This window comes from Eubalaena glacialis, chromosome 1 (genome assembly GCF_028564815.1).
Source record: "Eubalaena glacialis isolate mEubGla1 chromosome 1, mEubGla1.1.hap2.+ XY, whole genome shotgun sequence".
Lineage (NCBI taxonomy): Eukaryota > Metazoa > Chordata > Mammalia > Artiodactyla > Balaenidae > Eubalaena > Eubalaena glacialis.
Genome location: NC_083716.1, coordinates 60,170,363 through 60,232,578, shown reverse-complemented (window position 1 = coordinate 60,232,578; position 62,216 = coordinate 60,170,363). Strand labels below are relative to the sequence as shown.

The 62,216-nt window shown below is 44.5% G+C and overlaps 1 long non-coding RNA gene and 1 pseudogene across 1 annotated transcript in view; one reads left to right on the top strand and one right to left on the bottom strand.

Annotated features, from left to right (window-relative positions):
• Positions 1-69, top strand: part of LOC133084122 (uncharacterized) — a 4,309-nt gene extending 4,240 nt beyond the window's left edge. The window contains exon 3 of the long non-coding RNA XR_009699388.1: positions 9-69. This is a non-coding gene — a long non-coding RNA (uncharacterized LOC133084122). The remainder of the gene's footprint in view (positions 1-8) is intronic.
• Positions 70-19,518: 19,449 nt separating this feature from the next.
• On the bottom strand, positions 19,519-20,646 carry LOC133084097 (actin, cytoplasmic 1-like; annotated as a pseudogene).
• Between the last annotated feature and the right edge of the window lie 41,570 nt (positions 20,647-62,216).

Sequence of the window (62,216 nt, the reverse complement as noted above, 5' to 3'; positions counted from 1 at the left end):
CTTTTCAGGGCTCACGTGATTCCAGGGGACCCACCCGGCTAATCCAGGATAATCTCCCCATTTCAAGGTGAGCTGGTTAGTGACCTTAGTTCCATCTGCAAAGTTCCCCTTGCCATCTGAGTTGATGACCGAGAGAGTAACGTTGGTGGTAGAGATCATGAGAGAGTGGTCAAATTCTGCCACAAACTCCAGCCTCTCAGTGTGGTTGTCAGGATGAAGATAACCCTGCCCCGCCCCCCCCCTTTGAGAACCACGGTGTGAGGGTTTTGGTTTGTTTTTATTTTTGTCCGCGCCACGCGGCATGCGGGATCTTAGTTCCCCGACCAGGGATTGAGCCTGGGCCCCCTGCATTGGGAGCGAGGAGTCTTAACCACTGGACCACCAGGGAAGTCACATTAGGTATTTAAATACAGAGGATTCCCTGCTACTGCATAGACAGAATGGGCGGTGGGCATGTTCCTCACAGCCACCCTCTCAAGAAGCTAGCATTGCCCCCGTTTTGCAGATGTGCAAACTGAGGTTCCCAGATGTCAGGTGACATATAAGTGGCAGAGCCAGGTGTGAACCTGTCCCTGTCTCAGCTTCACATAAGAGTTTGTCATCTCACCACTGGCCCAAGTCCAGAGCTCCTGTATCCCCTGGAAATTCATCGAGTTCTCTTGAGAGGCTTCCACCATGCACCAGAGATTTACCTGTGATCCGATTTCTCTGGTTCAATTCAGGTCCTGGCATTTGGGTGTCTCTGGGAGTCCCCAGTGGATGACTTAGGTGTGTGTTTCATGTTCATGGTGTCACCTGCTCCTTTCTTCTTCTTCTTTTTTTTTTTTTGATAAATTTATTTATTTGTTTTTATCTTTGGCTGTGTTGGGTTTTCGTTGCTGTGCACAGGCTTTCTCTAATTGCGGCGAGCGGGGGCTACTCTTCGTTGCAGTGCACGGGCTTCTCATTGTGGTGGCTCCTCTTGTTGAGGAGCACAGGCTCTAGGTGCGCAGGCTTCAGTAGTTGTGGCATGCGGGCTCAGTAGTTGTGGCTCGCGGGCTCTAGAGCACAGGCTCAGTAGTTGTGGCGCACGGGCTTAGTTGCTCCGTGGCATGTGGGATCTTCCCGGACCAGGGATCGAACCCGTGTTCCCTGAATTGGCTGGCAGTTTCTTAACCACTGTACCACCAGGGAAGCCCTGCTCGTTTCTTCTTGATGGGATGGCCAGGGTGCCACTATCACAGCCACTCCTGGGCGTCATCGCTTTTGCCGGACACCTCAGCTGACCCTCAGGAACCGTCAAATGGTCAAGACTTCATGGGGGTCCTTTTGAGAAATAGCAAAGAAAGTCCCCCTGCAGCTCTTCTCTCTCCTCCTTGAGACACTGGCCTGCATTGTGAATCCTTCCTTCCCCAAAAGAAGACAAACACACACGTCCCAGCCTCCCCTGCAGGTACCAGACCTGATGCCCGCAATCAGATGCAGTGCACAGGACTTGCATGCCAATGTGGCATGTGAGTCCATGGTTGGAAGGAGAGTGATGCTGTGTCTCATCCAAGCTCTGGCCCTCCCAGAGTCAGCTGTTTGCCACAGAGTAGAGTTTGCTATTTGCAACAAAGTGGATTCTGTTATTTGCAGCAAAGTGACGTCTGCTGTTTGCCACAAAGCAGCTTCTAGATTTGCAGTCAGGAGTCCTGCCTGGTACCTGCTCCTCTGTGGGACCGATTCTCCCGCCTCCAGCGCACAGTGTTACCATCCACTGCAGAGCCAACCCCCTCCTTCTGCTTTGCCAACAGGAGCCCGATATTGTTCAGGCGACAACGTGCCCAGCTCCGGGGGGTGGACTGTTATCAGTCTCAGGCTGTCACAACCCCCCTCCCCACCCCCAGTCCCTTTTTCAAGATATCCAGGGATATCTTGCCAGGGAAAAAGGGGTGCTTCTCAGGACTTTTTATTTCCTGATAATAAGAAATCCCCTCTTCTTGCTTAGCCTTTTCTTACCCCGAAGAGAGTTGTGTAAAGATGAAATGCTTGGAACTGTAGCAGCCATCTTGTGGCCATGAGGCAACAAGGTTAAGGATTAAAAACAAACAAACAGCGAGGATGGTGATGGTCCTTGAAGACATTATCTAGACATTAAACCACTCCCAGCAACTGTTTGCCTCTAGCCTCCTTGTTATGTGAGAAAATGGAGCCCTTTGTGTTTAAGCAATGATTAGCTATTTATTCTTTATTTGAAGTTCAAAGCATTCCTAACTGATACAGGCACTCTAGCAGTGTGGCCTGTGCCCAGGGGTGATTGAGAGTTGGTGCTGAGATAACCCCTTTTGCTTTTTTTCAGGTTGAGTGACAGATTCCACACTGAACTCAAAATCACGCTCTCCAAAGGTAAGGCCTCGTTTTCCTCAGGGGTCAGTTTTCTCCCAGGAGATGCCCTATCCCCCGCCTGACAAGTGGAAATGCCAGTACCGTGCACCCCACCCTTGCCCTGCTGCAGACTCGTGGTGTCTCATCAAGCCTCCCCAGTGTCTGGTGAGGCAGGCATGATCACCCACCCTCTACAGATAGGGGACATCTGGGGTCTCATAGGCAGGATGTGGGGATTGGCTCCAGTTCTGTATGGCACAAAGCCTAGGGTCTCCCCACTCCAAGGAGAGTCTCTCTATTTGCATCAGAGCCAGGGGTGCAGGGGCTTCTGGGACAGTGGATGACCAGACAGGGTGGGAGCTTCTGTGCAGCAAGCTGGGTCCAAGTTGGGGAAGCCCACGACCTCCCAGCAATAGCGGTCAGGTTTCTGCTGCAACGTTGCTGTGTGGCAGCCCCAAGTCTCAGCAACTTCCAAAATAACTACCTACTTTTCTCGCTGCTGGGTCAGTGGATCAGCTGGGCTATTTCTGCTTGGGGTTGTGGGTCCAGATCATTCTGAGACCAGCAGCTACCTGGGGGTGCTCTTTCCCAGGGGACAGCATGGGGGCAAGAGGCCAACCACACAGGTGCTTTGAAAGCCTCTGCCTCAGTCAGGTCTGCTCATGTTCCAGCGGCCCCAACAAATCACTCGGCCAAGCTCCGCATAGGGGGCAAGTGTGTGTACTCTGCGCTGTCTGTGGGGTGGCCCTGTGAGCTCACGTGGCAAAGGGTGTGGCTGTGTAGCCCTATTATGGGTCAGGGAGAGAAGAGTCAGGATCAGCAGTTCAATCTACACACAGATCCCAAGGGCCCCTGGGTGTCCCCATAGCCGTGGGTGCAGAGATCCCCACAGGGCAGGGCCTTAGCAGGGGCAGGAGGGCCAGGGTCCCTGCCTTGTGCCTGAGCTGAAGATTCCCCAGTCTGTTTCTCAGAGGAGGAACTTGGAGCTCTGGGAGTCAGAGTGTCACCTGAGGTCGCAGGTCAACCTCCTGCCTCTGTCCACCTCACTGCCATCCTGAACCCAGGGGGGAGGGAGCAAGGGGTCAGGCTCACCTTCCCTGGGTTCAGCCCAGGGCGCCTACCTCCCTGGGGAGGACGAGCCCCTTTCTTTCATCCCCACACTCAGCATATGCCCATTTTCCTCCGAGACACCAGGACATGGAGCCTGGAACTCAAGGATTCCGATTGCATTGCATGGGAGACCTCTCAGTGCTTGTTTACTTCTGGTGGCCCCTGAGCTGGCCTGGGGACATATTTTGTTTGCCTCGATCAGTATTTTGTTTATTTGAATGGAGCCAACACTAAACAATCAGAAAATTCCACAAAGAATTCAGATTTGATTTCCATTTCTTTTGAAAGAGCAGCAGATTTGACAACACTGGGCCAATTTTGCTGCAGGGCAGGTTGGCTGGTGCTGTGTGGTGCCTCCCCCTATCCCCCACGGGTCATGTGCCCTTGCCCCAGTCCCCACCACTCCCTGCTGCCTCAAACCCAAAGAGGTTCCCTCATATTCCACATTGGTCTTTGAGCTGCTGGCGCATGAGCTGTAACCTCTGGTTTAATCCACTCCCCAGAGGCCCAGAGAGGATAGACACCTGCCCAGGGTACACAGCCCATCTCAGGCTTTTGTTTCTCTTTCTCGCTTCCTGAGTAAGAACTTCACCTGGAATCCAAAGAACAATCCCTCTTGTGGACTCCAAACAAGGATCCCAGACTCTGCTGCCCACCCCAAGCAAAACTGTTCATGTCATGGTTGAAACTCAGAACACCTCTGGCATTGCTACCCTGAGAGCACAGCCACTTTGAGGGGAAAATCTAGACTGAGATGAGCTTTGGGAGATGTTACAGGGACCCAGGTCCCTGAGTTACATAGGGAATCCCCCTAGATCTATAAAAATGAAATACTAATGGCTGATATTTATATAGCAATTACTGTGTGTCAGTCACTTCAATTACTGTGTGTCAGTATAGCAATTACTGTGTGTCAGTTAAACTTCATATTAACTCACTTAATCCTCACATAAACCTTGTAAGGGGGAAGGTACCGTTTTTATCCCCATTTTACAGGTGAAGAAGCTGCAGCACAGAGAGTTTAAGCAACATTCCTAAATTTGCACAGCTTATAAGTGGTAGAGTTGGGATTTGAACCCAGGTTCTCTGGTTTCAGGGCTTATAGTTCTTAACCACTGACATATCCTAGAGGAAATACCTACTGAGGTGGCCACTTTTCCTGTAATAACTCATTTCACCCTTGGACTTGCCCAACAAGGTAACGTTGAGTTTGGCTGTGAGAGACAGAAAAGTCCAAAAAAGAAGTTGGTTTCTACTTTATACAGATGTAACTTGGAGGTTGTACAGAGGCTCCAGGGTCAACTGAGACTCAGGCTTCTCCTCTGCTGTGCTGCCATCCTCATCATGTGGTGTCTTCTCATTGAACAGGATGACTGCTTGAGTTCCAGCCATCACACCTTCAACCCAGTTTTTAGGAAGAAGAAAGGGACAAAATAGAACTAACCTCCTTCCTGTAAGGACACTTCTTGAAAGTTTCATAAGATATTCTACTTGCATCCCTTTGAGCAGCACTTAGTCACATGACCACACTTTGGCCTGGAAATAGTCTTTATTCTAGAGGGTTATATGTTCAATGAAAAAATCAGTTCTATCATTAAATTTAAAAGGGAGAATGGATACTGGGAACATTCAGCATCATCACTGTGTTTTTTACAGATAAAGAAACTGAAGCTCAGAGAGGTGAATGACCTTCTGGCGGTCACACAGCCAGGAAGAGGTGGAGCCTGGATCTTCTGTCCCTGGGCCCTTTGGAGCAGGTGGGCTCCAAAGATATACTCTGCCAATTTCTTAAGGGGTGAGGAGGACTGTGGATACGTGCATAACCCCCTCTCCAGGCCCCAGGAACACCCAGTGCCCAGGTCCTGCCAGCCAGGCAACCTTGTGCCTGCAAGCCCTGGCAGCCTGTCCGGGCCCAGATCCATCACGCCGGCACCAACCATGCCCTGGGCCTGACTCCATCCATCCCTCTAATGCCGCATCGACTGTGCTCGGGCACGTTCCTGAGGCGGCCTCAAGAGCGCTGAATAATTCAGTTCTGCGTAATGGGATAATGAATTTACTGACAACCCAGTGTGGTCTCGGTACTTACATTTCAAGAAATAGTGACTCCCTAGGCCTGCTCTGCAGGCTGGAGACGTACACGTGCCAAGAAACTGTTGCCTTTACTTGCCTCGTGGGGTTCAGGCTTGACTGAATGGAGACCCTACTTTGGTCTCACTGATTCTTAAACTGCTTCGGCTAGTGGGGAGCCTGGGGGTAGGGGGACTGCCTGGTTGGAACTTTGGGGCGAGGTGGAAGTGAAATCAGAAGCTTGGACATGCAGAGCTGGAAAGGACCCCTTGGTCCTGCATACCCATTTTACGAACCGGGAAACTGAGGTTGTGGCAGGGACGGGCCTCTGCTCCTGCACACTGTGTTCTGTGGCTGGGAACGCCGGTGATGCCTCAGAACTCTGGGGAGGAGACCTGCTTGTTTTCCTTCTAACCCGCTGTTTTCCCCGTCCCCCAGCTGCTGAAGGGTTGCTGCTAATGACTCCCAGCTGCCCCTTCGCTGGAGGCGAGCCCTCAGCCAAACGAGAGGCGTCCCCCGGAAGGCCAGCCCACCCTGCCTTCCTTTCCCGACCTGGGCAGATGATGGCTGATGACCGGCTGATGTGGTGCAAAAGGCCACCCCAAGCCTCAAGGTAGGACAAACTCTGTGATGCTATTAGGGGTCCAATATCCTTGGTGGGACTGCGGCTTGACCCCAGCTGAGACCGCGTTCTGGCTTAGCTTTTACCCCTTCCCTATCCTGCTTCCCTCACTCCCTTTCTCTTCAGGGCCTCCCCCCACCCCATAAATCATCTGAATGGGAATCCCTGACTCAGGCTCTGCTTCTGGGGAACCCTCCTAAGACAGCTGCGTTTCCTGGTCTGAGCCCTCCTTTCCGAGGACTTCTCCCAGAGCAGTAAGAAAGGCTCAGGGCCGGGAATCCTTGCCGCTGGCTCTGCTGTGTGATGGTGAGGAAATCACTTCTCCACCCTGAGCCTCAGTTTCCCCTTTTGTATGGCTGGGGTTGGGGGAGCCTCTCTCAGGTCCCTTCCAGCTCTGAAGGTCTGTGATATGACCTGAGGTGCCAGGAAGCCTTCTCCTTTCTTAACTAGGGCCACATGTGCATGGAGTCCTACCATCGGGGACTTTTCTCTGAAGGCTTTTTCAAAATGCAAAAGCATCTGAGATGAGAATGAGTTTCACGTTAGGTGATCATGCTGCAGGGCAGACTCTCTAAAGGTGGGATCCTTGGGTCACCTGAATCCATCACCTGAAGGGGACTGCCTGGTTGGAACTTTGGGGCGAGGTGGAAGTGGAATCACAGAAGCTTGGACATGCAGAGCTGGAAAGGACCCCTTGGTCCTGCATACCCATTTTACGAACCGGGAAACTGAGGTTGTGGCAGGGACGGGCCTCTACTCCTGCACACTGTGTTCTGTGGCTGAGAACGCCGGGGATGCCTCCGGGCTCTGGGGAGGATACCTGCTTGTTTACCTTCTAACTCGCTGGTTTCCCCGTCCCGCAGCTGCTGGAGGATTGCTGCTAATGACTCCCAGCTGCCCCTTTGCTGGAGACGAGCCCTCAGCCAAACGAGAGGCGTCCCCCGGAAGGCCAGCCTACCCTGCCTTCCCTGACTTGGGCAGACTGCAGCCAATGACCGGCTGATGTGGTGCAAAAAGGCCACTATTGGGGACTACCCTTGAGTCCTACCATTGGGAACTTTTCTCTGAAGCCTTTTTCAAAATGCAAAAGCATCTGAGATGAGAATGAGTTTCACGTTAGGTGATTATGCTGCAGGGCAGACTCTCTTAAGGTGGGATCCTTGGATCACCTGAATCTATCACCTGAAGGGGTGCTTATTATTAATATTTCCCTTCCCTTCTTCGTATTTCTTTGAATGTGGTATGTGATGTCTGGAGCTGCAGCAGCTATCTTTCAATCATGAGGAAACAGCATGAGATGTAAACAATAAGCTAAGGAGAGTGAAGCAGAAATATAGAAAGAAACTGATTTTCAATGGCATTTCTGAATCATTGCACAAAAACTGAAAACTACCTCTAGAATCTCAGTATGTGAAATAATTGTCTTTATTGCTCAAGCAAGTCCTGGTTGAATTTTCTGTTATTTGTAGCCCAAAGCATTCCAGACAAATCAACAGTCTTTATCTCACTGAATCATAATAACAGTCTTTTAAAAAATTTATTTATTTATTTATTTATTATTTTTGGCTGCGTTGTGTCTTCATTGCGCGTGGGCTTTCTCTAGTTGTGGCGTGTGGGGGCTACTTCTCATTGTGGTGGCTTCTCTTGCTGCAGAGCACGGGCTCTAGGCATGCGGGCTTCAGTAGCTGGGGCACACAGGCTCAGTAGCTGGGGCACACAGGCTTAGTTGCTCCGCGGCATGTGGGATCTTCCCAGACCAGGGCTTGAACCCGTGTCCCCAGCATTGGCAGGCGGATTCTTAACCACTGCACCACCAGGGAAGTCCATAATAACCATCTTTTAAAGTAGGGATTATTATTATTGGCTCAGGGAGGTTAAGTGACATAGCTAAGGTCACACAGCTGACAAAGGGCAGCATCCTTTTGGGCTGGAGCTTTCAGGTTGGGAGGAATTTTGATTATTGATGAAAATTTAATTCCTGTCTCTGTTGTGTGTGTCCTATTGTAATCTAACCACTGGGAATAATCTCCTTCATTCTCCATTCTTGTCTTTGGTCATTCTCTCCCTATCCATCCCACCCTAGGTCTCAGCTTAGAGACTCAGCAAAGGTCCCTTGTGAGGTGGGGAGAAGGAGGTAGCAGGTAGCCACCGTCCATTCCTTCATGGAGTTTTCCAGATGAGTGTGGCCAGATTCTGGTACCAAGGACGAGTGGAAGGCTGAGCCCATTTTGGAGTGATTCTGGCCTCTAAGCAGCCCTAGACTCCTGTGTGGGGGTTACAGTGAAAGAGGGAAAGAACACAGACAGAAATAGACAGACAGAGGGATGGAAGGAGAGGGAGAGAGAGGCAGAAGTCGAGGAGGAGGAGGGCGAGAGGAAGGGAGAAGAGAAGAAGGACAGGTCTTAGAGATAAACGTTGAGACAAACGTGACAGTGAACCTCAAGTCAGACACAAGCTAGTCCATCACCCTGCCCCGCCCCCGTGCCGCAGCTGCAGCCTCTTCACTGTGTAATGGAGTAGACTGGGGCACCGGCCTCGCAGGGCGGTCGGCAGGGACGGACGGCTCAGCGCGGACTGGGAGCAGGCACTCCGCCAGCGGGTGCTTCTGCCCCACCCAGACTGGTCTGAGGGTTTGGTTGCTGCTCTGAAGGTGGAGGGAAGATGATGTGACCTCAGGTGAACCTTTGACTCACCTCTTCTGGAGAGCAGTGGCCTCTTGGAGAAAGGGGAGCAGCGTTTGTGTGTTTGTGTATGTGTGTCCCAGACTAGGTGCTTTCAGGTTATCAGAAGGCTGGGTATTTTGCTTGACGGCAAAGTGGCCTCCTGGACTAACAACAATACCAGAAACGCATTTGCCTCCTGACCAAGAGGGTGGGGTGGGGGAAGATTTTTAAGGAGCCGTCAGAAGGAAGGGAATTGGGGAGCCACAGCGGGGGTTAGCTGGGGGGAGAGTCACTGCTCCAGACCCCGTGACTGAGCTCCCAAACCTCGGGGGTGGATGTGTATGTGGGGAGCCCTCTCTGAGGGGCCTCCCATCTGCCCCAGATTAGTGAGGAAGGCAGGGACAGAAATGGCCCCAGACTAAGGACGAAAAGAAGGATCTCTGAGTGGCGGGGTGGAGGGGGCATGAATTGGGAGATTGGGATTGACATGTATACACTAATATGTATAAGATAACTAATAAGAACCTGCTGTAAAAAAAATAAATAAAACTCAAAAACCAAAGTATTCATTAAAAAAAAAAAAAAGAAGGATCTCTGTCAGGAAAACAAAGCACCTGTGGGTTGTGGGCAGCGAGGAGCCCAGGGATCGCCTTTGGCTTGGGTGCTCTCTGGGCAGTGTCTGACCTCCAGGGCCTGGCGTGGATCCTCAGCTGAATGAGTGAGCCCTGGGCTCCGCCAGGCCTGGAGGCTGTGAGCAAGGATGAAGGGAGCGGTACTCCAGCATCAGCTGGGGGCTCAGGGCTGGGGCAGGAGGGGGTGGCTCCTCTCCCTGGCTCACGCCCTGCTCACCTGGCTAACTCCTCATGCCTGTCAGGGAGGCAGGCAGTGCTGTCTCCCCCAGGCCCGATGTGCCCCTGACTGAGCCGGTGCGGTGGCTTAAAAATGTGACTGAATCCTTAGACCCTCCTCTCATCAGGAGGTGGGGGTCTGTGTCCCCTCGCCCTGAACTGGGGCGAGCCTCCTTGAACAGAATGCGATGGAAGCGATGTTCTCTGAGTTCTGAGGCTGGTTAGAAAAGGCCAGGTAGCTTCTCCCAGGTTCTCTTGGGAACTTGCTCTGGGAGCTGTCAGCTGCCCTGTAAGAAGTCCATCTCTGTGGAGGCCGCCTTGTGCAGGGATCACAAAGAGTGAGAGGGATGCCTGAGGGGCCCCAACTCATCCATCCCCAGCTGTTTGAGTCTCCCCTGCCCCAGATATCAGACATGTGCATAAGGAAGCCTTTGAGATGACCCTAGTTTCAGCCACCAAATGCCTACAATGCATGACAGACCCAGAGTGAGAGCTGCCTGCAATCCAGGCGACCTCCAGATTCATGAGTGGAAGACAAGATCATATATGAGTTTCCTAGGGCTGCCCAGGTAACAAATGGCCACAAACTGGGCAAAACAACAAAAATTTATTCTCTCAGAGTTCTGGAGGCTAGGGTCCAAAATCGAGGTATTGGCTTGTTCCTTGTGAGGGCTCTGAGGGAGAATCTGTTTCCTGCCTTTCTCCTAGCTTCTCGTGGTTGTAGGCAGTGCTTGGCTTTCCTTGGCCTGTAGGTGCATCACTCTGGCCTCTGCCTCCATCTTCGCATTGTGTTCTTGCTGTGTCTCTGTGTCCGAATCTCCCTCTTCTTATAAAGGACACCGTCACATTTGATTAGGGGCACCTGTACTCTGTATTATCTCATCTTGACTAATTACATCTGCAATGACCCTGTTTCTCAAACAAGATGACATTCTGAAGTACTGAGGGTTAAGACTTTAACATATCTTTTGTGGGGACATAATTCAACCCATGACATGGTTATCATTTTAAGCCACTATTTGAAGTGATTCGTTATATAGCAGTAGTTACTCAGAACATGAGAATTAAAGGATGGCTAGGGAAGCAACTAAAACATCAGTGGAGATGTAATTTACCAGAACATCCTTCTAGGAGGCTACTGTATGTGGTTGGGATAATTGATTTTCTAGGTAGCTTGGGATTGGGTCTGGATCCTCCCCACAAAAGATGGATGTTCCAGCAAAAACATGTGCTTGAATAATAACAGACAGCTTCCCTAAAGCCTTCTAATGTGGGAAAAGAGCTTGAGTTTTGCTTTGTATTCCTCCCCCTTAAATAAATGTTGAATATTTACTTAAAGAGGATCAATGTGATTATTAGAGTGTTCCTGGCCTCCATATATCTCAGCATGGCCTTGTTTACTAACACCTACCCCGTCAGAGCACTGATTAACCGTGGGCTACAGTTGCCTGGTTAAGTGTCTGGTTTCTCCATAGACTGGAAGCAACCCTAAGAGCAGGGACAGGCTATGTCTTGTTCTCTCCTGAATCCCCAGCACAGTTCTTGGCACACAGTAGGTGCTTAATAGTTAGTCTCTGAAAGCATGGATGTTGGAAAAGGAACAAAGGGACTTAAAATCTATATGATGATGAAAGGTATACAAATATATCAGCTACAGAACATCTAAGGATGCTAGAAAAAAATATTTTTGAAATATGAAATTATTTTCTGTTAATGGAAGAGCCTATAAGCAAATAAGGGAATTATGAGAGGCCAGGAACAAATTGGAAACATCAGTCCAGGGAAGTAAAGACTGCTGGACACCCTGAGGACTTCTACCTTGTTGGGCAGCCTACAACTTCCACACCTTGAGCTTCTGTGGCACAAGAAAGACAAGGAAGAAGCAAGGGATGATAAACATGACCAGGAAGATTTGAAAAAGAACCAGACAGAGGTTCTAGGAATTTAAATATATCACATATGAAATTTAAAACTCAATGGAACAGTTTAATAGAATAGACACTGCTGGAGAGGGAATTAGTAAACAGGAAGATAGATTTGAAAAATTATACATAATGCAGTACAGAAAGAAAAATGAAACTATGAAGAAGAGGTTAAGAGACATGGAGAGTGGAATGAAAAGCTCTAATATATATCTAATCAGATTTTTGGAAAGTGATTATAGGAATAATGGAAGAGAGGTATTATTCAAAGAGATAGCAGCTGAGAATTTTCTATGATTATTAAAAAATATGAATCTTCAGATTCAGGAATTCCAGTGAATCCCAAAAAGGGTAAATAAAAAGAAGTCCATACACAGATACGTCATAATCAAATTAAAGAATATCAAAGACAAGTAGAAAAAAAAAAAAGACAAGTAGAAGATCTTAAAAATACCCAACAGGAAAAAACTTTGTTGTTCACAACTTCTCTAATTAGAAGAAATTAGACTAATGGTGATTAGTTATAATAGTATGAATAGTAACAATGAAAAACAGAATAATGATGACTTTAAAGGGCTTTTAAAATTCACACCAAATAGGGACTGTATACCCCAGTCCCTAATAAGACTGACATAATTTCTTAAAAGATAATTTATCTTTTAAGGATAAATGTAGATCCTAAGTATGTACTAAAGAAAATTGAAAACATATATTCATACAAAAACTTGTACACAAATGTTTATTGCAGCATTATTTATAATAGTGAAAAAGTGGAAACAACCTGAATATCCACCAACTTATGAATGGATAAACAAAATGTGGTATATCCATACAGTAGAGTGTTACTTGCCATAAAAAGGAATGAAGTTCTGATCCATGCAACAACATGGATGAACCTTGAAAACATTATGCTAAGCAAAAGAAGTCAGACACAAAAGTTCACAAATTGTATGATTTCATTTATATAAAACGTCCAGAATAGGCAAATCGATAGAGACAGAAGGTGGATTCGTGGTTGCCAGAGGCTGGATGGGAATGTGGAGTGACAGCTAATGGGCATGGGGTTTCTTTTTGGGTGATGATAAGTTCTGGAATTAGATAGTGGTGATGTTTGTTAAATCTTATAAGTACACTAAAACCACTGAATTGTACACTTTCAAAGGGTGAATTTTATAGTATGTGAATCATATCTCAATAAAAATGCAAAAAATAAGAATAAGGGTAGAAATAAGGACGTTTTCACTTACAGGCATACCTTGGAGATGTTGCAGGTTCGGTTCCAGGCCCCTACGATAAAGCGAATATTGCAATAAAGCAAGTCACAGAAAGTTTTTTGTTTCCCAGTGCATATAAAAGTTATGTTTTGGGAATTCCCTGGCGGTCCAGTGGTTAGGACTCGGCACTTTCACTGCTGAGGGCCCAGGTTCAATCCCTGGTTGGGGAACTAAGATCCCACAAACTGTGTGTCGTGGCCAAAAAAAAAAAAAAAAAGTTTACACTATACTATGTTCTGTTAAGTGTGCAATAGCATTATGTCAAAAAAGTGTACATAGCTTAATTAAAAAGTATTTATTGCTAAAAAATGCTAACCATCTTCTGAGCCTTCAATGAGTTGTAGTAGTAAGTTGTAGTACTACTTAGTAGTACTAAGTTGTAGTACTCTACAACTTACTTACTACTAAGTTGTAGTAGTAAGTAAGTTGTAGAGATCACTGATCACAGATCACCATAGCAAATATAATAATAGTGAAAAATTTTAAAATATTGTGAGAATTACCAAAATGTGACACAGAGTGATGAAGTGAGCAAATGCTGTTGGAAAAATGGCGCAGATAGACTTGCTTGACGCAGGGTTGACACAAACCTTCAATTTGTAAAAAAACACAGTAATGAAGCACAATAAAATAAAGCTCAATAAAAGGTATGTCTGTTTACTATAACTGAGAGAATTTATAAACAACAGACCCCCATTCAAGGAGTTTCTGAAGGATGAGCTTGAGAAGAATAATGATCTGAGGAAAAAAGTCTCAGATACCAGAAGTGATGATGAATTGAGAAAATAATAAAAACATGGGTAAATCTAAACAAACACACTGATTGTCCAAAACAGTGTCTATTCTGTGGGGTTAAACAGGAGATGGAACTAAAAGCCTGGACCGTAAGTATAATAAATGGAATTAAAGATTTCAAAGCACTTTGCATTGTTCAGGAGAAGGGTAAGATATTGATTAACTTTAGACTAAGTTAAGTTAGGTAATAATTTCAAAGTGCTAAGTCACCAGTAAAAAAAAAATAATAGAATGCCTATCCTCTACACAGTAGAAGGGGGAGAAATGGGATGAGTAAAAAACCTCAATTCAAAACAATGCAACAAAGAAGATGAAAATAAATCCTTAGGAAGCAGGACAAATTAAAATAAAAACAAAACAAAAACAAGATCATAGAAATAAAGTCAAATATATTTGTAAGCTCTATAAATATAAATAGACTGAACTCTCCAGTTAAAATTATATACTCTCAGATTGGATTGAAAAAAGAATAGCCAAATGCTGCTTACATGAGACACGTCTAAAAGAGATAAAAAATTGTAAGTAAAACAGTGAAAAAAAATCAGAAAAATACTAACCAAAAGAAAATTAGCATAGTTATATTACTATCAGACAAAATAGAATTTAAGGCAACAAGGCATCATTAGAGATATAGAGGGTCAATATATGAAATTTAAATTTACCAGGAGAAAATAGTAGTTCTAAATGCATGGATACCTAATAATGTAAGTCCCTGATCAGATATATGACTTGAAAATATTTTTTTCCCATTCTGTGGGTTGTCTTTTCACTTTATTGATGGTGTCCATAGAAGCACAAAAGTTTTCAATTTTAAGTTCAATTTATCAATTTTTTTTCTCTTTTTTCTCATGCTTTTAGGGTCATATCTAAGAATACTTTGCCAAATCCAAGATCACGAAGATTTAACCCTATGTTTTCTTGTAAGAGTTTTATAGTTTTAGCTCTTACATTTAGGTCTTTGATCCATTTTGAGTTAATTTTTGTGTATGGTGTGAGGTAGGGTTCAACTTCACTCTTTTGCATGTGGATATCCAGTTGTCCTGGCATCATTTGTTGAAAAGACTATCTTTTCTCCATTGAATGGTCTTTACACCCTTGTCTTCACACCCTTGTCAAAAGTCAGTTGACCACAGATATATGGGTATATCTGTACTTTTTAGTTCACTGATCTATATATCTATCCTAGTGCCAGTACCACACTATCTTGATTACTGTTGCTTTGTAGCAAATTTTGAAATCAGGAAGTGTGAGTCGTCCTACTTCATTCTTCTTTTTCAAGATTGTTTTGGCTATTCCTGGTCCCTTGTAATTCCATGTAAATTTTAGAATCAGCCTGCCAGTTTTACAAAGAAGTAGCTGGGATTCTGACAGGGATTGCATTGAATCTGTATTCAAGTCTCACATCTCTTTGCAAAGTGAGCATATCTCCAGTCAGCTGGTCCACGAGAGTAGGACCAAAGGACGTTCCTGACCAAGCTGGTCTGGTGTGCCCCCATGTATGTGTCCTCAAGAAGCTACGTTCAGTGTGGGTATCCCTGGGATTGAATGCGTGCAGTAAGAGTGTAAATGACTGAAATAGGAATCCAACTCTTCAAGACCTTTCCAAGGTTGTCCTCATGACTGTAGTAATGGATGATCTTAGGTTGGGTCCCCCAAGAAGCAGACCTTGAGGCGAGGATTCGCGTGAAAGTAGTTTTGTGGGAGGTGGTCTCAGGAAGTTCTGGAAGGGGAGTGAGGAAGGTGTCCAAGGAGGGGAGAGAAGTCAGGAGTGTGTGCCTAAATGAGCAGGTCGTTGCTATGGGCATCTGGGGCTCAATCCCACTGAGGACCTCTGTGAGAGGGTAGAGAACAGGGTTTCTCAACCTCAGCACTATTGACATTTTGGGCTGAATAATTATTGGTTGTGGGGTGCTGTCCTGGGTGTTGTTGGATGTTTAGCAGCATCCTGGCCTCTACCAGATGCCAGTAGCAACCATCCAAACAAAATGTCTCCAGATATTGCTGAATGTCCCCTGGGGGTGCAAAATTGTACCTGGTTGAGAATCACTGGTATAGATATGTCTCAGAATTGTCCCATCCAAGAGGGGAGAAGGTAGGGGGGATATATACACCAACTCCCAGTCATCATTGTTAAGGCTGCTTCTGAAGGTGTCAAATCCCTGCACTTCTGGCCTGTCCTGAGGGTCTCCCGAATCCTAGGCCAGAGAAAGCTGTCAGGCAGTAGAGAAACTGCCCATAGTAAGAAGCCACCAGCATGCGTGGAAATAACGAGGGCTGCAGGGATGTGGGCCCCCATAGTGCAGCTACCTGGATTATGCTGTGTGAGGCTTTGGAGACCCCAGCTCCTTCCCAGATCTGCAGCTTGGCCTGGACTTCCACGTTCCTGGGGCTTTGTGGGTTCCACTGCATCACTGTGTTGAAACCAACCCACCCCCGAGCAAGGCTTTAGCCCCTCAGCTCACTTCCTAGTCTCTGCATCTGTCACTGCTCCTGCAGGATGAGGAAAGATGACTTGCGAAGACTGATAGACAGAAATGACCTAAGTGATGTTTCCCCAGGTGGAAGGCACTGGTGGGAAAGTTGCTCACAGAATTCCCCTCCTCTTCCTGTCTCAGCTCCTTGCACCCACTAGAGACGCTAAGGATGTTCTCCTTTTTCAGTATGCTGTGTGACTTTGGGCAATCACACCTCCTCTCTGGGCCTCAGTCTTCCTTCTATAAAAAACACGGGTCTGCTGGGGGTGGACCAGATGACCTTGAAATGTCCTTCCATCTCGAGTGGCTGCTGAGAGCCCTGGGAGGCGGTGGGGAGTCACCAGGCAGCCAGAGCCTGGGGGCCGGCCAGAAAATGTGACAGCTCGGCCCCCAGTGGTGTTGCTGGCCTCTGATCTCCACTGTGTGCCCGATACTCTGGGTCTGGTCACAGCCCATTGCGGCCCCTCGCTCACCCAGGAACATCTGCTACAGCATTTACCACGTTAATAGATTAGCTTTGAGAATCGGGCAGGTGTTTTCCACCCAAGCCAGAAAACATCAAAATCAGATTGCTCTCCAAGACTTTCCGCACAGGCAATCGAGTTAGAATGACTCGTACGGTCTAACAGATAATAAAACACACATAACATTTGCTTTAAGGTACAGGCAGCGGTATTTTGTCCCATGCTTAGGAGAAACAAAAACTCACTCTATTTGGGAATAGGGTAATTGAATACAGATGGGAGGAGGTAAATGAAAGAATTTAGCAAATATCTCAGTGGAATAGCTAATGGGAATGAGACAGAATAGGAAATTAAAAATTATTCGAAGCAGATGGACCATTCTTTGAGTTTTTAAAAATTTATTAGGGCCGTGAAAAAATGTGTCTGTTTATTTTCTACGGCCATGAAATTAATGACTTGGTGAGTTTTGCTTGTGCAATTTTATGACTGCCATGTCATCTGTCATAATTTGGGGGCTGTTTGATATAGATTTATGAATGTCCCCACCCCCGCACCCCTCCCTGATTTATTGGCGTGGGTCAGACATGAATTAGGCTGTCCCCTATCAAGGGAGCAACGCCAATGGCAGCGTAACCCCACAGGCCCTGGGTGGGGGGCCTTGGGGGATTCTCAGCCCAGAGGTGAGTGGAAAAGCCATGGAGGGGCTGTGGGAAAGGGGTAGGCCTGACCTGGCTGAACTTCCTCTGCAGGGATGACCCCAGCCTGCCCGGGCTGGGGAGGAGGTGTTGGGAAGGGGTTTCTTGAAAACTATGGGGAGCAGGAAGGCAGCCCGGGCTGCTTGTGCTGGGCTGGGAGTGAGGTGAGGGCTGTTGCTGCTGCTTCAGCCCAGCCCAAGGGCCACCTGGCTTCCTGTCCCTCAGCCCCCATAGCTGGGCTCATCTGCCTCCAGACCTGAAGCTCAAGGAAGGAGAAGAAAATTCACAAATTGGGAATCTGTGTGCCTGGCTACATGCTGGGGGCTTACGTGCATCCTCTAGATGGTGGTTAAAATAGGGCTTTACAACCAGCAGATTTGGATCCAGTTTCGCTCTGATTCTTTCCAGCTGTGTGGCTTTGGGCTGGTTACTACCCTATCTGAACTTCTTTCCTCCTCTGTAAAGTGAGAATAGAAATGCCTAATGGAAGGGATGTTTTGAGGCTCAAAGGAGATAATGTAACATCCCAGCACATAGCAACGTGCTGGTAAATGGTAACTCCTATTATTATTAATAAGCATCTTGAGGTGGATATTATTATTTCCACCTGACAGATGGCGACACTGAGGCTCAGAGAGGTTAAGTGATTTGTCTGAGGTCACACGGTTAAAGGGATGGAGCTGGGCTTTCCACATGGATTTGCTCTTTCTTCCATAACTCTGACACCCAGCCTATTCTGAACTGAGAAACTCCAGACCCCTGGGGGCACAGTTCAGGGCTACGGACTCATGACTCTGTTCTCTGCTTCCTCTGCCTGGGCCTGGCCTATTCCCTGCCTGGCCTAGGTGTCCACTACAAACTTAGTCCTGGTGGTCAGTCCCTTCTGCTTCTCGGGCTCCCTATGGGAACAGAGAGCCTCTTCTACACCCCATCGCTGGGGTAGCTGGCCACCTTGTCTAGGTGTGGGTGGGAGAGCCCGTCCATCCTCAGGACCAGGCGCATCCCAATCCCTTACCTCCCTCCCCCTGACCCAGCTCCCGGAGGACGCTGCAATGAGTGGGGCTCGAGGGCCCCTCAGGCTAGGGAGTTCTCTAAGGGCAAATCCCTGCCTTGGCCTGATGTCACGGTATGTGGTGTGTGGCCTCTGGACAGGCTGCAGGTAGCTTTGAGTCCCACCTGAGCTCTCTTCTCTTTAGCCCCACCTGTTCCCAAAGTCCAGGCCCTTTCATGCCTCTCTCAGCACCTCCAAATTACTAACAGTAATAACTCCTATTTCCCGAGCACCTGTGAAGGGCCGGGCACTGTGCAAAGTGACTTGTTCATGCAGTCAGCCATTTATTCCTCCATTGTTTCAATATTTATTGAGTGATTTCTGTGTGCCTGGCACTGTCCCAGCACTGGGGATACAGCAAAGAATAAAACAGATATGGTCCCTGCCCTCACTGAACTTACATTCCAGTAGGGAAGACAGGCATTCGGTAAACATATTACTCTCTAATGTGTTAGGTAGATGTAAGGGCTTTGAAGAAAATTAAAGCAGGGTAAAAGATAGGAAAGGAGGTGGTGGGCGATGAGTGGTAGTAAGTGGTGGTGTCTGTTTTTTTTTTTTTTTTCTTTAATGTGTACACTTTATTGAACTGGTCTCAAGTCAGTGTACAGGTAAGCCCTGGCTACCTCCGCACCTCAACCCGCTCCCAGGGGGACCAAGAGCCTTCATACATCTCAAGTTGGGCGACAAAAAGGGGGACCACGATGGCTGACCATTCAAAATAAAACAAATAAAAAGAGCAAGTATTAAAGCGAAGATTAAAAAAAAAATTTTGGAGTACATAATTTACGCAAAAGCAGTGCTATCACCCTCCCCTGTGTGGACTTGGGCGGGGACTGGCCCTTCTCCTCAGGGAGAAGCGCGACAGCTTTTGGGAAGGCAAGGGACTTCCTGTAACAATGCATCTCACGATATTTGGAATGACTATTAAAAAAAAAAAAAGAACAATGTACAATCAAAGTCCTCGGCTACCTTGTAGAACTTTGGGGATGCTCCATCCAACCAACTGCTGTCACCTTCACCGTTCCAGTTTTTAAATCCTGAGTCAAGCACACACACACACACACACACAGAAATCAAAAAAGACAAAAAAAACCCAAACCAGATAAAGCCATGCCAGTCTCATCTCGTTTTCTGCATGAGTTAGGTTTTGTCAAGAAAAGGGCGTAACGCAGCTAACCGTCCACCTAGAAGCATTTGCGGTGGACGATGGAGGGGCCAGACTCATCGTACTCCTGCTTGCTGATGCACATCTGCTGGAAGGTGGACGGTGAGGCCAGGATGGAGCCGCCGATCCACGCGGAGTACTTGCGCTCAGGGGGAGCGATGATCTTGATCTTCATTGTGCTGGGAGCCAGGGCGGTGATCTCCTTCTGCATCCTGTCGGCGATGCCTGGGTACATGATGGTCCCGCCAGACAGCACCGTGTTGGCATAGAGGTCCTTGCGGATGTCGACGTCACACTTCACGATGGAATTGAAGGTAGTTTCGTGGATGTCACAGGATTCCATGCCCAGGAAGGAAGGCTGGAAGAGACCCTCAGGGCAGTGGAACCGCCCGTTGCCAATGGTGATGACCTGACCATCAGGCAGCTCGTAGCTCTTCTCCAGGGAGGAGCTGGAGGCCGCGGTGGCCATCTCCTGCTTGAAGTCCAGGGCGACGTAGCAGAACTTCTCCTTGACGTCACGAACGATTTCCCGCTCGGCCGTGTTGGTGAAGCTGTAGCCACGCTCTGTGAGGATCTTCATGAGGTAGTCCGTCAGGTCCCCGCCAGCCAGGTCCAGACACAGGATGGTGTGGGGGAGGGCGTATCCCTAGTAGATGGGCACCGTGTGGGTGACCCTGTCACTGGAGTCCATCACGATGCCAGTGGTGTGGCCAGAGGTGTACAGGGATAGCACAGCCTGGATGGCCACATACATGGCTGGGGTGTTGAAGGTCTTGAACATGATCTGGGTCATCTTCTCATGGTTGGCCTTGGGGTTCAGGGGGGCCTCAGTCAGCAGCACGGCGTGCTCCTCAGGGGCCACACGCAGCTCGTTGTAGAAGGTGTGGTGCCATATCTTCTCCGTGTCCTCCCAGTTGGTGACGATGCCCTGCTCGATGGTGTACTTGAGGGTCAGGATGCCTCTCTTGCTCTGGGCCTCATCACCCACATAGGAGTCCTTCTGGCCCATGCCCACCATCACGCCCTGGTGCCGGGGTTCCCCCACGATGGAGGGGAAGACAGTCTGGGGAGCATCGTCACCCGCGAAGCTGGCCTCGCACATGCCAGAGCCGTTGTCGACCAGGAGTGCAGCAATATCGTCATCCATGGCGAACTGTGGGGAGAACAGGACCATGAGTCGGGGGTCGGGTGGGCCGCCCTCGCCCTACCCACTTCCCTGGTGTCTGTTTTAGATAGGCTGGTCTAGGAAGGCCTCTCTGACATGGTAACATTTTTTTAATATATAATTTTATTTATTTATTTTTAAAATTTTATTTATTTATTTTATTTTTGGCTGCGTTGGGTCTCCGTTGCTGCGCAGGGGCTTTCTCTAGTTGCGGTGAGCGGGAGCTACTCTTCCTTGCAGTGTGCGGGCTTCTCATTGCGGTGGCTTCTCTTGTTGCGAACCATGGGCTCTAGGGTGCAGGCTTCAGTAGTTGTAGTACGCGGGCTCGTAGTTGTGGCTCGCGGGCTCTAGGGCGCAGGCTCAGTAGGTGTGGCTCACGGGATTAATTGCTCTGTGGCATGTGGGATCCTCCTGGACCAGGGCTCGAACCCATGTCCCCTGCATCGGCAGGCAGATTCTTAACCACTGTGCCACCAGGGAAGCCCTGTGGTAACATTTTGAGCTGAGACCGGAAGGAAGTGAGCTATGCATATGGATATTCAGGGAGAGGCTTTCCAGGTATAGAGAATAGCAAGGGCAAAGGCCCTGAGGTGGGAGGGTGGTTGGAGAGTCTGGGAAAAAGCAAGAAAGCCAGAGCAGAATAAATGAGGAGGAAAGTGATTTTAAAGTCCATTATCTCATTTGAACTACCACAGTTCCCCAAGGTGGGCGTTATTAACCATAGTTTTACTGATGGGGATACTGAGACTCAGAGAGGTCAGGTCACTTGGCCAAAGTCACACAGCAGAGAAAGCTTCCAGCCCTGCACCTCTGTGAATTTTTCCCGCTGTACCACATTACTTCTCTGGACATTACAATTGGGTGGCACTGCAGAGTGGGACCAAGGATCCAGAGAGCGGGTGAGAGCTGGAGAAAACTGCAAGGTGGTTTACAGTTCCTGAGATGTCTGGAAGGTGTGGCTCTGAGTGCAGGCAGGGCTTGCTCCTGTGGCCAGGAGGCCCATGGCAGCCCAAGCTGTAAGGATTCTTTAAGGCCAAAGCGCTGGGCTGTGACAGGGCAAGATGGATGAGAGCACTGGGCTTAGTACCCGACTGAATTTCCTGAGCAGTTTTCATCCAGATGGTCGGGGAGAATAAGGTTTAAGAAGATTGATTCCCTGGGAAGGGAGGACAGGAAGGAGAAAGGGCTCCTGGCCTGTCTGCTCCCAGTGGAAACGTCCCTTGTCTTTGAATAAAGGAAACTACTGCTTTGAAAGGTGTGACTGGACGGGCTTAGTGGCTCGTGTGATTTGCAGGCCTCAGGAGTGGGGCAGGAGGCCAGGAAAGGGGGTGGTGATGGCTTTCCCGCCTGGGAGGAGGGCAGAGGGGGAGGCGCCCCTCCTTCTGGGCAGGGGCACCTGCATCCTGTGCAGTGCTAGGGGTCCACTTGGGTGTAGTCTCCTCAGCCCCGCCTGGATTTCTCCATCCCCTGCTTCCTATTTCACCTCTGAATGACTTCAGGTCTCCTGTTGACCCCAAGTGCTCACAGCTTCATGCCTCCAGGTCTCTTCTCATGCTGAGCCTGGGCTTGGAAGGCCACCATTCTGTGGTGGGGTGGCCAGTGAGGTGGCACTTACTGTGTGTGTGTGTCGGGGGATAAATGATACAGGGAATTGGCATCATGGCAGGAAAACTGGCATGAAAGTTGCAGAAACCATCTGGGAGAGAAAGGACCAAGACTTGAAGGTATTCAGAACTTTGGGAGCGTGTGTGTGAAATGCTCTGTATGTTCTGAAACTAACTTGATGATGGTTGTACATTTTTGTGACTTGACCAAAAACCATTGAATTGAACACTTACAACAGATGAATCGTGGGATGTGTGAGTTGTATCTCAATAAAGTAATTATTAAAACAACACCAAAAAGACCCAGTGGCAGGGAAGGCTATTGAGGTCCCTGAGATAAAAATCATCGTGGGACAGGCTTGGGACCGGTGGGTTGGCTGGTGGCAGGGGAGGTGGCTCTGCGTGGGGCAGAGGAGGCAGCAGAGACTAAAATCTGCCTCAGTCCAGTTGTTCTGGTTTGTGTCCTGGGATTTTGCGTGTAGCAAATTATTTTTTTTAATATACTTTTAGAAAATTTCAAACAGACGAAGATACCAAAGGATTCATTAAGAAAATGTCAAATGGAACATTTTAAATATCCCAAAAGAGAATAGTATAATGAACTCCTGTGTACCCATCATCCAACTTCAACAATTATCAATTCATGGTCATTTTTTTTTTCATTCACATCCCCGTTCACTTCTGCCCTTTCCAGCTTATATTGAAGCAAATCCCACACATCATATTTCATCTGAAAATAACATTATTATACCTAAAAGAATTAATAGTAATTCCTTAAGATCATCAAATATCCAGTCATTATCCAGATTTCCAAATGCTCCATTAATGTCTTATTTTTAAAAATTTTAGTTTGTCTGAGTCAGGATTTAAATAAGGCCACACATTGTGATTAGTTGATATATCTCTGAGTCTTTTTTTTTTTTTTTAATAAATTTATTTATTTATTTATTTATGGCTGTGTTGCGTCTTGGTTACTGTGCACGGGCTTTCTCTAGCTGCAGCGAGCGGGGGCTACTCTTTGTTGCGGTGAGTGGGTTTCTCATTGCGGTGGCTTCTCTTGTTGAGAAGCATGGGCTCTAGGCGTGCGGGCTTCAGTAGTTGTGGCATGTGGGCTCAGTAGTTGTGACTCATGGGCTCTAGAGCGCAGGATCAATAGTTGTGGCACACGGGCTTAGTTGCTCCATGGCATGTGGATCTTCCCGGACCAGGGCTTGAACCTGTGGCCCCTGCATTCGCAGGCAGATTCTTAACCACTGTGCCACCAGGGAAGTCCAATCTGAGTCTTTTTATAATCCATAAGTTCCTCCTCTTTTTTTTTTTTTTCCTTGAAGTTGGTTTGTTGAAGAAACTGGATTGTTGTTCAGAAAAGTTTCTCACAGGCTGAATTTTCCAATTGTATGTTTAGCAAGCTCCTCTGGACTCTGAATTTCCTGTAAACTGAAAGTTGGGTCTCGAGGTTTGATCAGGTTCAGTTTTTTTGTTTGTTTGTTTTTTTTTCTGTTTTTGGCAAGGCTATGTCGGTGGTGGTGTGTTATTCCATCAGGAGACACATCGTGTCTGGTTGTCTTTCTTTTTGTGATACTCAGTGTCTAGATCCATAAATTCATAAGGGGCTGCAAAAACTATCATTATTCCTTCCGCATTTGTTAGCAAAGAGAAATTTCTCACCTACTGTTTGGTTTCCCAGTGGTACAATTCATATAGGAAAGGCAGGATAAAGCTGGATTTATCCTTTTTTCTACCAGTCTTTAAAAGAACGAGTTAGTTTCCTATCATCCTCCTGAGTTTGTTTGTTTGCTTGCTTTTAGTATCATTATGAACTCATAGATTTAAACATATTTGGTGAATTTCAATCCATTGCAGTTAGTTTTATTATTGATGTCTTACTTGTCCCATCTTTGTCCAATGGGAACACTTCAGTTGGCTCCCGAGTCCTTTTGATGCCACCCTAGTGGTCTTTGAAGAGTCCTTGCTGGCTGATATGATATGGCTCATCTTGTCCATTCCCTGCCTCAGAATTGGGATCAGCCATTTCCTGTGGGTGAATAAACCTAGGTACGTTTGTGGAGAGGAGCATCCTCTCTTACATCCTGTGTACCATTTTGGCTTGGGCACTGCATGACTCAAAGAGCTCAATCCGGTCCCATTGCTGCGGACAGAGCAAGTGGCCGAGGTCTCAGCGTAAACAGCACTTTCTCAAGAAAGCCCTCAGTGCTCCCCCAGACCACATCAACAGCCCCTCTTTTACATTTCTTACTTTACTCATTTTGGCAACAGTCAACATTCTTGGTTGCAAGCAACAGAAACTACCTCTGCTAACTTAAATAGAAAATGGATTGATTTTTTTTTTTTTTTAATTTATTTGGCTGTGTTGGGTCTTCGTTTTTGTTTTTGTTTTTTTCTGTGCGAGGGCTTCCTCTAGTTGCGGCAAGCGGGGGCCACTCTTCATCGTGGTGCGCGGGCCTCTCACTATCGCGGCCTCTCTTGTTGTGGAGCACAGGCTCCAGACGCGCAGGCTCAGTAGTTGTGGCTCACGGGCCCAGTTGCTCCGCGGCATGTGGGATCTTCCCAGACCAGGGCTCGAACCCGTGTTCCCTGCATTAGCAGGCAGATTCTCAACCACTGCGCCACCAGGGAAGCCTGGATTGATTTTTTAAGAAGTATGTATTAGGATGTTGGTTTGGCTGTACTGACAGATAAAGATAGAGCATTTATTTCTCTCTTGTAAAAATGTAAGATGATAGGCAGTTGGAGCAGGGGAGGCTGCAGGGTGACTCTGCTCCTCAGAGTTGTCCAAGGACCCAGGTTCCTTCTGTCTTGTTGCTCTGCATCCTCCATGACAGTGCTGTCCAATAGAATTTTTGGTGATGATGGAGATGTTCTTTACCTGTGCTGTCCAGTACAGTAGCTACTGGCCACATGTGTCTATTGAACACTTGAACGTGGTTAGAGTGACTGAGGAACTGAGCTTTAAATTTTATTTTATCTTAATTAATAAATTTAAATTAATTTAGGCTCATGTGGCTAATGGCTCCAGGGTCAGACAGCATATGTCTAGAAGTTGTCCTCATCTGCCTGGCTCTGAAAGAGACCCTACCAATCTACCTTGTAGATTTCCGGATGGGAAGAAGGAGGAGGGGCAAGCAGCTTCCTTCTGAGGACACACATCAGTTCCTGTCCCTACCCATTGGCCAGAACTTACAGGGTCAGGCTTTGCTGCAAGGGAGCCTGGGAAATGAAGTCTCTAGCTGGAGAGCAGTTGCTGCTACTAAAAGGAAGAAGAGGGAGAATAGATATTGGTGGACAATTAGAGACAAGGAAACTGGGTAGCTTTAGACTGTTGCCAGGAGGTGGGGACAGCAGAGAATTAGGTTTTGAGGCCTCCACGGCAGACATAAATCTCAAAATTCTCACTGTGTTGCTGATCCTGTATCTTGCTCACTCTGTGTCTTCTGGGGCACAACTGAGGGGTTAATATTGCCACCCCAAATCTTACAACAGGATCCCCAAGTTCCACAGCTAGCTGTATGGTCATTTCATTATTAAATCCTCAAAAAAAATTCTAGGAGGAAAGAACTATCACTATTCCATCTCCAAATCTCAGCCTCCATCTTCACATCACCTCTTCGTGTCTGTCTCGAATCTCCCTCTGCCTCTCTCTCATAAGGACACTTGGCATTGGATTTAGGGCCCACCTGGATAATACAGGATAAGCTCCTCTTTTTAAGGTCCTTAACTTAGTTGCATCTTTTGCCATATAAGGGAGTACTCTCAGGTGCTCAGAAAGGACATAGACATATCTTTTTGGGGGTCAGCCTTTATCCCACTACAACCCAACTCACAAACCTGGTAAGTAGGTCCCTGGGTTACACAATTGCAGACACATGGTGTTTAACGGGGTGGCCCTATTGGTGACAGCAGAGCTGGGATTTGAATCCAGGCCAGCCTGATTCCAAAGCCCACTGTTTCCATCTAGAATTTAACCTCTAAAGGTTTGAGAGTTAGAGCAGTTCAAGAACAGATAGCCGTGGTTAGTCCAACACTGGTTAGATTCACGCTGAAGGCTGGATCTGAAGTTCTCATCCCGGATGAACTTCTCAGCTCCAGCCAGGATCAGGGGTTTTCTTCTCTGTCTCTCTTCCCCCTCTTACTAGTTCCTCCACTGCGCTGGTGGGTTGTGCTGTGCCTCTAAAAGAGAAGAATTCCTCACATCTGTAAAGTGATTTACCCTTTATAGAGCAATTTCATATAATATAAAGTTGAGGACTTTTTTTTTTTTAGAATTGGCGCTACTTATTGTTCTTGATTTAAAAAGCAGAAGAGTTGAGATCCTTCGGTATTTTTAAGGAAAAACAGCCCCCAGATTAAGTTGATTTTGTAGCTGACCCTTGCTTGATTCCTTTTTAGGGTCAGTGGCCTTTGATAGAAAAAAAATACCCTCACTCCTGCAGCCTGAGGAAGTGGAAAGACAAAGGAGGCTTGAGCAGCTCAAGGCAGGAAGAAGGCAGCCCAGTGTGGGAGCTGCTCGCCAGGGCAGGGGGCTGTGGAGAAGGGAGCTGCCCAAAGGCCTTGCTTGCCTCCATGGGGAGGCTGGTTCCAGGCTCTTCAGAGCTGGGTGCCAGGCTGGGAAGTAGTACCCAGGGGACCAGCCCCTGACTGGTTATGGCTGCTTTTCCCCGAATCCTAGCATGTGCACCCTCAAGAGCACTCATGCCCATTCACTGCAAAGCTGCACACATTTCCATACTCAGAACCCATATCGACACACACTGGTGCACACACACACACACACACACACACAGGTCTATTTTTGAATAATACTTGCTAGCACTTATTAGGCACTTACTGTGTACTGGCACCATTTGATCAAGTGCTTTTCATTCATGAATTGGTTTCAGTCATTACCACAACCTTGTAAGATAGGTAATATTATTTTTCCCATTTAACAGATGTAGAAACTGAAGCACAAAGAGACTAAGTCACTTGCCTGAGTTGGATTTGAACCCAGCCCATCTGGGCCTAGAGTCCACACTGCTTCACCCAGGCCCCCATCTACTCTGGTGTGACACATATGCATGTACACACGCACACACATTGTGCCACTCACAATGCTACCAGTTTGTGTGCAAATGCACTCTGACACACACACTTACTGCTGACCCTACACGTGCACTCCTGCTGCCCCTCCTGCCTTCCTTCCCCTCCTAGGGACCAGTTTTCTTCTGAAGCCAATGACGGAGGCCCGGCCAGCCGGGTGTCAGGGTCAGGATGGGGGCAGGGTGGCCGCTGACAGGGTGATGGAAAGCAGGAAAGTCACAAATAAGCAAACAGCCCTGCCTGGACACAGCCTCGCAGAGCGTTTCCTGAATGTCCAGGGACATGTTTATTTTTCGACGACTATCCAGAGCCGACCCCAAGTCTTTTCCTTCCGAATGGCCGTCTTGATGGAGCCATGGTGCTGTGGGTCTGGCTTGTTCAGAGCTGATGTTTACAAATGTCTCTCTTCTCTAACAGAGGCTGGGAGGCCCTCGTGGGGTCGGTCCCGTCTTACTTTTCAACCTCACCCCTCCAACCCCAGGTTCCTGGCTGCTGGCTCTCTGACCCCACACCCTTCAGCCCACTCCAGCCCCCTTCCTTTGTTTGAGCTGTCCTTTGCCTGGGATGGCCAATTCCTGTTTTCTAGGTAAATCCTACTCTCCTTCCTGGGTCTAACTCAAATGACACTTCCTCCAGGAAGCTTTCTAGGATTCTTTCAAGGTATAAGGAATCTCTTCCTTTTAATGGCACTTAAAAAAAAGTTAAATTTTAATTGTGGTAAATTACACATAACATAAAATTTACCATCTTAGTCATTTTTAAGTGTACAGTTCAATAGTGTTAAGTACATTCACACTGATGTGCAACCATCACCACCATCCCTCGACAGAACTCTTTATCTTGCAAAACTGAAACTCAGTCCCCATTAAACAGTACCTCTCCATTCACCCGTCTCCCCAGCCCCTGCAACTACCATTCTACACTCTGTCTCTGTGAATCTGACAACTCTTGGTACCTCATATCAATGGAATCGTACAGTATTTTTTGTGTGTGTGTGTGTGACTGGTTTATTTTAGCATAATGGTTCTCAGTGTTTATCCATGTTGTAACACACATCAGAATTTCCTTCCTTTTTAAAGGCTGAATAATATTCCATTGCATGTATATACCACATTTTGTTTATCCATTCATCCATCAATGGACACTTGGGTTGCTTCTACCTTTTTGCTATTGTGAGTAATGCTGCTATGAACATGGGTATATATCTCTTTGGTACTTTGTTCTTTTAACACAGCACTTGTTTGTCCATTCATTTGTTGATGGATATTTGACTATTTTCTGGGTTTGACTATTACAAATAAAGCTGCTATAAATGTTTGTCTGCAAGTCTTTATATGGACCTATGCTTTCATTTTTCTTGGGCAGATATCTGGGAGTGGGCTGGATATGCTAGGTGTATATTTAACTTTCTAAAGAGACTGTCAAACTGTTTTCCAAAGTGGTCATACCAATTTACATTCCTAGTAGCAATGTATGAGAGTTCCTGTTCCTTCATATCCTCACCAACACTTGGTATGATAAATCTTTTTTATTTGAACTATTTTAATAGGTGTGTAGTGGTGTCTCATTGTGGTTTTAATTTGTATTTCCCTATTGACCATTATTTCTCATTTCTCATTATTTTTCACTTCTTTGGGAAAGTGTTCAAATCTTTTGCTGATTATTTCTTTATTGGGCTGTTTGTTTTCTTATCATTGAATTTTGAGAGTTCTTTGTATATTCTGGATATAAGACCTCTATCATATGTGATTTGTAAACTTTTCTCCCAATCTATGACTTGTCTTTTTATTCTCTTAACAGTATCTTTTGAAGAGTAGAAAAATTTAACTTTGTTGAAGTCCTATTTATTATTTTTTCCTTTATGTATATGCTTTCAATGTCATATCTAAGAAATTTTTGCCTACCCAAAGTGACAAAAATTTCTAGAATTTTTTTTTTTTTTTCCTTTGGGGCTCCACCTTTTAATTGTCACATTTTAGGGAAGGAACAGAGTAGGTGATGTAATAAAACAAAACAGTAGGCATTTCATCACGATCACACCAAACTGGAAAGCAAAATGTATCACTTGATGGCCTTGGAGGAGTGTATTTATGGAAAACTGCAGGATTCTCTGGAATTCACACTGTACAGGAAGCCCTAGTTTCTCATCTCTCCTTAGCAACGTAGAGAATAAGAGAGAAAAGAAGTCACTACTGGCAGACCGAGAAGATGGCAGACTAGTGTCTCCGATAAACCACCTTATCGGGGTTTGGATGCAGTTTCTTTTATAGCACAGAAAAGGGTTAGAGACGAGGAAGTAAAGTAAAAAGGCCATACGTTTTGCAAATGTCCCCTGGAACTGCCAGCCTGGGTGAGGGGATGTGTTAATGTCTTTTTTTTTTTTCTTTTTGGCAGCCATCCACGGGTGGGCAGGGTCAGACTGTCTCCCTCTGGGTCCCAACTCCCGGAGGTGGGAGGCAGCGACTGCTGAACCCGAGCGCGGGTGACTGCGGCTCTCCGCGTCCTTCCCTGACAACTTCCGCCCCGCGGGCCGGCGGGCAGCGAGCCCAGCGTGGATGCCCTCCCCACTAGAATTTTTATAGTTTTAGATTTTACATGTAAGTCATGATCTATTTTGATCTAATTTTATATATACATATACATAAGTATATATATTCTTTTTTTACATTCTCTTCCATTATAGGTCATTACAAGATATTGAGTATAGTTCCCTGTGTTATACAGTAGGTCCTTGTTGGTTATCTATTTTATATATGGTAGTGTGTATATTTTAATCCCAAACTCCTAATTTATCCCTCTCCCCTCTTCCCTATTAGTAACTGCAAGTTTGTTTTCTATGTCTGTGAGTCTATTTCTGTTTTGTAAATAAGTTCACTTGTATCCTTTTTTTAGATTCCACATATAAGCAATATTGTATGATATTTGTCTTTGTCTGGCTTACTTCACTTAGTATGATAATCTCTAGGTCCATCCATGTTGCTGCAAATGGCATTATTTCATTCTTTTTTATGGCTGTGTAATATTCCATTGTATATATGTACCACATCTTCTTTATCCATTCCACTGTCGATGGACATTTAGGTTGCATCCATGTCTTGGTTATTGTAAATAGTGCTGCAGTGAACATTGGGGTGCATGTATCTTTTCGAAATATGGTTTTCTCAAGATATATGCCTAGGAGTGGGATTGCAGGATCATATGATAGTTCTATTTTTAGTTTTTTAAAAGAACCTCCATACTGTTCTCCATAGTGGTTGTACCAATTTACATTCCCACCAACAGTGTGGGAGAGTTCCTTTTTCTCCACACTCTATCCAGCATTTGTTATTTGTAGACTTTCTGATGATGGCCATTCTGACTGGTGTGAAGTGGTACCTCACTGCAGTTTTGATCTGCATTTCTCTGATAATTAGTGATGTTGAGCATCTTTTCATGTGCCTTTTGGCCATCTGTATGTCTTCTTTGGAGAAATGTCTTTTTAGATCTTCTGCCCATTTTTTGATTGGGTTTTTTTTTTTTAATTGAACTCTATGAGCTGTTTGTATATTTTGGAGATTAATCCCTTCTCAGTTGCATTGTTTGCAAATATTTTCTCCCATTTTGTGGGTTGTCTTTTCATTTTGTTTATGGTTTCCTTTTCTGTGCAAAAGCTTTTAAGTTAAGCTAGGTCCCATTTGTTTATTTTTGTTTTCCTTTCCATTACTCTAGGAGACGGATCCAAAAAGATAATGCTGCTATTTATGTCAAAGAGTGTTATGCCTATGTTTTCCTCTAGGAGTTTTATAGTATCCAGTCTTACATTTAGGTCTTTAATCCATTTTGAGTTTATTTTTGTTATGGTGTTAGAGAATGTTCTAATTTCATTCTTTTACATGTAGCTATCCAGTTTTCCCAGCAGCACTTATTGAAGAGACTGTCTTTTGTCCATTTTATATTCTTTTCTCCTTTGTTGTAGATTAATTGACCATATGTGCGTGGCTTTATTTCTGGGCTTTCTATCCTGTTCCATTGATCTATATTTCTGTTTTTGTGCCAGTACCATACTGTTTTGATGACTGTAGCTTTGTAGTATAGTCTGCAGTCTGGGAGCCTGATTCCTCCAGCTCTGGTCTGCTTTCTCAAGATTGCTTTGGCTATTTGGGGTCTTTCATGTTTCCATACAAATTAAAAAATTTTTTGTTCTAGTTCTGTGAAGAATACAATTGGTAATTTGATAGGACTTGGATTAAATCCGTAGATTGCTTTGGGTAGTATAGCCATTTTGATGATATTGATTCTTCCAATCCAAGAACACAGTATCTCTTTCCATTTGTTTGTGTCACTTTTGATTTCTTTCATCAGTGCCTTATAGTTTTTGGAGTACAGGTCTTTTGCCTCCTTAGGTAGGTTTATTCCTAGGTATTTTATTCTTTTTGATGTGATGGTAAATGGGATTGTTTCCTTAATTTCTCTTTCTGACCTTCCATTGTTAGTGTATAGAAATGCAACAGATTTCTGTATATTAATTTTGTATCCTGCAACTTTACCAGATTCACTGATGAACTCTAGTAGTTTTCTGGCAACATCTTTAGGATTTTCTGTGTATAGTATCATGTCATCTGCAAACAGTGACCGTTTTACTTCATCTTTTCCAATTTGTATTCCTTTTATTTGTTTTTCTTCTCTGATTGCTATGGCTAGGACATCCAAAACTATGTTGAATAATAGTGGTGAGAGTGGACATCCTTGTCTTGTTCCTGAACTTAGAGGAAATGCTTTCAGCTTTTCACTGTTGAGTATGATGTTAGCTGTGGGTTTGTCATATATGGTCTTTATTATGTTGAGGTAGGTTCCCTCTATGCCCACTTTCTGGAGAGTTTTTTTTTTTTTTTATCTTCATGGACTCCTTTAATGCCTCCAACATAAGTTCTTTTTTTTTTTTTTTAATCGAAATATAGTTGATTTACAATGTGGTGTTAGTTTCTAGTGTACAGCAAAGTGAATCAGCTATACATATACATATATCCCCTCTTTTTTGGATTTCCTTCCCATTTAGGTCACCAGAAAGCATTGAGTAGAGTTCCCTGTGCTATACAGTAGGTTCTCATTAGTTATCTATTTTATACATAGTATCAATAGTGTATATATGTCAATCCCAATTTCCCAATTCATCCCACCCAACATAAGCTCTTAATCTGAGGTCTGTATATGCAAAATGTGTGCATATGCATTATTCTAGGAAGAGCCTGGAGAGTTTTTTTTTTTTTTGTCATAAATGGATGTTGAATTTTATCAAAAGCTTTTTCTGCACCTATTGAGATGATCATATGGTTTTTATTCTTCCATTTGTTAATGTGATATATCACACTGATTGATTTGCAGATATAGAAAAATCCTTGCATCCCTGGGATAAATCCTCCTTGATCATGGTGTATGATCCTTTTAACGTATTGTTGGATTTGGTTTGCTAGTATTTTGTTGAGGATTTTTGCGTCTATGTTCATCAGTGATATTGGCCTGTAATGTTCTTTTTTAGTGGTATCTTTGTCTGGTTTTGGTATCAGGGTGATGGTGACCTCATGGAATGAGTTTGGAAGTGTTCCTTCCTCTGCAATTTTTTGGAATAGTTTCAGAAGGATGGGTGTTAATTGATCTAATTTTTTGCACATGGTTTGAGGTATTGATTGAATTTCATTTTTTACATATATGTATTCAGTTGTTTCAGCATCATTTGTTGAAAAGACTATCTTTTCTCCACTAAGTTACCTTTACATCTTTGTTGAAGATTAATTATTCGCTTATTGTGGGTCTTTTTCTGTTCCATTGATCTATTTGTCTACCTTGATGTCACTATCACACTATCTTGATAACTGTAGCTTTATAATAGGTCTTGAAATCAGGTAGTGTTAGACCTCCAACTTTGTTCTTTTTCCAAGTTTTCTGGGCTACTCTAAGTCTTTGTATTTCCATATGGATTTTAGAATTAGCTTGTCAATTTCTAGAAAAAAGCCTGCTAGGATTTTGATTGGGATTGCTTTGATTCCGTACATCAATTTGCGGAGAAGTGACATCCTAACCATCTCTGACCTATGAACATGGTATTTCTCTATATTTATTTGGATCTTGTTTATTTTTCTTTCAGTAGTGGTTTGTAGTTTCTAGTACACAGCGCTTACACATCTTTTGTTAGATTTATCCCTAGGTAGTTCATATTTTTGCTGCTATTGTAAATGATATTTTTCAATTTTAATTTCCAGTTGTTTATTGCTAGTATATAGAAACACAGTTGGGTTTTTTTTTTTTGAAATTGATCTTGTATCCTGTAATCTTGGTAAACTTACATATTAGTTGTAGTAGGTTTTTGTAGATTCCAAGGGATTTTCTATATAGATTATCATGTCATATACAAATAAAGACAATTTGCTTCTTCTTTTCCAGTCTTTCCTAAGATGTCTTCTTAGAAATCTTTCCTTGCCTTATTGGATTGTCTAGAATCTCTAGTACAATGTTGAATTGGAGTGACAAAATCTAATATCCTTACCTTGTTCCTGATCTTAAGGGAAAAGCATTCAGCCTCTCACCGTTAATTATGATGCTGGCTGTGAACTTTCCATAGTGCCCTTTATCAAGTCAAAGATGTTTCCTTCTGTTTCTGGTTTCTTGAGAATTTTCATCATGAGTGGGTGTTGGATTTTGTCAAATTCTTTTTCTGCATCTATTGAGATAATCAACTGGCTTTTAGCCCCTTCTTTCTATTAATGTGGTGTATCACATTAATTGATTTTTGGATGTTAAATCAACCTTGCATCCTTGGGATAAACCCTTCCTGGTCATGATATGTTACTCTTTACATATTGATGGATCCAATTTGCTAAAATTTTGTTAAGAATTTTTGTATCAAGTTTTATAAGGGATATTGGTCAATCGTTTTCTTTTTTAATAATGTCTTTGGTATCAGAGTAATGCTAGCTTCATAGAGTGAGTTCAGAAGTATTCTATGCTCTTCAGTTGTCTGGAAGAGTGTGTAGAATTGGTATTATTTCTTACTTAAGTGTTTGATAGAATTCACCAGTTAAACCGAAAGTAAAATAGTTAGTTAGCTAGTGGGAAGCAGCAGCATAGCACAGGGAGATCAGCTCGGTGCTTTGCGATGCCCTAGAGACGTGGGGTAGGGAGGGTGGGAGAGAGGCTCAAGAGGGAGGGGATCTGGGGACATGTGTATGCATATGGCTGATTCGCTTTGTTGTACAACAGAAACTAACACAGTATTGTGAAGCAATTATACTCCAATAAAGATCTATTAAAAAAAAAAAAAGAATTCACCAGTGAAGTCTCTGGGCCTAGGAAGTTTATAACTACAAATTCCAATTCAATACGTATCTATAATAGATATAGGAATATTCAGGATATCTGTTTCTTCTTGAGTAAGCTTTAGTAAGTTGATGAAAAATTTTGGCCATTATTTCTTCTTTCCATTCTCCTTTCCTTTAGGGATATATTCATATAATATTCATATACATATTCATATAATATATATTATATGTATGTATGTGTACATATACATATATGTGTATATATGTGTGGGTGTATATATATGTATGTGTGTGTGTATATATATATATATATATATATATATATATATATATATATATATAAAAGACTGCTTGAGTTTTTTCACACTTTATTGATGATTAGTTCAATTTTATTTCTCTAGAGTTGATTTGGGTCTTTTTTATGTCTTCTGTGTCTCTTCTCAACATGTTTGCTCTTTCCTCTAGCTTTTGAATATATGGATACAGTTATAATAACTGTTTTAGTGTTCTTGTCTGCTACTTCTAATATCTGCATCATTTCCAGGTTTTACTGCTTGATTCTTATCTTCATCGGTTGCACTTTCCTACTTTTTTGCATGTGTGGTAACTTTTGATGGATGCCAGACATTTTGAATTTTACTTTCTTGCGTGCTTTGTGTTCTTATAAGTCTTCTTGAGCTTTGTTCTAGATGCCATTATGTTACTTGGAAACAGGTTGATCATTCTGAGTCTTGCTTTTAAGATTTGATAGGTAGAACCAGAGTAGTGTTCATATAGGGCTAATCTTGTCTCACTGCTGAGACAAGACCCTTCTAAGTACTCTACCCAATGCCTATTGGAAACCAAAAATATTCTTGGCCTTCTAATCTTTTCTGGTAGTTCTTCCCGTGGCCTCGGGTAGCATCCTTATACACCACGCACTGCTCAGTACTGCTGAGTACCTGAGGGGGAGGTGCTCATCTCTTGGGTTGTCTCTCTGTGCAACCCTCTCCTCTCCAGGGCTCTATCCTGCAAATGCCAGGTGCCCGGGTTTCCTCAGAGACCATCTTAGCTCCATCTCCTTAACTCATCACATTAACTAAGATCTGCCTGGGATTCCTCCTCCCTTTGTGGCATCCTGGAAACTCTCTCAAGGCAGTGATTTGGGGAAAGTGCATGGCTCACCTCGCTGATTTCCCATCTCGGTTGCTGTATGTTCAGTGGCTCGAAAATTGTCTCATATACTTTGTACAATGTTTTAGTTGTTGCATGTGGGAGGGTAAATCCAGTCTCTGTTGTTCTATCTTGGCTGGAAGTGGAGGGCGCTCAGTGCCCTTTGGCTTTTAGCAATAGTGCCGTCAAACCGGGAGGCTAGCAGTTCTGGAGGAGACTGAGGTGGGTTATGGGGTTGGCTGGAAGAAGAAGGGTCAGTTTATCGGAAAGGGTGAGCCTCTCTGTGCCCGTAGCTGTGTATCTGCTCTCCCTGACTGCACATCTGTCTGCACGTCTGAATGCATTCTGCTGGAGTCTGGGAAGCTGTCTGTGGCTGGCCCCCTGGAACAGGGTCCCTCCTTTTGTCTGCTCAGGTGAAACTCCAGGCTGCTCATACAATCACTCTGCCAAATTTCTGGATGTCCCACACCAGAGTCCATCAGCCCTGCGCTGGCCTGGGTACAGCCTGCAGATGAGGCAAGCAGACGTTGCCTTTTGTAGTCAGGTTGGGAAGACGGGGTGGGGAGCAGAATGGCTTTCCTGTGTTGAGTCAGCTGGGGCTGATCTAGGGGCCCTGTCTCTCCTTTCCCTTACACAGAAATCCCATAGGCCCCAGGGTGACCCTTCTGTGGTTCCTGGCTCGAGTGCTGGTCTCTCTGGGCATAGGATGGGTCTGGTTGTTGCTATCAGCCCAGCCCAGGCCAGGCCTTGGAGGAGCACGACCTGGTGTTTTGCACTGTGGATTTTTCCATGGGCCTCCAGGGGAGCCAGTACCATCACACTTCCAGGCCATCCGGCCTTTCCCAGAACTCTCTGCTTTTCCTCTTTTGCTCTTGTCACTCATGCCAGGAGGTAAGCAAGGGCTGACATTGCCCAGGCCACCTCCACAGCATCCAGCTCATTCTGAGGCCTTTTTTTCTAAGAGTGGACAATAATAGCACATAAAGCTGTGTCCATAGCAGGTGGCAAAGTTTCTGTGATACTTGGAATAGAAGAAAGGTGTATTTTTAAAATCAAATTAAATTTGGTTTAAGGCCCCACTTGTCAGGACAGATAATTGGCCCTAAAATTCTAGAACTTGTGCAGACCAAGAAAAGGGGGGCGGGATTTAATCCAATTAAGTATATTAGGTATATAGATCCCTAATGACCTGAGAAATCTGTATTCCAGGGAAATTTTCTCACACATCCATAAGGGGCATGGACATGTTCACTGAGGCATTGTAGATAGCGCTGTGGAGTTGGCGGCAATCTGGCTGATATCCTGCCTGAGGGGGTATGAGAACCAGGTGCAGGGAAAGTCTTACAGTGCAGTATCTCTCACTTTATGATGGCCTTTGTCTAAGCTCCTCCTGTGACGGGCAGCTCAGAGTGACGTGTTATGTTGCTGGGAAGCTCCAATTGTGCCAGAATTACTTCTCACTGCAGACGATCGCAGTGAACCTGGTGGAGGTATGCATTTGGGAGAAACGTCGTGTATTCATTCATTCATTCATTCATTTGACAGTTGTGGGTCAACAGCCTCTGCTAGGTTTTGGAGATTCAGGGGTCTCTGCTTACAATCTAGAGGGGAAACAGATATTAAACAAACATGTCATTCAAATGGATGATTCTATCAATAAAGAAAAATAACAGCATTGGTATAATAGAATTAAGGTTCCTGGGGGATAGATAAAGGAAGACACCTCTGAAAAAGGAACACTGAAATGAGACCTGAGAGCTGAGTAGAACTAGGCTAGAGAGGGAGCAGGGACAGTGTGTTCCCGGTGGGGTCCTGAGGCATTGGCCCCTTCAGTGAACCCTCTGCCTGGCTGGAGGGAGGTGTGTGAACCAGAGGTAGCGGAGGAGAGGAGCCTGGGGACAAAGACAGGGAACATGCAGAGCCTACTGCTTGATAAGGTGACCACATAATTTATCATCCAGACACATTTGAGACCGAAAGGGGTGCTACTAATAATAATGTTGGGATAACAGGTCACCCTGACTTGTAGGTCAAGGTAAAGAGTTTGAGTTTTATTCTCAAGGTTATGAGAAGCCACTGGGGTCTGGAGGAAAGGGAGATGTGACCCAGTTTGCACCTGGAGGGCCTGAGGTGGGACCATAACACTCAGAAACCTGCCACCATCCTTCCCATCCACATGGAGGAGCCTCTTGAGAAAGGTTTGGGAGATATCAGAAATCTGCAAGTGACAGCAGCAGCCAGGAGCACAGAAATGGCCTGTGGAATCCGGTGGGATGGGCAGTAAGCTGGTTACTGTTACTGTGTAGCAACCTGCCAGCCCCAGTGGCCCTGATTTAGGTTCTACCTGTCTCCTGCCTGCTTACTGACAGATGCAGCTCCCAGCAAGTGAATCTGCCCCTAATTGGATAAGGAGACAGTGATGAGAATTTTCTCACGGGTGCCACAGGCTTGGGGCATTGTCGGGGGGACACCCTGCCCTGCCCCAGCTGCAGGTGGAGGTGGGAAAGGAACACCCCCCTTATAATAGCCTAAATCAATTTGACTGTCAAAGATTTTATCAAGCAAGAGTGTGGGATGTATGAATAAGATGATAAGGCTTCCATTTTGGTGCCCTTGGTCTCTAGCACATTGGTTTCCACCTTCCCATGGGGAAGTCTGCTGGGAAGGGCTCCTCTTCCCAAACGAAAAGACCAAGTTCTGACTGGAGAATTCCTTTTTTCCCTCTCTCTAACCCCTTTTCCCTCCCTGGACTGAAGACATGATGCTTGCTGGTACAGCAGCCACTTTGTAACCAGAAGGCAAGAAGCTAGAATGCAGGGATGATGGAATGGGGAGATACAAAGAGTCTGGGTTCTTGAAGTCCTTGTTGAGCTGCACCAGTCCTGGATGACCTGCCTTGGCCTTCTTGTTATAGGAGACAATTAACCTGTACTTGTTTAAGCTGCTGTAGCGGGCATTCTGTGATACACAGCCAAAGTCTGGCCTTGACTCCCACCTCTATGAAGCAGCTGAGGCTTCCAGTTTGGGGAACCCCTGTCCCTATCCTTAAAGGAGGAATTGAATGGCACAAAGAATTGAGAGACTCCCAAGATCATGAACCCCAGCTTGGCCTCTTCCCTAACAGGATGACCTTGGGTGAATTAACCTTGCTGGATCTTGGTTTCCTTGTCTGCACTTTAGAGGCAATAAGTAGTACTTTCCTCATAGAGTTGTTGTGAAGGGAATGAGGAAATAAATGGGATAATGAGGAATCAAGAAAGTAATTCTGGAATCCCTGGATATAAAGTAGCTGTTCAATAAAAGTCAGCCCCCTTCCCTCTCTGGGAGTTACAGAGAACCACCCCTCCAACCCTGGCTGTCAAGTCACACACACACTCACTGTGCATGTCACCCTTCTTGCCAGGAGAGGATTTTGCATTATGGAACCTTGAGTTTTAAATTAAGTGTCAAATATAATTTGGCCACACTAAGAATTAATTATGTGACTGCCCTAGAAAAGCCAGGGAGCTCAACTCTGACTGTGAAATTGGTGTCTGCCCACAAGGGAGGGACACCCTCCCCCCACCCCAGGGAAGTGAATGGAAGGGGCCAGGCATGGTGCTTTGCACACTCAGCATTTCCCACCTGGACCCTCAGCAGCAGGGCTCCTTGAGAAGTGACCAAGCAGTGGGGCTGAGGGGTGGAGAAGAGAATATTTCTAGGAGGTGTCCCATCCCCCCATCACAGTGGCCCTGCCTTGGGTAGCTCCGCCCTCCATGGCTTGTGCACATCTGTCAGCTGCAGACACACATGTGGCTGCTGTCAGTCCTTCCCCTTTAAGGGAAGGGAAGCACTTCCTGAAAGGGTGGTGGGGGGAGAGGGAGACATGCGGCCAGCAGAGAGGCCACATTTGTCTCGATGGCAAACCAAGGACAGAAGCTCAGCCTGGAGCATTGCAGGAGGGGCCTACCTCCTCCTGAGGATGGAGAGAGCCATCCTCTGCTGGCCTCGGGGTCCAGGGCACGTTTTGAGGAGGGGGAGACAGTGTGCAGGGAGTGAGCAGCTGGGCCCGGGCATCCAGAACCCAAAGCAAGTCAGCAGCCGCCACCCCCAGCCCAGGCCTCCCCAAGCTGAGGAGTCTGGGTTTAATTTTCTGGTCAGTGCAAAAAGGAGGCGGAAGAGGACGAGGAGGAGGAGAAGAAAGGAGAGAGTTGAAGTTCCAATGCAGTCGGCTGGGATCTGTCACTCAGCGCACAGCCCACTGACGACTAAGGTCAGCCGAGCTGTAAGCAGCCCATGATTTATGGACACCGAGTGAACTCCTGCGGCAGAAACCAGCCTTGAGATCAGAGCAGCAATAGAGCCCTTTTTTTGGCAGGAGACAGGGCCTGCATTTTTCTCATTCATGCCAAACTGCTTTGCACGGCAATTAGCTCTGTCCTCATTTAGTCTCCAGTCCCAAAGGGTAATGAAAGTCATATATCATCTTCAAGACTGCTAATTATTGAGCTCGCTTACAGGTAGGCTTTGTAGCTGTGAGAAGGGCCCTTCGGCCCAATATTTATTACTCTTCCAATAAGTAAGCAAAGAGGGGGAGGGTGCTGAGGGGAGAAGGGGGAGAGGGAGGGAGGGAAAGAAGAGGGCACAAGCAACTTTCTTGAGAGACCGCCCAACCCCAGCCTGGGATCTGTGACATACCTTCTGCAAATGTGCTCATCAGAGGGGAAACATCTTTATTCCACGGAGCCATTTTTCACGCCCTAACAAACCAGCCTGCGAGAGAGGAGAGAGCCGAGAGTGGGGAGGGGAGGCCTGTGGAGGGCGTGGCTGGGGTCTGCTCAGGAGGGCGGGGAAGGGGACTGAGGCGGGCCCTGGGGAGGAGAGCACAGGAAGAGACCAGAGCGGAAGTGGAAGACAGAATCCACCCAGCCCCCATCCAGGTCCAGAACATTCTGCCTGTCATCCCTGGGCCTGCCAGGTGGATGGCGGGGGTGAGGGTCAGGCCCCAGGCTGGGATGAGCGATGTCTGTCACTTCAGGGCCTGGCGTGTGGAAGGCTAATGCTGGAAGTCAGAGCCCCTTTGCCTTTATTTAGTTGTCCTGCAACCAAGTGGATTTACTGTCTGGATTGTAATCCCAACCAACAGATTTCCGTGTGTGTGATTAACGAAGGGGAAGGTAGGCCCTTATTTCCACTCAAACGGACTTAAAAAGTGTAATGACTTTTTAGAAAAACTGAACATAAACATTAGCCAGGTTACTGATGGTTGTTTTAAAACAGAGGGTGCGATTAAAGCAAGAGCTAAAGAAATACAAATATTTAAAGACTGTTAGATGCCGTACTCAACATGCAGTTAATATTAATTGAGTGCTTCCTCAGTAAATGTATCAGGTATTGTTCTACGCGTGGGGATACAGCAGAGATCATGATAGACCAGGTCCTTGCTCTCATGGAGCTTCTAGTCGAGCGATCAATCCCTATATGATCATGGTTTGTTTTCTACCCGACTTAAATGGTAATAACAGCTAACATCTGTTTAGTGTTTATTATGTGCCAGGTACCGTGTTGAGATCTTTGTGTTCACATTTCTCATCGAATCCTCATAACCGTATGTGGCTGGCCCTGGTGCCATCCCCATTTTACAGATAGGCTAAGTTACGTATCCAAAGTCACACAGCTAGTTAGGATTGAAAACATACCATCTGGCTCCAGATTCCAGATTCCATTCCCTAAACCATGGCAACGTATTTTCCTTAATTCATTCTGAACCATTTACATTTCTAGCTAATGACTTTGGTGTACTGGTCTGTTGGCATCAAAAGCCCTTACAGACAGACTTTCCTCTTCTGCCATCAGCGACCCTTTCACTCTGAGCCTCCGTGGATGGCAGACACATTGATTTCAGGCTAAATCGCAGGAAGACTATTAGGTTGACTGGAAAGTCCTTGCAGTTAGCACCAGCTGCTCTGGAAACTTTCCTTGACTGTGGGAGGTTCAGTGGTGTGCTGGAGTCCTCCCAACTGCATTCAGGGACATCATGTTGGAACACTGAAATTGACCATAGTAGGAGTATTTACACTATGGAAAATAGGAGTTGCTACAAGTCAGGTTTTTTGTTGGTTTGTTTGTTTTCTGAAGAGATGGTTATTAAACATTTACCAGCACACCACTGGGGAGGACCCAAGGGAAAGGAGAAAACATGATGCTGTAGCTCATGGTAACCTCTTGGTAAGTTCTCTGCATCAGACGGAAGTGCAGAGAGCACTGGAGAGGGAGTCAAGAGACCCGAGTTCTAGACCTGGTTTTGCCCCTGAGGGATCCTGACTTGAGTTCTTTGTCCTCATTTGTGTCAGTTGGCCTCTTAGGTGCCACCATAGTCATAGGATTAGGTACAAAAATACCTTCACAAAGAGCCTAGTGCTACAAAGTTAAACTTAAGTTTTTGCTCACAAATATAAGGCAGTTGCATCAAAAGTGTATACAGTGGGCTAGGGCCGTGGGCATATGTGCAAAACGTGTTGCTCTATGAACTGCAGGGCGTGGAGGATATTCCTTCTGCTTCCTCTTTCTTTCTTCACCATTTCTGGAGCTAGACAGACCAGGGCTGGAAAGCCACCTCTTCCCACCTCTGTGACCTTGGACAAGTTGCTTATCTTCTCTGTGCTTTGGTTCTCTACCAAGGCACAGAGAAGCTTCTCCTACCCAGCTTCTCCTCACAGCAGGGGCACAGCTGCCAAAGCTGTGGCCTCACATCAATATCCTTGGAGGACAAAGGCTATCTATCCCTGGTCTAGTTAAAAAATCCTTGGAAGGACTCTGTTGTCCAAGCCTGGGACCTGTGCTCAACTCTGGACGCATCACCGTGCTGAGTAGATGGGGTTCTAGGATGGGCCAGGCATGGGGCCCCTGCCCTCTCTTGTTCGTGGTTAGATGAAGTGTTGTCCAGAAGAAAGGGGAAGCTATGCTAGCATGGAAGCGTGCCTCTACTGCAGGTGGTGATGATCTGCCGCCATTCCACAGTGTTAGGGCAGTGCCATTCCTGACAGGCTTAGAGGTGCAAGTTGCTTGAGTTTGGCCTGGGAATAGGCTGGCTGCCTGGCATGAGGGCCAAGGTCACAGGGAGGACTGAAGGGTTATAAAAGGTCAGAAAAGGCTCACTGCAGCCCTCCTTGTTCTGGGCCTCGGCAGACTCTTATTCATGGACGTATATGTAAAAAAAGAGTAGAAGCATTTATTGATTTTAGGTGAATCCTCCTGAATTGACACATCCCCAGTATGAGGGCTCTCTCTTGGTTGCAAGTGACAAAAACAAATCTAAACCTAGTTTAAGCAAGAAAGGGAATGTGTTGGCTCACCTGCTGCAAAGGTCAAGGGTAGAGTGGGCTTCAGGCTTGACTAAATACAGGGACCCGAAGAAGTCATCAGACTTGTCTTCAGTGGGCCCCACTGCCCTGGTTGGCCTCATTCGCTCCTGCAGTCAGCTGGTTTCCTCCAGGCAGCGGCAGCCCTGGTGCTGGCAGCTCTGGGGTCCTAGCCTTACCACTCTCAATCCAAAAGGAATGGAGGGCTTCACTGGTGGCGCAGTGGTTGAGCACCCGCCTGCCAATGCAGGGGACACGCGTTCGAGCCCTGCTCCGGGAACATCACACATGCCGCGGAGCAACTAAGCCCGTGTGCCACAACTACTGAGCCTGTGCTCTAGAGCCCGCGAGCCACAACTACTGAGCCCACGTGCCACAACTGCTGAAGCCTGTGGGCCTAGAGTCCGTGCTCCGCAACAAGAGAAGCCACCGCAATGAGAAGTTTGCGCACTACAACGAAGAGTAGCCCCTGCTCACCGCAACTAGAGAAAAGCCCGCACACAGCAACGAAGACCCGTTGCAGACAAAAATAAATAAATAAATAAACAAAAGAAATGGAGAGCATCTCTCTTTCAGAATCAAGATATGAAATCCCAGGGAAGGACTCTGACCTGCCTGACATGGGTCCCATGCCTATCTCTGGGCCCATCTGTATAGGCAGAATGATGGGATAGAATGACTGGCCAGGCCTGGGTCACATGTCTTTTCCAGCGGTCAGCTATCTCACAGGCATCCAAGGGCAGGAAGCAGTACAACCAGGACTCAGGGGACAGGAATAGGCAAGTCAGGAATTGAAGCTATGCTGTCTTCTGGGCCTACCTGGCATTTCTCATCTGCTTCTTTTTGCCCACCTGCTCATTCTCTTACTTCACTTTGAAGGTCAGCTTTCCCCCCCCCCCCCCCGCCCCTTCTCCCAGCATGTACGTGGCTCATAGTGGCTTCCTCAGCCCCAAACACTACCTAACTTTCAGGAGCCCAGCACCACCTGTGGCTGAGTTCAAATTTTCAAGGAAAAGAGAATCTGATTGGTTGCAGGGATAGGCATTCACTACTGGAATGATCAACTGTAGCAAAAGGTAGGGTTATATAGTGCAGACATTCCTGTGAGGCCTTCCCCTTGAGCAGACCTAGTAGGAGTGGTACCTTAGGGAAGCGGGCTATGGGTGGGGCAAGCATTTCAGAACAAGACATCACCCTGTTCCCAGGTGACCCAGAGAAGAGCAGAGCATGGCGCCGTCCCAGGCCTCAAGTAGCTTCCAGTCTAGTTGGGCAGATGCTCAGATGCTCATCTGAGCCAGGGGTCACAGGATTTCAAGGAGGGCAAGGTCATTGTAGGCCAGGGTAAGCAGAGCAAGTAGAACAGGTGGTGGGAACAGAGCTCGCCTTCTTCGCACCTGAGCTGACTCACCTGAACCAATTTGCAAATGTACTTGAAGTGTATAGGCCTTCCTACCTCCACCCCCAGGTTCCCACCAGACTCCTCTTAACACCCTTGGTCCCTGGCTGACCATGAAGTGACCCGTCCCCTCTGCTGCTCACCATCTCTGGACCTGTGTGTGGAGGTTGTAGGGAGTTTTTCATGCCTTCCTGGAAAGTCAGGGAATGTCGTCTCTCCCCCAAAGCCAAGAATGAAAACAAAATACAAAAAAACCCACAAAAATACCCTCCAAGAATAAAAGGAGGAAAATAACATTTTGCATCTGGAGAAGGTAAAGAGACCCGTTAAGAGCCCTGAAATAGAGACTTCTACTCCCATGTTTGGATGAAGAAATAGAGGTCCAGGAACCTTCCGGACTTGCCCAAGTTCTCGTGGTGGGACTGGGACCCTGGCCTCTCACCATGGGCCCCTGCTGACCAGTGGGGAGTGGGCCTGGCAGGGGAATCTGTATGTGTGGAGTGGGGGGATGCCCCACCTTCACAAGGCGGGAATAGAGGCTCAGCCCAGGAAAGTGTGGCCCAAACCAAGTTCTGTTGGGAGCCCTGGAGGGTTCAGAGAGTGGCTAAGAGGTTTCCAGCAGCTCGTCAGGCAGCTGGGTGAAGGTCCATCCAATATGCTTTATCTGGGCAGATTTCATTTCCTGTTGGAGGAAAAGGAAGAGATCTTTGTGTTTCTCTGCTGTTTTTTCCCTTTCAGACAGATCAGAAATCAGATCCTGTCAGATAAGCCCAGATGAAAAGAAAGTGGCAGAGGCTGGCCCAAAGAGAAGGTTCCCTGGCCGAGGTCACACAGGAAGAACCCAGAGAGACCCTCCCCCTGCAGAGGAGGGAGAAGGGGGTTCATGTGGTCCTCACTTTCCCCAAGGACCTTGCTTTAGACTTTTAATATTTCCAAATGAGGTTTTATAAACAGTGATTGTATTATTATTTTTTGCATCTGGTTAAAAGTGACAGATTGTTAAGTATAAACTTGAAGACTTCACACTTCTCACCCAGAAGCAGCATCTCTTCACGGTTTCAGGCAGGGGCGACCTAACCAAATGGAAGTGGCTCAAACCTCACTTGACCTCTGAGAGGCCCAGAAGGCAGTCACAGGAGGGCAGGGAACAGGGAGGAGGAGGAGGAGGAGGAGGGGAGGAGGAGGGGAGGTGGGGAAGAGAGAGTGGGGAAAGAGAGGGGAGAGAAGCCGGCCAGAGCCTGGAGAAGAGGTGTGGGGGAGTCAGGAGGGAAAGAAAGAGGAAAACGCGAGGGAGGAAGAGGAGAGAGGGCGAGGGCGAGCCGTGGAGAGGGCAAGGTGACCGCAGGTATCAGCGAGGGGCCAATTGTCAAGGTTCTATCTGCGCGATGATTGATGCGAGCCTGGGTTTTTCTGTCAGCCTGTCACGGCGCAGGAATGTTTAATGTTCTCATTATTGGTTACGCTGTTGTGTATATTTCTCTGTCAGCACCGCGGACCCAGCTGAACTGGCAGAGCACTTCAAAGGCCTGCGGGTCATTCATCATCCCCATGACGCTCCGGCAAATGCTCAGCTTCAGCTCCGCGCCAGGGATTTGTTATGACTTGCGAGCCGGCTGACAGACAGGGCTGTGGCGGCCGTGGGAGGGGACGCGGGAGGGAGGCGCGCAGCCCTTTTTGTCACTCTGGGCCCGCGGCAGCGCCCAGCGCCCGGACTCGGCGGCTCCCAGGGGCGGGCGGTGCAGACCGGCCCGGGGTGACTCCCCGGGGTGACTCCCCGGGGTGGGGGGGCGGACCCGGGGGGGCGGACCCAGGCCCCCCACCCCCCGCACAGACTCTCCCCTTAAGCCCAGCCGGCGCCCTCTCCCTCCAATCCCACCCTCCTCCTCTCGGCTGGCGGTGGCGTCTCCAAAAGTTGTGCTGAAAACCCAGAGGTTGGGGGAAAAAAGAGAAACTTTCAACGGTCCGGGGGCTTGGGGAGGGGCGGGTGGGGAGGGGTGAGGGGAGAGGAGAATATCGGAGCTTTGTTTCCTTTCCCAGGCCGTGACATGATTAATCGTTTTCTTCTGATCTAATTTTGGAACATGAAAAACAGCACATTTGTCTTGAAGAAAAATGATGTGCCGAACTGCGCAGATGGAAATTTCGAGCAATGAGAAAGATTAAAGTGAAACCCCACTCCTTAGACCTAATCATGAGTTGTAGATTATTCTGTCGGCCCAGCCAGATGGTAGCTCTGATTCCACAGCCCCTTCTTATATTAATGAATACTAGACTGTTATATTTGACTTAGGTAAGTGAAATGTCTATCAGAGCTAATGGACTGCCAGCCAGCATAACACATGTTGTACCGCTAAGGGTCCTTGCTGCATTTTTCATGTTTTATACTAATGTAGAACATTTTGTTTCCTACTGTTTTTCATCATTGTCACTGTTTGCTAAATATTTTCACATGGAAGCGGGGAGAGGGAGACAGAGTCAGGAGGAAAAAGAACCCCCCTCCAAACTTGTGTCCAAAGCTAATTTCCTCCCGCTGGGCTTGGCTATAACTCTACAAGTAAAACAGTCACCCCAAGCAATGCGTACAGGAACTCAATAGTAACGTGATTAAGTTCCTAGTCAACAAGACTACACTCCACTGTATGTTAACAAACCTAATTATAGCCCCATGGTGATAAATTCGGCCAGGGCCCTTGCTGCACATCTCTGAGGTCATGTCTCCAAGAGCAGCTTGACCCTCATGTCCCAGGGGAGAGGATTGTCCGGGAGAGGAGTCCCAGCCTCAGCTTGGGGGGAGGGGCTTTTCCTCCTTCACCCCCTTGTCCAGTCCCTGGGGAAGGTGGGCAGATGCTAGGAAATACTGCAGAGCAGAAGGTCAGAGGTCTGAGCGACTGGGCAGTAGGCGTTCCTGGCTGAGGCTGGGATGGCATTGGGAGCCGTTGGCCCCATCCGTGTCATGAGCAGTAACAGGATGCCTGAGAGGGGAGTGTAGCGCTCCCAGCCTGTTGGTTCCATGCAGGCCTGAGGGCTCACCCCCTCTGGGCCCAGTAGAGGGTGGCTCAGGCCCTTCCCCTTCTTCCAGATGCCTTGTCCATACACTGGAAAGCCCCTGAAGAGCTAGCCGTGCAAAAGGCAATCCTCTTGTTTGTGAAGGACCCAAGCCTGGGTGGGGATGGTGTCCTGGAGAAAATGAGTCCCGGAGATGGAATCTGAAAGGTGTCTGGGGCCAGATAAGATGGAGGCGGTTGAGGGACATCTTCAAGGGGTGGCGTCTTGAGAAAAAAAATGGAAAGAAATACATAGACAGGGAGGAGAGACCGCAAGACATGAAAACACATGGAGAGAGATGGAAGGAAGAGACGAACGCACAGAGAGAGAGACATAGACGTAGAGAAATGTAGATACCAACAGACTAGATGGCTTGTGAACTCAGAGAAACTCTTCTTGCTCCAGCCAAAATGAGTTCCCGAAAAAGCACATCTGACCCCTGCTTAAAAATTCTCTCTTGGCTGTGATTCCCACAGGAGCCAGTTCAAATGTCTTGGCTGGGTATAGATGACCCTTTTCCATTTGCCCCTAACTTACCTCTCTGGCCTCTTCTCTCACCTTGAACCCTGCACTTCTGGGTATGAACCTCCACATGAGCCTTCTCCGGGTCCCCAAGAATGCCAGGCTCTTTCGGAACAATGTGCTTTTGTCTGTGTTTATCTCTGTCTATCCCACTTCCTTGCATTCTTTCTCTGGCAAACTCCTACTCATCCTTCAAGACCCAGCTCCCATGTGTCCTCCCCTGCCACATTTTCCTGACATTCCCCAGGAGGCATTATTTCACCCTCTGGCCCCCCCATAGCATTCTGTCCATATCCATGTGAAAATATTGTCCAGGCTGTATTGAAAAATGTCTGTGTTTACAGATCTCTCCCTCTATACCTCCTTTCCTCTACAACTGTTCCTTTGTTCATTCATTTGTCTGATTATTCAAGAAATATGTATTGAGAACCTACTACATGCCAGGTATTGTTCTAGGCACTGGGGATTCAGCGATGTACAAAATCCCCTGCCCTCTCAGAGCTGACATTTTGGTAGCTATATGTGTGGGTATATTAGTGAGGTTTTTTCCATAGTGAAAAACAGAAACTCACCTAGGCTAGCTCTAGTAGTGGGGGTTATTGTAAGATCGTGGCAATAAGGACACAAAAATCTTCTGGGGACCCAAGAACAACTGTATAGCTGAGCCTCTCAGCTTTTATAACTCGTAACTGGTTCATTCATGGCCTCTCTGAGCTCCTAATGCCACTTTTTAAACTTTTTGTGGTATAATATACACACAGAAAAGTACATGTATCATTAGAATATAGCTCAATAAATTTTCACAAACTGTAACCCACAATGAGCTCAAGAAACAGAACATTCTGTACTCCAGTACTGCCCCCCCCCACCACTAGTTCCCCTTTTTGTTTAATATTTAAGTGAAATTCCCATCCCAACTTTTTTTTTCTCATTCCATGATAACTTTTTTTAACATCTTTATTGGAGTGTAATTGCTTTACCAAGGTTGTGTTAGCTTCTGCTGTATAACAAAGTGAATCAGCTATTCGTATACATATATCCCCATATCCCCGCCCTCTTGCGTCCCCCTCCCTCCCACCCTCCCTATCCCACCCCTCTAGGTGGTCACAAAGCACCGAGCTGATCTCCCTGTGCTATGCGGCTGCTTCCCACTAGCTATCTATTTTACATTTGTTAGTGTATATATGTCCATGCCACTCTCTCACTTTGTCTCAGCTTACCCTTCCCCCTCCCTGTATCCTCAAGTCCATTCTCTAGTAGGTCTGCGTCTTTATTCCCATCTTGCCCCTAGGTTCTTCATGACTTTTTTTTTTTTTCTTTAGATTCCATATATATGTGTTAGCATACGGTATTTGTTTTTCTTTTTCTGACTTACTTCACTCTGTATGACAGACTCTAGGTCCATCCACCTCACTACAAATAACTTAATTTCATTTCTTTTTATGGCTGAGTAATATTCCATTGTATATATGTGCCACATCTTCTTTGTCCATTCATCTGTTGCCCATCCCAACTTTTGCCCACTATTAACTATGACATTTTGATTTCTGTTTTCAGTTGGTTTGGGTTTTTTTGAACAGCTTTATTGAGGTAAAATTTACCTACCATAGAATTGCCCATTGTTAGTGAACAATCTGATGATTTTTAGTAAACTTATAATAGAGTTGCACAACTGTGGTCACAATCCAGTTTTAGAACATTTCCATCATCCCCTCCAAATTATCTTGGGCCATTTTCAGTCAATCCTGGGTTCCAGCCCTAGTCCTAGGCAACCAGGTTTTAGATTTACGTCTGCGACCCATTTAAAAAATATATAACAACTGTTTTGAGGCATAACTCACATGCCATAAAGTCCATTCTTTGAAAAGGTAAAATTCAGTGGTTTTTAAATATATTAACAAAGTTGTATAAATATCACCACTACCTAATTCCAGAATGTTTCATCACCCCCCTCCCCCCCCAAAAAAACATACCCATTAGCAGTCAGTCCCCATTCCTCCCTCCCCCTAGTCCCTGGAAATCACTAGTCTACATTTTGTTTCTATGGATTTTCCTACTATAGACATTCAATATAAATGGAATCATACAATATGAGGCTTTCTGTGTCTGGCTTCTTTCACTCAGGATAATAATTTTAAAGATTCATCCATATTCTAGAATGTCAGAGAACTTCATTCCTTTTTATTGCCAAACAGTATTCCACTATTAGGATTTACAACATTTTTTTTTTCCATTTCTCACTGATGTACTTTTGGGTTGTTTCCACTCTTTGGTAGTTATGAATAATGCTGCTATGAACATTCATGTACAAGTTTTTGTGTGTCCATATGTTTCCAGTTTTCTTGGACATATATCTAGGAGTAAGTAAGATTGCTAGGTCATATGCTAACTCTGTGTTTAACTTTTTGACTGTGATTCATTTGAAGTTAATCTTTGTGTATGGTATGAGGTAAGAGTCTAAGTTCATTTCTTTGCATGTGGATATCCAATTGTCCCAGCATAACTTAAAAAAAAAATCATGAATTAGCACTGGATTTTGTCAAATGATTTTTCTACATCTACTGAGTGAGGTATTGAAATTTCCAGTTATTACTATTAAATTGTCTATTTCTCCTTGAAATTATCATGAGTTTTGTCCTTTATTCTCTTAATAATGCTTTACTATATTAATTAATCTTCAAATATTAAACCAACCTTACATTCCTATGATAAATACCACTTAGTAATGGTGTTGTATTTTTCTTAAGTTCTTTTTTTGATGTGGACCATTTTTCAAAACTTATTTATTTATTTATTTGGCTGCATCGGGTCTTAGTTGCGGCATGCGGGATCTTTTGTTGCGGCCAGCAGGCTCTTCATTGTGGTGCGCGGGCTCTCTAGTTGTGGCGTGCAGGCTCAGTAATTGCAGCACACAGGCTCTCTAGTTGTGGCATGTGGGTTCTAGAGTGCGCAGGCTCAGTACTTGTGGAACATGTTAGTTTCCCCGTGGCATGTGGGATCTTAGTTCCCCGACCAGCGATTGAACTCGTGTCCCCTGCAATGGAACACGGATTTTTTTTTAAAGATTTATTTATTATTTATATATTTATTTATTTTTGGCTGTGTCGGGTCTTAGTTGCGGCACATGGGATCTTCTTTGCGGCATGGGGGCTCTTCGTTGTGTCACGCAGCCTTCTCTCTAGTTGTGGCAAGCGGGTTTTTCTCTCTCTAGTTCCGGTGTGCATGCTCCAGGGCATGTGGGCTCTGTAGCTGTGGCATGCGGGTTCCAGAGCGTGTGGGCTCTGTAGTTTGCAGCACACAGGCTCTCTAGTTGAGGCGCATGAGCTCAGTAGTTGTGGCATGTGGGCTTAGTTGCCCCGCGGCATGTGGGATCTTAGTTCCCTGACTAGAGATCAAACCCACATCCCCTGCATTGTAAGGCAGATTCTTTACCACTGGACCATCAGGGAAGTCCCTGGAAGGCGTATTCTTTTTTTTTGGTTTGTTTGTTTATTTATTTATTTTTGGCTGCGTTGGGTCTTTGTTGCTGCGCGCGGGCTTTCTCTAGTTGCGGTGAGCAGGGGCTACTCTTCATTGTGGAGCGTGGGCTTCTCATTGTGGTGGCTTCTCGTTGTGGAGAACGGGCTCTAGGCATGTGGGCTTCAGTAGTTGTGGCTCGCGGGCTCTAGAGTGCAGGCTCAGTAGTTGTGGCACACGGGCTTAGTTTCTCCGCGGCATGTGGGATCTTCCTGGACCAGGGCTCGAACCTGTGTCCCCTGCATTGGCAGGCGGATTCTTAACCACTTCGCCACCAGGGAAGCCCAAGGACCCTTTTTTTTTTTTTTTTTTTTTTAAGTCTTTATTGAATTTGTTACAACATTGCTTCTGTTTTTGTTTTCTTTTTTTTAATGTTTTGTTTTTCTGACCACGAGGCATGTGGGATCTTAACTCGCCAACCAGGGATTGAACCCCCTCACCCCCTGCATTGGAAGGCAAAGTCTTAACCACTGGACCACTAGGGAAGTCCCAGTAATGGTGTTTAATCCTTTTTATATGTTGCTGAATTTAGTTTGCTAATATTTTGTTAAGGATTCTTTCATCTACATTCATGAAGGATATTGGTTTTCTTTTTTTATGATATATTTGTCTAGCTTAGCTTTCTGGGTAAATCTAGCCTCATAGAATGAGTTGGGAAGTATCCCTCCTCAACTGTTTCCTGAATTTGTGAAGGATTGGTACTATTTCTTCTTTAAATATTTAAATTTGATTTACCAGTAAATCCATCTGGGTGTAGGCTTTTTTTTTAATAGCTCTTTTTAAAAATTAATTAATTAATTAATTAATTAATTAATTAATTAATTGGCTGCATTGGGTCTTCGTTGCTGCGCGTGGGCTTTCTCTAGTTGCGGCAAGTGGGGGCTACTCTTCATTGCAGTGCACAGGCTGCTCATTGCGGTGGCTTCTCTTGCTGCGAGCATGGGGTCTAGGTGCGTGGGCTTCAGTAGTTGCAGCACACGACCTCAGTAGTTGTGGCACACAGGCCCTAGAGTGCATGGGCTTCAGTAGTTACGGTGCGTGGGCTCAGTAGTTGCAGCACGCAGGCTCTAGGGCATGTGGGCTTCAGTAGTTGTGGTGCACAGGCTCAGTAGTTGTGGCTCGCGGGCTCCAGAGTGCAGGCTCAGTAGTTGTGGCGCATGGGCTTAGTTGCTCTGTGGCATGTGGGATCTTCCCAGATCAGGGGTCAAACCTGTGTTCCCTGCATTGGCAGGCAGATTCTTAACCACTGCACCACCAGGGAAGTCCTAGGCTTTTCTTTGTGGGAAGATTTTTTTTTTCTTTTTGAGGGCACGCCGTGTGGAATGCAGGATCTCAGTTCCCTGACCAGGGATTGAACCCGTGCCCCCTGCAGTGGAAACCCGGAGTTTTAACTACTGTACCACCAGGGAAGTCACTGTAGGAAGATTTTTAATTCCTCTTTCCTTTTCATTTTTCATCATAACTTTATTCAGATTTTCAATTCTTTATGAGTCACTTTTGGAAATTTGTGTACTTCTAGGAATTTGTCCATTTTATCTTAGTTGTCTAACTTGATGGCATAAAGTTGTTCATCTTTTCTCTTATAATCTTTTAAATTTTTCTAGTGTCAGTAATGATATACCTTCTTTATTCTCGATTTGGGTAATTTCTGTTTTCTCTCTCACCTTCTAGGTAATCTGGCTAAGGGTTTGCCAATTTCGTTTACTTTTTCAAAGAACCAATTTGTGGCTCCATTGATTTTCTATACTTTCTCTTCCATTGATTTTTGCTCTAAGGATGTTGTTTAATGTACATTTTTTTTCATTTTTCCATAATTCTTTCTGTTATGGATATTTAATTTAGTCTTATTGTGGTCACAGAACATACTTAATGTGATTGCAGTCTTTTAAAAGTTATAAAGAACTGTTTTGTGGCCCAGAATATGGTTTATGCTGGAGAATATTTCATATGCCCTTGAAAAGAATGTTTATTCTGCAGTCTTTGGGTGGAGTGTTGTATAAAATGTCAGCTAGATCAAGTTGATTGATAGTGTTATTCAATTCTTATATGTCCTTTCTGACTTTCTATCTGGTTGTTCTATCAATTATTGAGAGTGGGATGTTGAAATCTCCAATTATTATTGTTGAATTGTCTGTTTCTCCTTTCGTTTCTTTTAGTTTTTGCTTTATGTATTTTGGGGCTCTCTTGTTAGGTGCACATACATTTATAATTGTTACTTCCTGATATGTTAACTCTTTTATCATAATAAAATTTCCCCACTTTATCTCTGTTGATAGTTCTTGTCTTAAAGTCTATTTTGTCTCATATTAATATAGCCACTCCAGCTCTTTTATGATTAGTAGTTGCCTGAAATATGTTTTTCCATCTTTTTACTTCAACATATTTATGTCTTTGAATCTATGGTCTTGTTGACTGCACTTGGTTTGGTCTGGCTTTTTTTAATCCAGTTTGACAATCTCTGCCTTTTGAATGGGGTTTTTAGTTCATTCCCTTCTAATTTAATTATTGATATGGCTGGATTTACACCTGCCATTCTTCTGTTTTCTACCTATTTCATGTCTTTTTTTTTTTTTTTACTGTTCCTCCTTTACTGCCCTATTTTATGTTAAATAATTACATATTTAGTTAAACAATAAATATTTTAATTTTTCTCTTGTTTTCTTACTGTATTACTTAAGTTATTTCCTCAGTGGTTGCTCTAGATATTATAATATGCATTTTATCTTATTTCAATCCATTTCAGAATATTACTACCTTAATTCTGGTAAAATATAGAAACTTTGTTCTAATACATCTCCTTTCATTCTCCTCTCCTTTGTGCTATTATTGTTATATATATTACATCTATGTGTGTTATAAATTCAACAATACTGAGTTATAATTATTTATTATTACAATCTTGTGTTTTGTTAAAGAAGTTAAGAAAAGAAATGAGAAAAAATATATACAGAGTCTTTTATATTTACTCACACGTTTATCATTTTTGGCACTCTTCATTCCTTTTTGTGGATTTGAGTTATCAATTGGGGTCACTTCTTTTAGTCTGGAGGACTTCACTTATTATTTCTTGAAGACAGGCATGGTAGCAACAAATATTCTAAGTCTGTTTATCTGGGAATGTTTTTATTTTACCTTTACATTTGAAGGATTATTTTAGCTGGATATGGAATTTTTTTTAAAATAAATTTATTTATTTATTTTATTTTTGGCTGCATTGGGTCTTCATTGCTGCGCGCGGGCTTTCTCTAGTTGCGGCAAGGGGGGGCTACTCTTTGTTGCAGTGCACGGCTTCTCACTGTGGTGGCTTCTCTTGTTGCAGAGCATGGGCTCTAGGTGCATGGGCTTCAGCAGTTGTGGCTCGTAGGCTCTAGAGTGCAGGCTCAGTAGTTGTGACACACGGACTTAGTTGCTCTGTGGCATGTGGGATCTTCCTGGACCAGAGCTCGAACCCATGTCCCCTGCATTAGCAGGTGGATTCTTAACCACTGTATCACTAGAGAAGTCCCTGGATACGGAATTCTTGATTGAACATTTTTCTTTTCTTCTAGTATTTTGAATATGTCAATCCATTGCTTTCTAACCTTCATTGTTTCTGATGAGAAATCACCTGTTAATTGTATTGTTGGTTGTAATTCCCTGGCAGTACAGTGGTTAAGACTCCACTCTCTCACTGCTGAGGGCCTGCGTTTGATCCCTGGTCTGGGAAACAAGATCCCACAAGCCACATGGCATGGCAAAAGAAAAAAAAATTGTGTTGTTGTTCTCTTGTATGGGATGAGTTGTTTTTTGCTTGCTGCTTTGAAAATTTTCTTTGTCTTAGGCTTTCAACAATTCGACCGTGTGGATCCAGCTGTGAAACTCTTTGTATTGATCCTACTTAGGATTTATTGAGCTTCTTGGATATGCAGATTAATATTTTTATTACATTTAGAAAGGTTTTGGTCATTATATCTTTAAATAATTTTTATACCCCTTTCACTTTCTACTTTCTTTCTAAGATAACAATTACAGATTTGTTGGTACCCTTAATATTGCCTCACATCTTTGCATGTGTGCACAGTCTCTGTTGGCCAGGGATGTGTGGGCATCTCTGGCCCTCTTTGGTCTCTGCTATACGTGCACACAGTCTCTGGTCATCCCAGGATATGTGGGAAGCTCATCAAGCCCCTGATGGCTGTCTTACCACCTGCAACTTCTTGATAAATTCCTGGCTAGTCCACCAGTCCTTTGCTTGTCAGAACCAAGCCTAAAACCTCAAGATTAATGGAGAGGATGCTCCTCCCTGTTTGCTAGCCACTGAGATTGTCTCTTCAACTGACAGTGCTCCAAATAAAGTGTGCCCCCTCCAGCATCAGTGGTGAAGCTACTGGTTTTCATTGACAAAGCTGAGGGAAGGGGAATGGGGTGTGAGCAGCCATAGACTCATGGTGTTCTTACCCAAAGCTTGGTAGTTTTAATAAATAAATTTTTCTTAGTTGTTGTATGCCTTTGGTAGAATTCCAGAGTGTGAAATGTTTTGTTTGCTTGCTTGTTTGGCTTGGTTTGGTTTTTGTTTCTGCTAATTGACATCCATTTAAATATTTCTTTATTTCCTCTGTAAAACATATGGACTTATGCCCTCAATACAATAAACACTTGTATGCTACTCTCCAACATGTCCACCAGTTGTGTTGTCTGCTTACTACAAATTAGTTGTATGTGTTCCTAAGCCTGTTTATGTCAGTTTTACTTGAATTTTAATTACCTTATTTATTTAAATATAAACTAATAAAATGTGACTATAAAAATAATTTTTTTATATTAACTAAATTGAATGTTTTAGAAACACTTGATAAAGACAAGTAGCAAAAAATTTAATGTTAAATTGGGTGTGCATGTAGCAGCTGGAAAACATTGGAGGAAAAAAAATCACAAATATCCAGAAGGAATCTCCATGTGTGAAGGATTCTGCTTAAACTCTCATTGTACTCACAGTGTAAAAGAGACAGAGATGCTAAAATTATCTGATGAGTTTTAAAGTAACCATGATAAAAATGCTTCAACAAGCAATTACAAATGTATTTGCAACAAACAAAAAAAATAGAAAGACTCAATAAAGAAATGGAAGATAAAAATGGAGATATTAGAGCTAAAGAATACAGTAACCAAAATTAAAAGCTCAGGGAATGGGGTCAACACTGGAATGGAAGGCAGAGCAAAGAATCAGTGAACCAGAAACTAAAACTATAGAAATTACCCAATCTGAATAAGAGTGAGAGCAAGAGAAAGAAAGGAAGGAAGAAAGGAAGGAAGGGAGGGAGGGAGGGAGAAAGAAAGGAAGGAAGGGAAGGAGGGAGGGAGGGAGGAAGGGAAGGAGGAAGGAAGAACAGAGCTTCAGAAACATGTAGGACTATAACAAAATATCTAACATTTGGGTGTCAGAGTCCAGGAAGGAGAGGAGAAAGAGGGTGGGGCTGAAAAAGTATGAAAAGAAGTAGTGGTGGAAACCTTTCCAAATTTGTCAAAAGACATAAACCTAATTCAAGAAGCTGGGTGAACCCATTACAGAATAAACTCAAAGATTTCTATCCTAAGATGCATCATAATGAAACTACTAAAAACTAAAAGTAAAGAAAAATTCTTGAAAGCAGGCAGATAAAAATGACACTTTACCTAGAGGGGAAAACAATTTGAATTACCATTTGTTTCTCGTCAGAAACCATAGGGGCCAGAGGGGAGTGGCACAATACATTTAAGTGCTGCAAGGAAAAAACTGTCAATTCAGAGTCCTATACCCAGCAAAAATATCCTTCAGGAGTGGAGAAGAAATGAAGACATTCTCTGATTAAGGAAAAGTAAAGTAGTTTGTTGCCAGCAGAAGTATCCTAAAAGAAAGGCAAAAGGAAGTTCTCTAAACAGAAAGGAAATGATAAAGTGAGGAACTTTAGAACATCAAGAAGAAATAGCACAATAAGCAAAAATATGGGTAAATATAATAGACATACTCTTCTTAAATTTTCTAATATAATGTTTGATGATTCAAGCAAATTATATAATATCTTAGCAGTTCTAAATGTATATATAAGAAATGTTTAAAATAATTATAAATGGGAGAGAGTAAAGGAACACAAAGGGAGATAAGGCCTCTATTCTTCACTTGAACTGGTAAAATGACATAAACAGACTGTGACAAGTTATGTATGTATAAAGTAATACCTACAGCAACCACTAAAAAAAGCTATACAAAGAGATACACTCAAAAACACTATACATAAATCAAAATGGAATTTTTTAAAAGTTAAATAATCTACTTGATGAAGACAAAAGAGAAAGGCAAAACAAAGAAGAAACAGAAAAAAAATAGACTTAAGCCTTAGCGTATCAGAAATTACACTAAATATAGATTATCTAAATACAATAATTAAAAGAGATGGCAGCAGGATTAAAAAACATGGCCCAACTTATACACTGTCTACAAAAAAAAATTACCTTCAAATATAATGATACAGCCAGATTGAAAGCAAAAGGCTGGAAAATGACATATCATGCAAGTATTAATTAAAGCAGGAGTGACTTAGATGCAACGGACCATTTCAACACCAACTACCACAATTCACCCAATATGAAATAGATAGATACATACTATCCTATATTAAGGATATTGAATTCATAATTTAAAAAACTCCCAAATAAGAAATCTCCAGGCCCAGATGGTTTTACAGGAGAATTCTACAAAATGTTTAAAGAAGAATTAACACTAGTTCTATACAGTCTTTTGTAGAAAATTGAAGAGGAGGGCACACTTCCAAATTCATTTCATGAGGATAATATTACCTTGTTACCCAAAATCAGCTATGTTCATACAAAAAAAGAAAACTATAGACCAATAACCCTCATGAATATAGATTAAAAAATCCTTTAAAAAATTAGCAAATAGAATTCAGCAATATATCAAAAGAATTATACACCATGACTAAGTGGAGTTTATTGCAGGGATGCAAAGCTGGATCAATATTCAAAATTCTATTAATGTAATCTACCATATTAACAAGCTAAAAAAAAAATCACGTTATTATATCTATTGATGCATAAAAACTTTGACAAAATTCAACACCCATTCATGGTGTTGAAACTCTCAGAAAGGGGACTTCCCTCGTGGTGCAATTGATAAGACTCCACACTCCTAAGGCAGGGGGCCTGGGTTCGATCCCTGGTCAGGGAACTAGATTCCACGTGCATGCAGCAACTAAGAGTTCACATGCCACAACTAAGGAGCCCACGTGCTGCAATTAAGGAGCTGGTGAGCCACAACTAAGGAGCCCGCCTGCCGCAACTAAGACCTGGTGCAACCAAATAAATAAATAAATAAATAAATAAATAAATTCTCACAAAATGCTTAAAAAAAAAGAAACGAAACTCTTAGAAAAATAGGAATAGAGGAGAACTTCCTCAACTTGATAAAAAGAATCTACAAAAAATCTACAACTAACATTATAGTTAATGATAAAAGACCTAATCTTTCCCCCTTAAGTTGACAAGGTAAAAATGTTTGCTGTAACCACTCTTGTTCAGTGTAGTGCTGGAAGTTCTAGCCAGTGCAATAAGGCCAGAAAAGGAAATAAATGGCTTGCAGATTGGAAAACTGTTTGGTAAATAAGAAATGAAAACTTATATTCACACAAAAACCTTTACATGAATGTTTTATAGCACTTTATGTATAACAGGCAACAAGAGGAAACAACCCAGATGTCCTTCAATGGGTGAAGGGTTAAACTGTGATATATCCACACCATGGAATACTACCCGATGATTAAAAGGAACAAGCTATGGGTACACACAACAACCTGGATGAATCTCCAGAGAATTATGCTAAGTGAAAGAAAGCCAACCCCAAAGGGTTCCATACTGAATGATTCCATCTATATCCTGTTCTCGAAATGAGAAAATTATAGAATGGAGAACGGATTAGTGATTACCAGGGGCTAAGGTGGGGGTTGGAGCATGAGGGAAGTGGGTATGGCTATGAAAGGATAACATAAGGGATGAAAATGTTCTATATCTTGACTGTATCTATGTGAATATCCGGCTTATGGTATCATGGTACCGTTTTGCAAGATGTTACTATTCAGAGAAACTGGGTAAAGGGTATACAGGATCGCTCTGTATTACATAAAAAAAAAGAGTTTAAAAAAAACCTGGACTCTCTTAATCGTCTATATGTGTGTCAACTGTGATACTTAGAATAATTAATAAAATATTCTTCATTGAAAAATCTATATCGGCCAGTGAGAGACGCAGTGGGCAAGCAGTTCTGTTCCGAGGGCGTAAGTGCGTGCCCAGGTTTCGGCCGCTGACCAGGCAGCAACATGGTGGCACCAGTGCTGGAGACCACTCACGTGTTTTGCTGCCCGAACCGGGTGCGGGGAGCCCTGAGCTGGAGCTCCGGGCCCGGAGGACTTCTGGCCTTCGGCACGTCCTGTTCCGTGGTGCTCTATGACCCTCAGAAAAGTGTTGTTATTACCAACCTGAATGGTCACACTGCTTGAGTCAATTGCATACAGTGGATTTGTAAACAGGATGGTTCTCCTTCTACTGAATTAGTTTCTGGAGGATCTGATAATCAAGTGATTCACTGGGAAATAGAGAATAATCAGGCATTTGGAAGTCATTGAGGATTTCTAAGCAGTGGAGTATGAATACCAAAGAAGATGAATCTGATGGGAGCGTGCCAAATTAGGGTAGGAAAAAAATATGAAGGAAGAGATATGGGATATATTTTTGAAGGAAAATGATTTTGGCATTGACTAGATAGTTGTCAAAGGAGTGGGGAGCTATTGAGTAGAGGAGTGAGAAATCAAAAAGAGTGGGATTCTCGCTCAGGTCTCTGGAAGAAAGATACTTCTACAAAGCAAAATAGGCAAGTGGGAGGGAAGATGTGGAATTCAGTTATTAACATGTTACTTGTATTGCTAGCCAGAGAGAGGGGGCAGGTGTGGAGGAGGGGATCGTGGAGTCACTTAGACTTGAATGAGAGTTCTAATGGTTGTGTAGCAAAGCAGCTCCTGTTTGGACTTATCTTGGCAGAGGAATCCAGAGAGAGCCATCTGAGCACTCATTTTTGAGACCTTGAGTTGAGATTTGCAAGACTCTTTCCTCAGTGCTAACCTAAGCTTCTGCCAGTAGAGAGGACTGCAGGCTGAGTATCTGATGGCAGACAGTGAATTTAGAGATGGACCAGAAAGTAGAATGTGAGGCCAAACAGGGAGGAGGAGAGGAGGAGGATGAAGGGCATAAAAGAGGGATGAAGGGAATAAGAGGATTTGGGGGAAGAAGTCACATATTATAACCTTAGAGGCTTAAAGGTTCCTTCTCGTATGCACTTCCATGCACACAGGTGTTCACTACATCTTGACTTCTGATAAAAGGAAATAATTCTAAGCTGGTATCATGAGAGATTTGAGTCTTTGAACAGTGGGCATCTTTTTTTTAAAAGCCGGTGAACTTAAGAGATTTGTTTTGTTTGAGCTTTTAAGATTCTCTAATGGTTGAAATACAACCCTGCTTAAAAGATGTGAAGTGACATAGAAAACAAACTTATGGTTACTAAAGGGGAAAGGGGGTGGGAGTGGGGATAAATTAGGAGTTTGGGATTAGCAGATACAAACTACTATCTATAAAATAGATAACAATGTCCTACTGTATAGCACAGGGAACTATAGTCAATATCCTGTAATAAATCATAATGGAAAAGAATATGAAAAAGAATATGTATATATATATATATATATATATATATATATATATATATATATATATATATATATATATATAAAACTGTACACCAGAAACTAACACAATGCAACATTGTAAATCAACTATACTTCAATTAAAAAAAATAAAATAGAAAAAAAACCTGTATCATTATTGGTATATTCTATCAAATACTAAGGGAGATATGTTAAAATAATCCATTATGATTGGGAAGTGTCTATTTCTCCTTTTAGGTCTGTCAATTTCTGTTTTATATATTTTGAGACTATATTATTTCATGCATATACATTTAGAATTATTCAATCCTCTTGGTTGATTGTGCTTTTAATCACTATGAAGTCTCTCTCTTAATTTCTTGTGATGCTTTTTGCTTTAAAGTCTATTTTGTCTGATTTTAGTATAGTGGCACCATCTCTCTTTTCGTTAGTATTTGCAAAGAACTCCCCCCTATTCTTTTACTTAAAAATTTTTCTGTATCTTTATTTTTAAAGGATGTCTCTTGTAAACAACATATGCAATTGTTTTTATGTAATATAATATTACAATTTTTGTCTTTTAATTGGAGTATCTTGTTCACTTACATTTAATATAACTACAAATATATTTGGGTTTACATCTACCATTTTATTTATTCAGTATTTATCCCACATATTCTATATTCCTTTTTTTCTCTCACTTCTTGACTTCTTTTCGATTAAACAAATATGTTTATTATTTCATTTCTTCCCTCTATTATCTTGTTAATTTTTTAGTAGTTACCTTAGAGCATTTTTTTATTATTTTTAGTAGTTACCTTAGAGCATTCAACATATATCTTTGACTTATTAAAGTCTAACAT